The sequence below is a fragment of the Ischnura elegans genome, assembly GCF_921293095.1.
Source record: "Ischnura elegans chromosome 13 unlocalized genomic scaffold, ioIscEleg1.1 SUPER_13_unloc_1, whole genome shotgun sequence".
Lineage (NCBI taxonomy): Eukaryota > Metazoa > Arthropoda > Insecta > Odonata > Coenagrionidae > Ischnura > Ischnura elegans.
Window position 1 is genome coordinate 5,163,990 of NW_025791657.1, and position 59,408 is coordinate 5,223,397.

General features: G+C 37.8%; 2 protein-coding genes across 4 annotated transcripts; one reads left to right on the top strand and one right to left on the bottom strand.

Annotated features, from left to right (window-relative positions):
* Nucleotides 1-11,934: 11,934 nt before the first annotated feature.
* On the bottom strand, nt 11,935-31,714 carry LOC124172006. Of its 3 annotated transcripts, none has more exons than XM_046551403.1 (7): nt 31,304-31,714; nt 31,052-31,189; nt 28,506-28,673; nt 23,219-23,338; nt 20,517-20,642; nt 18,918-18,990; nt 11,935-12,603 (listed from the first exon to the last, which is right to left on the bottom strand). In XM_046551403.1, exons 1-7 carry the CDS (start codon nt 31,469-31,471, stop codon nt 12,032-12,034), a joined length of 1,365 nt encoding a protein of 454 aa, XP_046407359.1. In that variant the 5' UTR covers nt 31,472-31,714; the 3' UTR covers nt 11,935-12,031. The 3 variants fall into 3 exon arrangements, with proteins under 3 accessions (XP_046407359.1, XP_046407358.1, XP_046407360.1); XM_046551402.1 differs by having other exon boundaries at nt 20,517-20,648; XM_046551404.1 differs by lacking the exon at nt 31,052-31,189 and having other exon boundaries at nt 20,517-20,648.
* A 551-nt stretch (nt 31,715-32,265) lies between these two features.
* LOC124172002 (zinc finger protein 658B-like) lies at nt 32,266-58,903 on the top strand. Its single transcript, XM_046551398.1, has 9 exons — nt 32,266-32,691; nt 32,806-32,943; nt 36,548-36,715; nt 41,316-41,429; nt 49,367-49,498; nt 49,658-49,789; nt 50,209-50,340; nt 54,244-54,316; nt 55,138-58,903. Exons 1-9 carry the CDS (start codon nt 32,530-32,532, stop codon nt 57,951-57,953), a joined length of 3,867 nt encoding a protein of 1,288 aa, XP_046407354.1. The 5' UTR covers nt 32,266-32,529; the 3' UTR covers nt 57,954-58,903.
* Nucleotides 58,904-59,408: the final 505 nt, after the last annotated feature.

Consider the following 59,408-nt stretch of genomic DNA (forward strand, 5'->3'; position numbering starts at 1 on the left):
AATCTCAAGAGGCATACACGCGTCACAAGCCGGCGAGAAAAAAGTTTGTTAGAAATCGTTACGAAGTAAACTATATAGATGAGTGTTGGCAGTGTGATTTAAACGATTTGAGAAGTGTGAAAAAGCATAACAATGGGTTCTGTTACATTTTAACCGTAATAGATATATTTTCCCGTTATTCGTGGGCTAGTCCTCTCAAGTCAAAAAGACCAGAGGAAATTATAGAAGCATTTAAGGTCATATTTCGCGAGCGCAAACCATTGAAAATTCAGAGCGATAAGGGAGGGGAATTCGTTAATAGCAAGTTTAAAAGTTTTCTCTCGAATGAAGGTGTAAAGTTTTACACTACAAATAATCCAGAAATTAAGGCTAGCCTCGTGGAACGCTTTAATCGAACTCTCAAGACAAAAATGTATAAATATTTTACAAAATACGCAACTCACAAATATATCGATGTGCTTCCAAAACTCATTAGATCTTATAACCATAGTACGCATTCTAGCATTGGGATCGCTCCCTCTCAAGTAAATGCTAAAAATGCATTTATCATTGCTAGTCCGAGAAAAAGCTTAAAGAAGACGGATGCGAAATTTAATGAAGGTGATTACGTGAGGATTAGTAAAGAGAGGATTCCATTCACCAAAGGATACACACCAAATTATACTAAGGAAATATTTCAAGTTACAAACATTGATCAATTGAAACAAATACCAACCTATAAACTGAAGGATTTGAACGGGGAGGATATAAAGGGTAGTTTCTATGCAGAAGAGTTAGTCAAAGTTAGTGTGTCTCCCGACACGGAGTACAAGATCGAGAAAATATTGAGACGTAGGGGTAGTGGTCCTAATTTGGAGTATTTTATCAAGTGGGACGGATACCCACCGTCTTTTAACTCGTGGATTTCCGCTTCTTCTGTCCGTAAAATATGAACGAATTTTATCTTACACTACCCAGCGATAGCTCGAGGGATTTTTTCCCAAGAAATACAATCGCTCATTATCGTACAAAGTTGAGTCATCGAATCTATTTAGAAAATAACGAGTGGTATGTCGGTCTTGCTGAAATTTCGATTCCTTCCATTGAGGTAAAAAAAGCTCCCGAAGACATACCTGCTGTTATCGATAACTTTACCCCAGCGTCTCCTGGAGCAGATGAGTTACCTCCTAAGGATAATAGGACCCGGACTGAAGAGGGATTAGTTCGAGGGGATAAAGATGTTATAAATGTGAAACTTCAAGATGGTTCATACTTTACAATTCCCATTGACTCTTACGACAGTATTGCGGCGGCATTTGCAAGACCATATATTACCTCCAGCGCACGAAAACAAACTTACATTTCAAATGAAGTAATGCGCTATATTGATAGACTGAGGGTAAGGATTAATCAGGTTGGAGTTGATTAACGCATATTACCACGGTCTGTACAAATTTCAGCGAACGGAGTAAAATACTCGTTATCTCCAGGAACTTACGATTCGTTTGCTAACTTATTCAATGAAACTATGTCAGGCTTTAGTGGAAAAAGTAAGGAAAAGATAAAAAATGACCTATTATTATTATCGGCTGTTCTCATTAGATTATCATTGAAAGATTCAACGTTGACAGAGGATGAGTTAGCTGAAGTCATCGATGGTGCCAGGGCAGAGGTTAACACTGAAGGTGACATAGGAAAAAGAGAAAAAAGAAGCATTGCAGCCTCCTCAACAAATGTTTACGTTTACACAGATATAATAAAACCTCAACTAGTCGGAGACACTGTGAGTCGTTGCATCCGCATCTTGAATTCAACAATTGGGGAATATCAAACGTTCAACCCTATTTACTATTACCCCGTCGAGAAAAACAATATCGAGAGTGTTGAAATTCTTTTGGTGGATAAACTCGGTGAACCAATATTTTTTCATAGTGGAGAGCAAAGCTCAATAGTGGTGCTACACTTTATAAAAAAGAACTGATTGACTTTAACACATCATTTTACGGAGAGATGGCGCCGGTGTCGGATCGATATTATGGTTATTATTCCAAACAGGTGGGAGGAGAGATAGGACCCTTGTATAGGGCTTCTTATAGGGTGCAAAAAGGGCGGGGTATCGGGAGTTTTCTCGCTGGTCTGTGGCGATTTGCAAAACCTTTGCTTTTTAGTGGGCTTAAGACTGTTGGTAAGGAGGCCGCGAGCGCTGGAGCAGCAGCTCTTGGAGACCTTGGTACAAAACCGGTTAAGGAGATACTGCGCAGTAGAATAAACGATGCGGGTCAGAACTTGAAACGCAAGGCTGAGGAAAAGATAAAAGGCATGTCTGGAGGAGGGTTGAAGATCGTGAAACGTCCTAGGTTAAATAAAATAAAACCAAGTTGCGTAAACAAAAACCGACAGTCAATCAGAAGTCGAAGAGGAAAGAAGGTCGTTGGAGGAGATATTTTTTCGCGATAATGGCAGAGCATATGCTATCTTCGTTGGATTTGTTCCAGCCCAATCCACCGGTGCAAACTAACATCTTAGCAAAAAGACTCGTGTCCTACAAACCCATATCTTCGCTAGATAATCGATCGGTTATAGAATTCCTGATCAAAGACTGGGGATGCGTACAAGGATTTGAATAGCATATATCTTAGACTTAGAGTGAAACTTTGTAAAAAAGACGGGACTGATTACAATGAATCCGCTACCAATCAACCGGGGGTAGTAAACAATATTCTGCACTCTCTCTTCGAGCAGTGTAACGTTTATTTCAATGGGACGTTGGTCACACCATCAGAGGATAATTACCATTACAGAAGCTACTTGGAAAATGTGTTAAACTATGGTACAGACGCAAGCAAAACACATTTACGAAATGTGGGGTGGGAGTTGGACTCGGGAGACGATATAAACATGACAGATGCATCAAATTCTGGTTATACAAGGCGCAAGGGCTGGTTTAAGAACAGTGCAGAGGTCGAGTTGTATGGTAAACTGCACGTAGATGTTTTCAACCAGATGCAGTTAATGATGGATCGAGTAGATATCGGTATAAGACTATTGCTATCAAATCATGCTTTCTATCTTATGGGAGGGAGTGACGATGGACTATTGAAAATTTTAGACGCCACTTTATACGTTCAACATTTCGATATTAACCCATCCATTTTAGTTGCACATAATAAAATCCTGGAAAACAACAACGCTAAATATCACTACAAACGCACGGAACTGAAAACTTTTACTGTTCCTTCTGGTGGACGAACTTTGAGCCTCGACAATGCGATCGTGGGACGAATACCGAATACAATTATAATTGCAATGGTTGATAATGAAGCATATGCGGGAAGTTTGAATAAGAATCCATTTGCTCTCTCTCACTATTCGCTCGAGAATTTTTCACTCATTGTGAACGGTGTGCAAATTCCATCCGAAGGATTACAATGTAATTTTTCAAGTAAAAAGTATTGGGCACGAGCATATGACACGATATTCTCAGGTAGTGGGATTAAGCATTACAATAGAGGTAATCAAATCACTTACGACATGTTTGGACACGGTTATTTTATGTTAGTCTTCGATCTAACACCCGATGATTCGGGTAATGAGGATTATATAAGTCTAGGTGATAGAGGGGTCGTGAGAATAGAGGCGAGATTTGAAAACGAATTATCGAGAACGGTTACTTGTTTACTTTTCTCAGAGTATGATGCAACATTAGAAATTGATAAAAACAGAAACATTATCACAAACTTTTAGTCATGGATGGGATTCAAATTAACAGGTTACTAAGACCACTCAGTATATTTCGCGGAGTTTACGCATCTGATAGGTTACCAAAATCGCCGCAAAATGGGGTTTACATAATAAATTTAGATCCATCTAAATTACCAGGTTCGCACTGGGTTGCAGTCTATTTACACAATCATTTGGCCGAGTATTTCGATTCGTACGGTTTACCTCCTTTTGTCTCAAATATAAAAAATTTTTTAAAGCCATTCTCAGTCACTCGCAACCGCGTTCAAATTCAAAGCTTTCGATCGGATATTTGCGGTGAATACTGCTGCCTCTATACCGCTAGTAAATCATTAGGTGAAACACTACACAATTTCCTCACACACTTTCATCACACCATCCCTCATCTCAACGACTGCCGAGCTCTGAAGCTGTTTCATCAGACCTTCAAGCGAGTGAGGCGGGCCAAATGTCATCCCAGAGCTCAGCGGTGCTGTTCCCGAATAAATATGATGAGCAGGAGGAGGAGTTGATTATTTGAGAAGAGTCTGTTGCAGAATGCAGATCGTGGTATCTGTGACTTATAGCCAAGGCGGGGTGACGGAGATTGCAGCCGTCGACGTTGATTCAAATCGTCTATTTTGGGGCAGTTTCAAGAAACATGGGAAGCTCACCGCTGGAGGAAAGAAGCTGCGTTTCCCAGACCCCCTACAACGAGATGAGACTTCCTTCAACGAGGGATTCATTTCTCACGCCGAACTTTCATCTACGCTGGAAGCTATGACTGAGGGTGCAACCGCTCTCTACGCATTCAGCGAAGCAGAGTGTGAGTTCCTGACCGATCTCACGGGACGTACTTTCATCTCTCTCGAAAAAGAGTTAAACTGTCCCCCTCCCGAAAAATGTTCCTTTCTTGCCTTTTCCTGCCTCAATCCTTGTCACAAATTGCGTAATAGTACCTGTGCATTGAGAGATGCACATTCATTAGCGCAATGGTTTCAGTACAACCGTCTAAAGGCGGAAGTCGATCCATGTTCTGATGAATGTTCCCCCACCCATCTTCCGTCATCAACCTCTAAATAAGGACAATAACGTCACCATACATCAGTCGTCATGCAGACGTCGGAGGCCTCGGATCTACATCGTCCACAGGTGAAGAGAAAGAGACCCGCTGAACATCCCATTCCTACTTCATTCCACAACTTGAAGAATTTAGTACTTCAAACTGTGTACTACTTGAACAGTGCAAAAACAAAGAGTGTGTGTATTGGATACGATCCTAGCAGTGACTTTGAATCAGTCGTGCAATTTAATCAAGTTGGAAAAAAAAGTGTAATTGCTTCACAAAACGAGTGGAAAAATATCTTGAACTGTGAAAAGGACGTGGATTTGTTCTTTTACAAAGGAGAAAAGCATTTTTTAACTTCCTGTTTGTCTTATGCAAATTACTTTGGGAAGACGCATTTGGTTATTAAAAAGACCTTTAATTTAAAGCAAGAAGAGTGGTTTGCATTGGTGAAACTCTTCAAGCTGATTGATTTATTTCTCCAGAGACTGTTGGATGGTCGTGACAAAGTGAGACATTTTCTCGCCACCAAACTAGCAAAGAATATCACGGATTGTGATTTTGAACGTCTTGAATTAGAGATGGCACACATAACGTATGGTTTGGCTGATGAATAGCCTGTGTGTGAATGAAAGGCTTTTTAACCTCTGGCACGAATGAGAGTTCTGTAAGTTAAAAGGTCTTGATGTAAGTTCAACCCCTGGCATTGGACGTAAAAACCTTGTAAGTTGGACATACATCGCGATGAGTGCCATTATCGAATTTCAAGGATTTACAGACAGCGATGGGAATTTCATTGTCAAGGAGTTGGCAATCATCGCTGTACAGAACAAATGCTGTAATACGTGGCTATTTAAATTACCACAGAGATTACTCTTTACAAAAGAGTCTTCTTGGCTGAGAAATAACTATCACGGCTTGACAGAATATTCTGGAGACGTAGATTATCATGATTTGGAGAACATACTGCGCAACTACACAAAGCATTACAAATTGCTATTCACCAAGGGTGCACAAAAAGCGTCTTTCATAACCAGTCTTCTTCCTGAGGGAATTCGTGTGGCTAATCTGGAAAATTTATGGATGTCCCTCGTTAAAAAAATTAACTACAAATGAGGGATGTTTAATTGAAATTCATATGGATGGTAATCTACAGTGTGCCAGAAAAAATTGTTTTAAGCTGGCTGATTGGTGTATAAGAAATAAAATTTGTTGAAATAAAAAAATGTTAACCTATACCCTGTGTTATTATTTAATAAAACAACATAAAATCTTTTAAGACATTTTTTATTCTCAATAAATATACATATCATATTCAATTTTGAGTACAAACTTTATCACTCTCAGACGGACACCTTTAGTAGCATCTGTGATACCATAATCCACTTTTGATTGTCTATGGTCTGTATAACACACAGGTTTTGGACCGTCAATGCAATCACTTTGAATCATTCCACCTCCTCCTTTTGCGTAGACTCGAGGCCGGATGCATTCGTACACATCACACCAGATGATTGGGTGCTGCTTTTCCGCGAGGCGTCGCTTCTCCGGATCGGTAATGTCATCCTGAGTAGTTACATTAAATCTCTCCACTACCCCATTCTCATTCTCGAAGCCAGAGAAAACCGCATTCCGTCCGACCACTTCAAATGTCTTTCTCTGGTGCCGGAATACACAGTAGTAAACTGCCTTAAAAGGTACCGAAAGCACAAAATCTTTGCCTCGATGAGGGATGTATACGATGTAAGTATCCGGATCTGGCTGCTTCTCCACCCGGAGATTGGTGTGCTCCAGGGAGGCTTCGGGATCTCTTTGCAGCTCAGCGACAGTTCTGGAGGCCATGGTAACGTTGAATGAGCTAATAATCATTCGGGAGTCATTTATATGCGGGAGTGGGAGGAGTCACGTTGCAACCGCACGTGTTGGGTGATGTAAAGTCGGGGGGATATTGCGTCTCCAGGAAATGCGAAGGGTGGGGGAGACACGTGCGCGGGACACCAACAGGGTGATGCAATGCCGACTGGTTATTGCAATTCACGTTTTTGAAATGACGTAATGTCGCTCGAATGTTGGTGGTGGGGAGGGGAGGGGCTTGTGCAGCGAGACGCCTCACCTCGCAGTTGCTACGCGGAAGTGACCTTGGATTGCGCTGATTCTCTTTTTTTCTCCCTACTCAATGGCTCCTATAGAACCAGGCGAGGAAAAACACAATAAAATTTGTAGGAGGTATTGCAGATGAAAATATGACTCAGAGCGCAAACAACACAGAACCAATCAATTGTGCAAAAAGTGCATCTCCTGCCATAATACTGTGAAAAAATTTTAAATGGCTATGATCCAGCCAAAACTAACGTACGCCTATCCCGGTTAATCCCTCCAACGTCCATTCGATATTCGAGCATATCTCTCTCACAGTTCCATCAAAATCTGTGTTGGTCGTGAATACTTCCGTGACCGTATCTAACTGATAGCCTACTCGTTTAGCCCCCCTGAAAATTTCCTCTCTCTCCTCTCGGCTTTCGGACTGCAATGTTTGAGCTGCATGAGGCAGTTTAAACACTTATTCACAGCTGCATGTTGTACAAATGTTTCCAGTAGTAATGGAGAAAGCCAAGCAGAGGGAAGAGGGAAGGATTCGTGGAAGATGCAGCTCACTAGGCGGGAAAGATATCCCTGAAGGGTCTGCATTTTTTCTCTCACAATCAGCCCGTGGCAAACATCGTCTTCCCTTCCTTGGATGCTCGGGAGACTGACGGAGAGTTAGGAAGAGGGGATGGCGGGAAGGAAAGGGGAGAAGCGAGGGACAGGTAATGACCTTGAAAGGTGACTCTCTCGCCTCTTGCTCGCCACTCCAGGGAAATCTATTAGCTCTTTGAGAATTAAAACTGACGATACGATTTCCGCCTACGCCGTGAGCCCTCTAGAACATACTTACTCTATGGTTATGTATTTATTTTTGCTGTTTCAGAAAAAAAAATTGAATTGGTGTCAGCCACAGCTGAAGATTCAAACAAACTTTCCGTTTCGTACCTTTATTTCAATTTTCCACACACACGGCAAAAATTCACTAAAAATCGAGTAGACATGAAATCTCATCAATTATCATAAAAGTCCACAGCAACCTAACTTGTTTCATACCGGGCAAGGGTATAGACTAACTGCCCACCAAGTCCATAGAATTATTAACACAGCGTTGTTATAATAAATAAGGCAGTCAAAAAATTATAAGCACTTAATAAAACTTAAGTATTGATGCATAATATGAGTACTTATTTAAAGGCCGTATTCAGAAACGGTGATTCAACTTGCAACGGCGCGCTCTGTTGACTGCTATATCCAGAAACCTCACTACTCCAAATTGGTGGGAGATATGTTGCCACATTCATTTTGGACTAGGTTGATAACGAAGACGAACGTAGCGACATTGAAATCAAGAGGAACTAAGGGAAATAATTGAATAACGAATGTCTCAACGTGAGATGTGCGAGGTCGTTCTTTTCAAAGATTCCATATTTATGATTCAAGTCATTGGGGTGATTCCAACAACTGAATCAGTCATTTCGATCCCTCAATCATTTTGATTGATGACCTGGAATTGATTGAATCAAGGAATGAGAAGATTGAAACAATTCAACCAATGAACACCGATGATAGACGGATAAAAACCTATTCATTGAAATGAATCGCGTGACTTTAATGAATTATGATCGAGATATTGAAGAAACTTATTTCAATAAACGCAATATGAAAACTATAGTCAACTGCTAATTTTAAATGAATCATCTCCTTTAATAAAGTGCTAATAGCGATTCCGTATTTGAAGATAAGGAGAAATATTTTTGCATTGATACATTCTTGGAGAGATTTACGAATTTGAGGGAAAGATGTTTCATGAAAACAATCATGCACGCATTTGTAAAAGCATGTCTGAAATAAAAGAAATCCGATTTCGCATTAAGCATGCTAAATCCAATTGATCTTCTCTCATTAAATTCTAATGTTGCTCTTGAATCACCCAACACCGACACTCATTGCTATACTAAAATTTTCGAGGGTGCAAATCGCAGATGTGCCAAGTGCAATTAGTTAATTTCAAGTAGAATGTTTTTCACACATTTCATCAGAAGTGACGATGAAAAATAAAATATGAAACAAAAGTTTTGAAATATTGTTCTTTTAGTTACCACATTTTTCCCACTGAATTGTGGAAACGCAATATGTTAACATTTTGTAAATCATATTAAGGGATGAATATCACTATTACTTCCGAAAATTCATCTTAAGTAGACTTAAGCAATCCGGAAAATACGAGAAAAAGAAGATAAAAGTCGTATGTACAGTCAGGGTAATTACGGCTTAATTATGTGTTTAAATTATCTATCGTATGCCAATTAATATTCATGAAATTACCTGCTACTACAGCACGGAGATAAAAAATACATTGCGTAATGGGCGAAAAAAGTGATTATATGAAAGTAAACGGATGAAAACATCAATTGGGTTCACAAAGCACAACAGAAATATTTTCACACCAAGAGTAGGAACTTAGAATCAATTACTCAATAAATAGGAAGTCTGGCCGATTAATGATTAATCCAAATACCGAAAAAAACGGAAGTCGGGCTGATTGATGACAGACCATGGAGCCGTAAGTCGGGCTGATTGATGAACGACTTTACTTTGCGCAACGAATAATGAGTCATTTGAATCACTGGGTGATTAAATAATTTTGAACGAATCGATCACGAACGACCCATCACTAGTGACTTTGTTTGTAAACAAAATGGAAACGAGTCGCAAGTAGAATTTCGGCGTAGGAGAAGATTTTGATTTTAAAATTAATTATTGATCGGAAGGTTGTATTGGAGTGAAAGAAAACCGATGCTGTGGGTCTTTCTTTAAAGGTTATGGCATGAAAGAAGGCGGAGGTCGAATTTAATCAACACGACGGCGTGATGAATGTAAGCACAGTGTAGGTAAGGAAGATTTGTAAAATTTCTGCAAAAACGTTTTTTTTATTCAAATCTGAATGGAATTATTGATAAAATTTCTCTTTTCCATGATCTTTTAGAAATCTTCATGATAGAAACGCCTTTTCGGACTTAAAAAACCGGAGGTATTATTTCCTTACGATAAAATTGTTTAATGCTCACATTGTTTATGTAAAATACTTCGTCCGTAATGAAATGATCTCAATTGATGTATCTCGACACGCAAAACCAAGCGTGTAATACGATGTTTTCCTAAAATATAATCTATTTTTACAAAGCAGGGAAGTTAATTTGTTCATGCCTATAGATGGGACACAGTTACCAGTAAATTTATGGCCACTTACATGAGATGGAAATTCCCTGCATTCATCATTTAAGCCTTAACCATGGCTGGCAATGTTTTCAAGAGGACGACTTTTATTGTCATTTAAGCAAATGATTGCTTTGTGATTGTGGCTGGCGAATAAAAAAACGACCCAATATTGATGTAATAATTGACAGGAAAGGGCGTACAGGAACAAGTAAAACAGACGAACACTCTTTCAGTTTAACACTCTTTTTATCAATCGTAAAATATCACCAACTTAATATTTTCATAGAAATTACATAGAGGCACTACATTAACTAACGTCAATAAGACAAATTAACATTGATTAATAACACATTGAACAGAGATATTACACAAAAAGTTATAATTAGGACAAGATGCCTCAAACTTTTGTCGAAAGTGTTGAAATACATGGCCTACATTTAAATGTAAATAATTTTCTATCAGTAAAATATTAGCAGTAAAAAACACAAAAATAAATTATTTAATCCTTGAAAATATGGTAGAGTAAATTTACTCAAACATTTATGAAATTAGGACGCAGACCCAACTGAACATTGTTATATTATTTTCAACATCATGAGACAATTTTTCCATTTAAAAAAGCAGTAATCGTAGTAATAAGAATTATTTACCTTGATGGCTTACGAAAGCCAATTAGATTACTAAGACCTAACACTGAGGGCTTACAAATAAAGAAAAGTTGGATCTACTGACAGTCTTTTTACATTCATTGCAAGAATGAGGCTTCTTTCCTGTGTTCCCGCATGTGTAAAAGAAGGTTTTTTTGGAAGAATTAGACTTTTCACATTCCTTGCATGTATAAGGTTTTACCTTTTTATGAGTACGAATATGAACGAAGAGGCTTCTTTTTTGAGATAGAGACTGCTTATTCACGGCAGGAATGAGGATTCTCCTTTGCATGAGTCCGAATGTGGACGACAAGGCTGTTCTTTTGATGGAAAGGCTTTTAACATTATCCGTAGAATAAGGTTTCTCCTTCGTATGAATCATCATGTGTTGGACAAGGTTGCTCTTGACAGAGGAAAACTTATCACATTCCTTGCATGAAAAGGTTGCTCTTTGTATGAGTCCGAATGTGGATGACAAGGCTGTTCTTTCGATAGAAAGACTTTTCACATTCACCGCAGGAATAGTATTTCTCCTTCGTGTGAGTCCGAATGTGATACACAAGGTCACACTTTCGGGAGAAAGACTTTTCACATTCATTGCATGGATAAGGTCTTTCTTTCATATGAGTCCGAATGTGGATGACAAGGCTACTCTTTCGAGAAAAAGACTTTTCACATTCACTGCAGGAATAAGATTTCCCCTTCGTGTGAGTCCGAATGTGATACACAAGGTCACACTTTCGGAAGAAAGACTTTTCACATTCCTTGCATGGATAAGGTTTTTCCTTCGTATGAGTCCACATGTGATTGACAAGGGTGCTCTTTAGAGAGAAAGACTTATCACATTCATTGCATGAATAAGGTTTTTCCTTCGTATGAGTCCGAATGTGATGGACAAGGTTGCCCTTTAGAGAGAAAGACATTCCACATTCATTGCATGGAAAAGGTTTCTCATTTGTATGAGTCCGAATGTGATGGACAAGGTTGCACCTTAGAGAGAAAGACTTTTCGCATTCATTGCATGAATACGGTTTTTCCTTCGTATGACTTCGAATGTGACTGACGAGGTCACTCTTTTGAGAAAAAGACTTATCACATTCATTGCATGGATAAGGTCTTTCTTTCGTATGAGTCCGAATGTGACGGACAAGGTTGCCCTTAATAGAGAAAGACTTTCCACATTCATTGCATGAAAATGGTGTTTCCTTCGTATGAGTCCGAATGTGGATGACAAGGCTTCCCTTTGTAGAGAAAGACTTACCACATTCATTGCATGGATAAGGTTTCCCCTTCGCATGAGTCCGACTGTGACATACTAAGTTGTCCTTTCGAGAGAAAGACTTGTCACATTCATTGCACGAATAAGTTTTCTCCTTTGTATGACACCGAATGTGACGGATGAGGTCACTCTTTTGAGAGAAAGACTTGTCACAATCATTGCACGAATAAGGTTTTTCCTTTGTATTAGTCCGAATGTGACGGAAAAGGTCACTCTTTTGAGAGAAAGATTTTCATATCCATGACAGGAATATGACTTCTTAGCTATGTTTCGACTACCTGTGCATGATTTCCCATCTATAATGAACCTTGTCCTCGCTTGACTCACATTTCTCTTCTGCCTAGTTCCTCCGAAGTTTTCCTTAAGAATCTTATTTCCCTTTTGCCCCACCACTTGTCTTTTACATAACAGATGATTTAAACTCTTGGAGGAGGTGGGCTGGCTAGAACTAACAGTCTCCCTTTTTGAAGCAAGACTTTTGAGGGGCATATCTTTTCCGATTGACAAAGTTTCTTCCTTCACCTTCTTTCCTTTCCTTGAACGTGATGCTCCAATTTTTGGTTCAAGGAGTGCAAAAAAGGCTGAGGCTCTTTCAGGAGCAGGGAGCTCTAGAAAAGAATTTCACATTAAAAATAAGTAAGAGATGAAATCTGTAACTCTTTGCCCTTATTTATAACAGCCATTAGACAGATATCAAGGTAGCCTCTTTGACTGACCTTTAGGTTAGATGCTTTCAAGGCGTAAGTTTATTTTTAAGGTGGTTTCCAAATGATTCTTCACAAATTGAGTGGTACTTCTCCTCAGAGAAAATGTGCCAAGTTTGGCATGTTAACCTCTAGTATCTACTCCAGAAAACAACTCAGTGCAATTTTACATGAACAGAAGTAATCATAAACTCGATTTACCTATGGCATGCATACACATAACATTTAATTGAAAAATTATCATTATTATCAAACAAAAAAACTTCCTCGAATTGCAAGGCTTAAAATATGCAAAATACAAAGTCACATTAACAACAGAGGCCATAAGGTAATTGAGGCTCACAAACAAATCATTTCCAGCTTAATTAATCATTGGGGGAAAATAGATGGCCAAAAATAAATGGTTTACTATATGAAATTATCTTCAAGAACAACAATTATTAAAAAAGAAATTTTTGTATTGGATAACCAACCACAACAAAAGCATTAAGTGAACACCACATTTTCTTTGGGGCGACTCGCACTTGTCAGAAGAAACTTTTGCAACCACTATACCTTGCAATATTATAAAAAATATTTAAAGTACAAAGGCATGGTGTATAAATGATCTCATACATAGGTTAACATTAAGGATGGTATGATCCAATGCCTCATATCAAAATATCCGCGGATATTGCCCTTCATCAGATAAAAAGCAATATGAACAGACTAGTTAGATAGAATGTTAAGACAAAATGCACAATACTACCACAATGTTAATAAAAGGCTTTCCATGCAAAGAGGAACTGCATTGAAAAAACTATACAATTCGTAACTCATCAGTAGCCTTCCCCCACACTACTTCCCAACTCCATCCTAGGGCCACCTAACATCTTCCGGTTTCACTAGCGGATCATGTATTCCAGATTGAATTGACTAGAGATTAAGTCTTGTAAGCAATCACAGTAAAGCCTGATTCATGAGTGACTCTTTGAGAATGTCTATTACAATTCCTCACTTTCAATTCTTGTCCAGAATGAATTTTCATAACACTCAAAGTATATAAAATGTGAATCAATGTACTAAGTACCACTAGAGCATCTTATTGAAAAAAATAAACCTAGCAGTTATACGTTATATTACCATACAAATAATTCAAACTTTTCGTATCCACCCTGAATGATGGTGATGCCCTCTACTTCGCTGTACCACCTTTAAAAATTTTGAGTAAAGCTAAGTGTTGAAGTCTTAGCTAACGAGAATAAGTAAGCATAGTGTGGTCACCCTGTGTCATTACTCTGCAAAAGAAAACCTTCTGCACAAAAGGTATTGGGTTTAGTCTTTTTTAACCAAATCAGATTTTCACCAAATTTCCCTTCTTCCATGATTAACTGTTAGGCCTAGTAAAGCACAGTTGCCAAGATCGCAAAACAGTGAATTGGATGGGGTGTGTATCAAAGCCAAATTGTACCAGTAAGCCATAACTGGACTACACTATTTTCACTCATTTCAACAAATTACATGTTTTTTATGTCTATGTGCGCAATAATTGAAATAGGAATTGGAATCATACGCTAAGTATTCTTCACCACTGATTTATTGGGAATTGTTTTCAATTAATGAGTCTCAAAGGCTAAATTGTTAGGTAAGGTATGCTGGAATTCCCATATGAATGCATATGGCTACAAATATTGGTTTATATCATTCAAGCATGGCGAAAATTTTGCTAGACATTAGCCAACCTGATTAAATTCTTCAGTAGAACTATTAACATAAACTAAAGAAAGGTTACATGGTTGAGAAATTATGATGCAACATCCTTCAAAGGGGAGTGTCCACCAATCGGGTGTCAGAATTCAATAGAATTTTCTTGCGTTATACAGTCCATTGGGAGCTGTCCTTGAATGAGATTCCTTTGGGTTTTATAACCAAATAGTTAAATCTGAAATGCAGTTAAACATTAACAGGTCAAATGTATTCATGCATAGGAGCCACTCTGCAGAAAATGAGCGTTAGTACAGCGGTAAACCCATTACCAAGCGGTTAACTCAATGTTGCGTATATGCAAAATTATGGAATCTTAGTTCTTAGAAATATCCTACACTTCAGCATAATATTTTCTTCGGTTTACTGACATTTTGAAATATCCTAAAGTTTACTGTTTTTTGTCAAAAGTTTCATAAAATTATTTATATTTTTTTAAATTTGAAAATTACCTTTTTCAAAGCATTGATGTACTACAAATTTTAAATGATATATCCTTAAGATTAACTGAGCAACTTTTTCTCTCACAAGGAAAATACACGATCTTCGGGTGGCCGACTGAGCTCAAATTTTCCGATTTGACAGATCATGGCTATCAATTCTAGATGCCGAAGGAAAACAGCGCACCTCTCGTAATTTTTCATGAAAAAAGCCATTGAAAATCGTAAAAAAGATGAGTCTACGTCGGATATACGTGTTTCCTATCACTTTCTTCTGGACATTGGTGGCTGGGTGGTCGAATGCTAAAGTAGGAATTTGGAGTTCGATCCTCTCCTTTTGTTTTCTTATCTTATTTACCTCAATAAAAATATTTTTTATTAATTTTTCTCAATAATAACGTGCTGAAAAGGGTAGGAAATGAAGCAAGGGCTATATAATAACGTTTCTAATGACGATTTTGTTTTTATTTGTTCTCTCTAGGTATATTAGGATATTCCGAGTGTAAATTGACTTCTGTAGGGGTGGGGACGGAATAATGACATTCAAGTTAATAAATGGGAAGGAAATCCACCCCATAGATGGATTATGATTTAAATGGGAAATGGAAATGGATCAGCTTGGGGTAATTAACAGAATGAAAAGTGGGCAGAAACCCGGCGTCGGCATTATGCAACCCTTAAGGAATGGCGCCAAGGGGGCAAAAGTTTACTGTCCCATCCGACAGACGGTGCACTGCACTGCTGGTTTAATCCACATTACATGCATGGATTGAATGCAACGACTGCCCTGTATTTTTGACGGAATACTCGCATCATTCACGGCGGGGTACGGCAGCGGAAGGAATTTTTTCTCCGCTTGTTCGAGTACTATCCTGAACTTAGCAAACAAAGAATTTCCAGGAGTGGTCAGGTAGTGTACTGGTCATCCACGTCCAAATCTCGGTAAATAATTTAAGAGCATTTCGAAATTCAATCCCTGTATTCTGTGTGGTATTCAGAGGTTGTGAGTAAACAAAGCAATGGGAGAATGTCATTGGGAATTCCTTATGGTCATGTCTACACATTTTAGATTCAACACTTCATCACTTAGTTCAGCAAAATTGTTGCGCACCTACGTGGAACCGGTACACAACAAAATCATTCGCTGGAAATGTTACTTAGTTGACATTCAATCAGCTTTTCATGCATTCAATTTTAGAGACGATAGAATGACAGGTTTATAAACATATAAGTTGAAGCAGGAGTATGACAGAAGGTGTAGTTCCTTATGCAGGCTTCCGCGGGTCGATGAGTATGAAGATACGTCTCTTTCGGGTAATACACCGCGTGGGTCCATTGTTCTCGGACGACAGTTTCGCCGGCGTTACAGTCGGCTTCACTTCACTGACCTGAAGAAGCCGACTGTAACGCCGGCGAAACTGTCGTCCGAGAACAATGGACCCGGTGGAGCGGTTTATTACCCAAAAGAGACGTATCTTCAGAAGGTGTAGTGTTGCTGTGGTCGAACCTTTTTACCGCATTTTTCTCAGTGCTTGCCATTCCTTCTTCCCGCGCTTAGATGGTTAATTCTAAGAATCAGCGTTCAATTGGGTAGATATCAGTTAAATCGTCCTCTGAATTGCCTCTTTATCACTCTCTCAGTAATCATATTAATAATATTTCAATATTTTTTGGTTGGTTTGTTGTCACAAAATTCATCCAGATGAAAAAGTGAGGAAAATTTTACGCCTCAGAAGTAAACCTTGGAAGAAATGCGAAGATGGTAACTGAAGAATATTAATTAACATGACAAGTAGGGTATAATATTTTCTAAGCTTAGCAAGTCCAATAAAGATTACAGTATTAAAGATATGGATGATTTCAAGGGTACATCACGGCTGATGAAATAGTGGCTGCAGTGCTAGTACTTAGGGAGGGAAGTAATGCGGTTGTACTTAAAATATGTGAACTCACCGAAGAAGAATATAGTCATAAATGATGGTGATATTCCTCTGCCTTAGGATGCTTTTAAAATACATTCAAACCTGCTTCAAGGCAAGCCACAGTTGAAACCAGTAGAATCTAAAGATCAATCATCAAGTTAACACAAACATCCAGGTAAAAGATACAGAAAGCAAACCGGTATCCTAAAGTCAAAAATTAAGAGTAACTTCCATTCGAGCCCCAAATGTCTTTAAGAGTAAAGCAACAGAAACACTCATTACTCAGTATGCATGCCATTCAGCAATTGAAATCATTCACTTATTTATCAGTGAAGAATCACTTGAATTATTTTTGAAACATTCAAATGAGTATGCTAGAGAGAAAAATAACCATATTTTTACTCTGAGAATGGCAGATTTAAAATAAATTCATTGGGATACTAATACTGTCGAGGTGCAATCCATTACTGCTCACTAACTAGTACATGACAAATCAAGAGGGCATGTCTGTCCTAATAGTGAGGTGATGTATGATACGGAAAAGATTTCATAACATTCAAAAATATCTGCATCTCTCCGATGATTCTCAAATTGACAAAAGTGAAAAATTCAGGCCTTTTCTCAGTAGACTAAATTAAAATTGCATTCAGTGTGGAATTTTTCGAACAAATTTTTCCATTGATGAGCAAATGGTTCCACATTTCGGGCAACACTAAGCTAAAATGCTCAACTGCAGGAAACCAATTAGATTTGGTGGTAAATTGTGGTGTCTAGCCTCATCTACAGGCCATTTCTATCAGTTTTTTCCCATATCACTGTTCTATATTTGTTGAATTTTTGTAAGTCTCCAAAACATCTAACCATGTATTTTTATAGTTTCTTCACCAATTACATTCTGTTGGCAACTCAAAGTGATAAGGATAATTTTGCAGTAAGAACAGAAGGAGAAAAACGAATGGGAAACTGTGCTGTTATGTCTTCGAGAGATTTGGAAAAAAACCAAAAAGGAATTTGAGGGTTTCCATTTGACAAGTGAAAAGATATTCTCTTGGTTCGATGGCATGATAATTTTGTCGTCACCGTTGCATCAAACTACTGGAATATTGAACCAATAGTAAGGACGAAAAGGTATAACCGGAGGCAGAAGAAAAGAGAACAAATTCCACAACCAAATGTCATTAACGATTACAATCAGGAAATGGGAGGGGTAGAAATACATGATAATTCTGCAGCATGTTACCCTATCCAGATTAGGGGAAAAAATGGTGGTAGCCTCTATTTATAAATGGGCTCTCTTGTGCAATGGTGAATGTGTGGCGATTTTACATCATGGTCATGGGCAAAGCAATCCTCAGACTTCCAGTCTGAGATCAAAAAATTGTATTGAGGCAAGAAGTACTTTCCAATACAAAGACTGGTAACAATTGGCATAAAAAGCGGTGCGCATACGTGGGATGCCCTAGGAAAAATGACATACCCAAGCATGTCCGTCAATACAAAATAGGGCATTTCATCCAAAGGAATACTGATAAGTCCCAGTAGAAACCTAAATTGTGCAAATAATGGACAACTTTTGGGAGTTTATAGTGCAATGTTTATCTTCACGCAGAATGTTTTCACACATTTAATCATAAGTGAAGGCAAAAAATAAAAGAAGCAACCTAAGTTAGAATATTTGATTGTTCATTTATATTAATGTAGTTTTCCCAGCGCTGCATAAACGCAACATTATGTAAATCATTTATCATGATTAATATAATAATGTTTCATGCGAATTCATCTTGATTCGGCCTAAATAAACTGGGAAATAGAAAAAAATTAAAGTTGAAAGTTCTACATACAGTCTGGGGAGTATTGGGTTAAGGTGCCTGGTTGTAACACCAAGGATTTGGGGTCCAGGAACACATAAAAAAAATTCTGTTAACTTTATGGTAATATTGAAGAATAACAGGCCTATATAACATAAGCAATAGAAAAATGCATAAAAAAAATCCATGTGAGATTTGCAAAATTTGATTGGATTCTGAGATTCAGTTTTTTAATATTCCCTTGTCAGAATTAGTTACAAGTGTTTTCAATAGAAAGTCATTTTCAAACACTGAAGAGCACTCACCCACTGCCTCCGTCATAGACTCCATGGCCATTGCGCGATTTTGAATCAGCTCCCCACTCTCCATACGAGAAGGCTGAAAGTAAGCAGATTTCACATTTACCAACAACAACTGACATCTCTAAAATTATTTAAAATAATGAAACAATAATCTTCACTTCTAATGAATCTCTGGCATGAGAACAAAAAAATATGAAGTGACAACACCAACATTAATCACAAACAATATCTAATTATTCCCTTCTATCCTAAATACTAAAATATGCACCCCTCACAGGGAAAACAAGAGGGTAAAAAGAATAAATTAGGCGAGGGACAATTATTTTGGGGCAACAGGATTTCTTCACAGTTAGTACTTCTATTCTTGACTGGGGGATATAGAGTACTTCTTCATGAATCTTCTTAACTTGGGGGGGATCAGGGATGCAGACTCACAAAAAATATAGGGGGGCCAAACCAGGGATCTTGCCCCAGGAAATTTTCTAAGTAGAGAGTTTTATGTTTTTTAAGGATTATAAAGAGTCATATGATCAACATTAGAATCCTTAGAACTCCAATCTTGGTATCTGGACACTCCGGATAAAATCGACAAGCCTGACACATTTTTTCCTCACACCCATAACGGATTTTTGAGGGGGGTCGGGCCCTCTCAAGCCCCATGGAGTTGGCGCCTATGGGAGGGATGTAATGTGGGATAGCTGTTTAACTTATTGGCTCTCATTCATTCATGGGGATGACCTCCTTCGCTGGCTGCTGTCGGGGTCGCTGCATCTTCTTTCATCATGGGCTGAGAGAATATTTAATTCAAGGCGTTGTGGGTTGATCTTATTCCTCTTGGCATGGGAAATCTACCATTCTGTTCTCCTATTTCCTCTACTTTGCCACTCATCACTTTTCAGTCTAACCTCCAAGATTCTCTTCTCTCTCTAACTCTCCTCCACATGACAGGCATGACACCTTCAGCTGACCAGCATAGCCTTTGGCAATAAAATGAAGCCAAGGTCCATGTGTCTCCATGAGCTGAAATTCGTCCATATGTTATAACCCAGAAAGGTTTAGATTTTTGGGGATGAGGCAGGTGGGGGAAACCAGGAATGAAGCAGGCTTTCTTAGAAACCTCACTACGGGGAGGGGGGTTTGCCAAAGCATGTCCTCATTTTGTAGAGTGAGGGGGTATAGATTCTGTCACCCTCTATCCCCTGCTAATAGGTGCTGTTTGGAGGGAGGGGTTGGGGAAAATGTGGACATTTCACTGGTCACGTACAAAACACAAAAAAAAACAGGAATCAGGAATGCAGGGAGTCGTGGGGGGAGGGTGAAACACTTTATAATTGAGCCCATTCATGATTCACTATGCCCACAAACATACTCAGTCAACACATTGCATCAGCTCTTTTTCCCTCGTCAACACCGATTTTAAGTTACCCATAAACCATGCCAAGTGGCATCGGTTACAAAACCTTGTGCCCAACTTTGAAAATAATGATTAAGGTTTCGAAATCTGGGATCAAGTAGCCCATGTTTACAGAACTTGAATTTCAGCATTACCTCCAAATATCACTTTCATCCATTAATTTAATTGAATGAGAATTTCATGCATACCTCAGTGATATCAGTCTCATTGGAAGATAGTTCTCTCTTGGCTACAACCAGCAAAGAGTCAAGGTCTATTACAATGGTTTCTTTGCCATTAGAATCCACCACTTCACCTTGGGAAGATGTTGACGCCTGTGTCTGCATTTGAGTCCATAATCAGCATCATTAAAGACAGGGGGACAGAAATATAGAAACAGCTTCGTGAGTTTGCCAAAAAAATTATGGTTCTTATTAATAGCATATATATGTACATACCAACCATAATTCACTTTTGTAGTATTAACATGTAAACAGCTTAAGTGTAACATTTTTATGCACTAAATTGTACAATAATCTACCATAGTTTTTGAAAAAAACACTCATCTTATCAAAAAAATGGTAGGATTAGTATCAATTAAGAAATCACTACTTACATGTGAATGACTATTAGTCTAATGCTGGAACGTGTGACTGAAACTTGGGTGTAATTTGAATTGATTTAAGATGTTTTTGCCACTGATTACATTGACTTAACTTCTGCTCATGCAAAAACTATATGTATTCTGTGGATTTCATTAGCTAGATGAAGAGTGATGATGATTTACATATCGGTAGGTCAATGTTGTTCCATTTGCAGCATGCTGCAAAAATGAATGAATTATTGAATCAGACTGTCCTGTTGTGAGATGCAACGAGTTTTTCATTTCCCCTCATATTTGAGTTGTATACTGTAATAAATGTATACATACAACAAGCTCCATCAAAATCAGCAGATGGAAAAAATAATTATCCATCTCAACAACCAACCTGGTCTACCAACATCCAATACTCTTTTCAAAAATGGTAAAGGACAAATCCTGAGTCCCCTTCATAATTTCCTCTACACAGTTCACACAATATCCAAATCTGATATAATAAATATATGCCTTACATTAATTCTTTTTTGGGAATAAATTTTCTTTGGAAGATACGACTAGAAACTGCATGATCAATTGATTTTGTAGAAATGCAACCAACCACAGCCAACACAAGCAAATTTCATTTCAAATTTATCATTCATAATGAATGCTTTTGTTCATTTTGTACGATTTCACCAAAGAATCATGACTCAAATGATTTGGTGTAGTTAGCCACACTATACTCGGTGATCAGTTGATCATCACTTCACGAGCACTGAGTGTGAGAGTACCAATTACTACAATAAGCAACATGAATGTCACTTGCTTTCCTTCCATATGGAGTATGTCTCTTTATGGAAGCGAAGCTTGGACATTGACAGCAGCAGAGAAGTCTAAAGGAGAAAGCATTTCAAATGCATTACTACCAAAGAATGACAAGGTCAAAGGGGATCGACCATGTACGTAACAAGGAAAAGCTAGGAGAGAGAGAGAGTGAGAGAGAGAGAAAAGATAATTTTTCCAAAAACCCTTAAAAAAAAGATGGAACGGCTTAGTTGGCTACATTATGACACATAACAGTGAGATGAAAACAATTGTAAAAGGACAGGTGGAAGGAAAGAAGGGCAAGGAGCGGCATTGAATGAGTTTCATAGCCCAGGTCTTCAAGGATGTAAAAGAGAAGAAATATGTGGGCTAAAAAATGTCTAGCAGATAGGAGAGCTGCATCCAACCAATCTTACGATTGTTTAGTAGCAATGATGCTCCTTCCTTCTGGTTTGTGTTGATCAGAAGTGAGCATCGTACATATATCTATGTTCACAAAAGTGGGAAGAGTCAGAGCCCTCACCTGTTCAGTGATCAAAGGTGAGTAATCAGAGAAGCTGTGTGCCCCCAACCTGTTCAGTACAATTAATAACTCATTTTGAATATCTTCTTCAAGAACGACACACAGGGTTCCCACTCTAACTAAATAATAAAATTCAGTTTTTTTCCAGACATTCATGGTCTAAATGTTGTCAAATTCATGGTCAGTTGATTCACCATTTTAGGCGGGAACACTGATCAAGTGAAAATCACGGGCCTCACAGTAACTAAAAGTTTAAGAAACGCAAGATTCAGTGAATGCAAATGCAGCAATATCAGTGTTATCTCTTACGACATGACCTATAGTTAGAAAAATACAGTGCTTGCTTAAGATTGTGAGTGAGAAAATAGAGAGAGCAGCATAGCAGGGAAGTTAAGAAGTGTCTGAAATTTCACCAGGATTAATGAACACCTTCCTTACTGGCCTTCCAGATTCGGTGAAGCCTTGTGATTTCATGGCACATGGGCCATTACTTCTACTTCGAATATGTGCGCAGATAAATGCATGACTGACCTTGAAATAAAATCCACGCATAGATTTCTCTTTTGATCCCCCAATTGTAGTTCTACAAACAAGTTTGTGAGATTTTTCAGGTTTCAAGACAAAATTCACCGTTTTTATAGTATATGACATACCATTGTTTGTCAAACGCAGTGCTGAAATCTCTCCATACGAGTATGTGTTCCGAATGGCTGATATGAGGCTTAAGCAGCAGAGAAAACAACTGCGTGATGGAAAAAGTGATGGGAATCCACAGAATAAAGGTTATCGAAAAAAAATTTTGCTCGACGCTCACTTCAGAGCCATCACTGTATTCAACAAACAAGAGTGATCGCTGATGTGATCAATCAAAAATGATGAATAATGATCGCTTGAATCAGTCTTCAGTGATATTGGAATATTCCATGGAGGACTGAAGTTATGTAGTAGCAAAACTGCACTTAACAAAGGAAAAGTACACTCACCCAGTCATCCATTGCCAATGGGTCTGAGACATCAGTTGATGTTATGGCTGGATCTGTTGTGTGCATCACAGAATAATTACCTCCGCTGAGACGGTCTTCGTCCTCCTCTTTTAGATTAAACTAGAAAACAATGCTGAGTGTCAATCAAAGAAGGCAAAAGGATAATACATGACAATAATAATGCTGATGTTCATTAATAATAACAATAAAATCTCATTTACATGAAAGCCAAAAGCATGTTTGTGTAAGATTTTAGTGACCTACTACTATTAAATGGTTCACATGACTAGTTTATTCAGCACACCTTGGTGTGGAATGCTTCAGCATTTGCTAACCAGAGCAGAAGCGGTAAAAGTCTTCACTTTCCAACCCAGAGGTTTCAGGTTTGCATCCCAACTGGTTGGCTTTCCCCCATCTAGGTCTTGTATTAGGCTCTAGATATATGCCTGCCCTTCAACTTGATCGTTTCAACGTAGAGGACTTAAAAGTCCTGAATTTTATCGATCAACAAAGATGAAACTATTCTTACCATTCCTTTAAGTTTATCTTAGAATAAGGCCATATGCTCAGTCGACATTAAAGGATCAACTGACCATTGATACGTCATCAGCACCAACATAAATCTATCTTGCCAAAAATGTGCCATAAAAAACCATACATACGGTCAATTTTTAACTAAATGGACCCAACATGAACTAGGGCACCTGAACAAGCCCTACATCCTACATAACATGGCAGCCAAATTTTTTCTGCTGATCATTACCAATTATTTTACATTTTAATGCATATTAAGGGAGACTAGCTCATATGAACAATTTTAAAATGTTTCGAAACACAGCAGAAAGGTAATAGGTATTACTACCACATCATATAATTGAATGGAATGAATAACAAAATTTTCTGAAGTGTAATATGTACAATGGCAGAAAATATTAACGCACAGCTCATTGGTGTCTGAAAGTGGACAATTGAGGATGTCATTGACATGTCTTCCCAAATTTTGCCCAAATAATACTCTCACACAACTGGAAATTTCAAAAGCTCTATGCCCCTAAAGCCGGGGAAATAATCACATTCATTGCATTATGAGGATGAGCAGAAGATCCAGCTGCACATATTCTCTGAAGTGTGATTTGTCCACGACTCACCTTTGATGGAGTTCACTCTAGTCGGGAAATCTGCAAACACAGTGAACATAATGGGCATTGAGACTCCTTCAGCATATTATCTTTTCAGTGGTATAATGTGTAAAGTATTAAGCAACGTATCAGAGGTTCCACGTATCAAGCCTCACATGAATTTTCCCTTGAAATGAGGGAGGAAGACTAGCCCACGACACATTGTACCTGCAGCTAATGTTCGGAGCCTTGAAGCGAGGCTATATAAACTAAAGCACTTTAACATCGAAATATACCCTCACTAAATGCTTGACTCATTCTCACTTCTTCAGGATCCAGCCACCAATATTTCTGACACGTATCCTCCATGATAGGTTTGAGGTTATCATAAAGCCAGACCCTTCCCATTATCTGTCACTTTTTTGTTGAAACTATCCACAGTCCATTCATGGGGAAGTGAGACAACCTCGGCAAGAAAAATAGCCCCATAGATCAATTATGTATATGATGAACAATTTTGCCTAGTTCATCCATAATAGTTATATAGGAACTTTTCAGTAGGTTGTACAATTGCCTCCGTTTCTTAAGGACCCACATAACATCATTGTTCTACCAGTGAAACTTTTACAATCAATTTTAGTTTTTACAGAATATATTAGTTGATTAGTTGGCGTAGAATTTTTCAAAAGTATTTCCATGAAACGTCAATGTTTTTTATTATAAGCTTTAGCTACGAAGTCAGTGTACAGTTAATTAAGCCTCTCGACAAATTTAATGAAGTAGCATTCATCAAATTAATTAATATTCCTTCTTCATTTTGCAAATGAGTCTACTCCCATTTTTAAGGTTCCAAAAATTACTATGTGATCTCTTAAAACGTCAATAATATAGATTTGTTTTATCAAATTAAGAAGGCTGACTGCCTAGAGGCCTAATGTTTTATTTCCTCTCACAGACCTGTCAACTACTTGTGTGATTGAGTGAATTGCTTGCGCGTTAAGTAGCATCATGCTTATTTCCCTATTATTTAAATTCGGATTGCAGTGTATGAATCCCAATTTAGAGATGGTAGATTACGATTTCCCTTCATCATTAATACACCTTTGCTGTCTCTCAAAGTTAATGCAGATATTATATTTTATTATTGATAAATAATATCAACTATGGAGTTTGGAGGTCTATAAAAAGAGCAAACAGGTTGCAAAAATTATTCCATCATTACTTAAACCATCAATAATTTTTTATTAGCTGCATCAACTTAAGAAGGCTCACTACTAAAAGAATTAATAAACGATTTATTTCCTTTCATAGACTTGTCAACTACTTTATTATGTAATATTATGTGAGAACTGATTCAGCATTGGAGTTGACTCTGTTTTCCTTCTGTTTTGTTGTTTATCGAAGACCACACTCTCTCTATTTAAATGCTTGTTTTTCCATGGGTGGCGCTGAGTAAAAGTGATTAAGCTACTATAAAAACTCTGCCACCTGTCCTATTGAATCCATTAGTTTTATATCCAGGAGAAAAACCTTAATTGTTGCTTATATACCCTCTGTAAGCCAATTCCCTTTTCCTATGACCCCATCTGCATCCTGAAATTTATGATCGATTTTTGCCCTCCTGTTTTCAATGCTACAGCAATTAGCTACTTTAAAGTTGATGTCAGATTTAGTAGACTGACTTTCGGTTTATTCTTTTCCATACTTGTGCTCTAGGTTGAAGAATTACAACGGAAGTGCTCATATCATTGATTTAATTGCTATCCCTAGACAATATCTTTTGAAATTTTTGTTTATTTTCTGCATTTCACTCCTAAGCTAGTTGATCTTTAAAGTTTTGTAATGCAGATTACCTCAGAGGCTACTTTTAGTTAACCCTTCAGCTGCGGGAGTTCTTGAATTTAGCTACCAGCTTGAGCAGGAGTGAGCCAAGAAATATTCATCCCTCTAGCCTGACCCAGCATCATGCAGGGAGTGAGCCCTTACAACCCAAGTCAACCCTTCTCTCTTTCTTACCAAGGGACATTTGTCCTATTGTATCCATTAGGAAAATTTTTCCACTTGTCGACGGCATATTAACAGTGTGGAGTGGAAAGGAAACAATATTATGTGGGCATGAGGATTGGGAATTCCGGGAGGCACACCCTGCTGTGAGGGATGGCCTTGGAGAGTTGAGCACCCTTAGAAGTCCCTACGGAGAGAGAAAGTGCAATTGGACTCTAAAAAGTTTGCAAAAAAATTTGGGAAACTGGCAGAGATTGTCAAGCAATGGTCACATGTTGGAAAACGTTTTTCCTGCAGCAGGCAAACAGGCCATTTGAAAACATGCTCGCAGTCTAAGGGTTCAAATTCTTCAGACATTAAAAAAAATCAGCACTACATTTTCTGGAGTCATCTGCAAAGATTATGTTGATATTCTGTTTGTTCCTTTTAAAAATAAAATTTACGATAATTTTGGATTCAAACCCTCCTAGAACATTACCACAACTACTGCACACAGCATAGACTGACACGGCAATGGGAACACTTATGGTAGATATAAAATAGCCAGTCCAAATATGAATCTAAATATAGAGAAACCCTCGCCACATATCCGGTAAGAAAACACCCTGATGGCATAACATGAGTGTGAAATATTTCAGTGTACTCCACATGCTAATCTTAATTCTAATGGGGTTTATGCTCCTGGAGTTTCACTCCAGCTTCGGTGGCTTCCTATTCTCTCCTTTTAAGCTCTTGGTGGCTTACAGGTCAATATACTAACCTCACAAGTTTTTACCTATACCACCCCATCAGTTAAGCTTGACTCCTGGGTGTGTACATGCTTTTGAAAACAATAGTACTAGGTAGGCATCACTAATGAGGACTAAGTAAGTATTAATAAAGTGTGGGTAGAAAGCAAGGGTTATGTTAGACACATGTAACTATCATATACATTATATGAGGTGGAAAATTAAAATATTAGTGAACCTAGAAAGAAATATTCAGTACAAATGAAAATGACATACAATGTATCATTATATTTTTAACTTTACTCACCAATGAAAGGCCATTGAGCTACATGTGAATGATTCTTCATGGCACATAGTACACAACATTAATGTTGAATGCATGAAAGTCACATGACACATTCCCATGTTACCAGTGAGACAACATAAGTATGCTGGGATCAAAGTTGTGATATCATCAGCCTTGAACTATAGTCCTTACACCAATAATAAGAATGTGGCTTGGATGCTACCAATGCACTGAGTATTTGCAACATGATAGTCAAAGAGACAATGCCAAGGATACAAAATTCCATCCTGAAGAGGCTTGATTTATAATGTCATTTGTAATCCATTATAGTAAAAGATTAGCTGATATGAGAATTTAGTGTAGAGTGCATGAGGCCAAACTGAGGATCGTTGACCAGTGACGATGAGTGCATTATATGTAAATGGTTTTCAAAAATGTCCACAGGATGGCAAAAGGGGATATAATTATTTTCTCAAGATCTGAAATAGAGTGCAGTAAAATCCTTATTATCTGTGTACCTATTTTTTATAGATAGAATTTCAAGAAATCCACCATGAAATTGTCTCCTGAAGTGAGTTACTAAACAATGAATGCAAAATTACTGTGGTGATGTATTTCTTCTAATGAGGAAATCAAGGCATGCCATTGAAGACAAAGTTCTGACTATATATTTGTACTAACTACATGCATTACTTGCTCAAGACTATAGATATATGTTCCTATAAATATCATGTTATGTAAACTAGTATCAAGAGAGCAGCATATTCCAGGCTATAGGAATTCAGGCAAATTCTGCATCATAGAATGACATAATTGGGAGCTGTGTCACATCCATGGTCATCAATATAGTTGATATAGTGAAAATTATACGCTTCTAAGGAGAATTGTGGCAGTCCACCAAGGCCCCTCCATGAGACGTGTGACATTTCTCTCAGAAGATTAGTGTTATAAGATTGAGTCATATGCAAATAGGTTAGAGTGGTTACTTTTTGTCTCATGTGGTACAACTGATGGTCACATAAGTGTGGGTGACTTCGCATAGAAATGACTAGTTACACTGGGCAAAAGTAATTTCGTCATACAACCTAGTTAATATCTACAAATTAAGGTCATTTAACTCAGTTTTCTTTGAGGATGAGAATATAGCTTACCAACATATTAGCTCTGGATTGATGGGAGTCTAGCACAGGAATGTATATTTCAGTAGTTTGGACTGAGTGAATGAGATGTGAGTTGCCTTCTATCACATCTTGAATGCAGTCTTTTGTGTCAGCAGAAGATCCAAACTTGTCAACAGCTGCCTCCTCTCCTTGGACACTCTGTGGGGAGAGTAACAATTACAAACAACTCACCCCATTCAGTGTCAACAAAGGAAGCATATTCCTAACCTTGATGAAACAGAATTTTTAATGTGTCATTTAAGCTATTGCATAAAAATTGAGAGGTGTCCTTTAATCAATAACTCAAAAGCTAAACAGCTACTGAAACCAAATTATGCAGGAAGACACTTGGTGTACTGACTCACATCTTGGCCCTATTTTAACATCCTTGGGGCCATGGAATCAGAAAATAAATGTTTGCAGCAGTGGTGTCTTAAATATGAATCTTTGATGTGGAATATGTTTTTGATCCATTTCTATTGATATTGACCTCTTGTTTATACGTACTTAAAAATGAAACCTGGGACAGAAGAGGTAAACTTCATATGTTGACCACTTTCTGAGGCAAAATGGTATGAAATCCTCAGTCTGATCTTGGAAGAGAGAGTTGAAGGGAAGCGCACAACAGGAGAAGAAAATGTCCATTATCACAAAACATCATAGATGGGGCAGCAGTTAGAGATACTTGGGACCAATTACAATGGTCAAGAGAGCATTGCCTGAGCAGCCAATGCACTGCATTGTGTGCAGCATGACAAAAAAGATAAAGAAGACCCTAAGGAATTCTAACAGCTCCACATCAATAGTCTGGTGGATGATAGATATTCATTCTGCAGATTTTTTAATTATCAAACCTCATCACTCAGTAAAGTAAAAAGTAAATACAGCTAGCATGCTTTTTGAGCTCTGAATTGAGTAGAAATAGTACTTAACCAAAGAAATCTGCAAGTTGAAAATATTTCAGAAAAAAATCTCAAACAAATATTTCATTGCATCATCAAATATGCAATTTCTGACCTCAAACTCAAAATACGAATAACTAAATCAATTTAAAAAATGTAAAACTATTCCATTCCCCAAACTATAGAATTAGGTACTTAAAAATCAAAATAGTGAGAATATCCAGCGCAAATTTTACTCAAAACAACTTCCTCACCAACCCCGACAAAATGGAGCATATCTTATGGCTAGCCAGAACTGTGAAGACTATTAAATAGGATAATCATCTATATTAATAAAAAATGTAATTTAACACATAAGACATGTTTTAAGTCCACTACACATCTTAGCTAAACAAACATAAAAACAACCAGGGAAATCCATAACACCAAAATTTAAAAAACGGAATATAATTTAAACTACAAGATTAAAAAGAAACTATTTTTTACCAGCATAAAGAAAAAACTTGTAATTGCTGCAGCGATATAGATGGGTCTAGCAAATATAGCGTACTGAAATTACACAAAATTGGTGCACACAAATATAAGTAAAATTATAAATTTTGTAACTAAGAAACTGACGAACAAAATAAATGGATTGATACATAAATGATTATTCACATCCATTTTCTTCTTTAAAAAAAAATTACATTTTGATTTTTAAAACGTTTTAGTACTTTTTTGCAACTAGATGTTAAAGTATCAAAATAATTTTCAACACTGGGCCACTTATAAATTTATTTTACCTATCACATTTTAATAAAAAATGCCTTGAGAATGGAAAATAAATGTCATAACCGTTAGCAGGTATGTTATTGCAAATAAGTTACACCTCAAGAATTCATATGGAAATATAAACAAGAATTCAAGTAAAACATAATATTTTTCATCCATTAGAGCCTATGCATATCCACGGATGAATAAAATAATCTACAGAGCTATCACAGCTCATGCAAAGCAGAAAAAATGTAAGAGATTTTCTTGAATATTTTAACATGCTCTGCTTACCCAAGCGAGGATTTTATACTGGACTATGTCATAGCTTCGAGGGTAGATTGCCTTTTGAGTAGATCATTTGCGACTTGAATTCCCCACTTTGTTAGCCTGATTGTTTAACAAACAAGTATTTGAACCGAGCAACAAAAACTCTTCACGTATTACCACTGAAACACCAACTGCAAGGCAAAAAGCACTTCGCATAGAGTCACAGATTCAGAAACACAGCCTCCGGGCAACTGGGCTAGTTTCACTATTCCGTCAACCTTGTACGACGGCCTTTAAGGTTCCCTATTATTATCAATTATTCAATAAAATGTTCCATTTACTTTTTATCTCTGATTTAAGTACTTTTAAAAATAAAGTTAAATTTACCACCTTCTAGCAGTCATAAAATACTCTATTTCTCAAGTTGTGGCATCAAGTGAATAATCAATCACAATTTTGAGTTTTATCCAATAACTACTACAATAAGTTGAGTCCGCATACAATTATCTACCTAGATTTCTCACTGCTATCGGCACAAACAAAAGACTCTAACTTTACGTTCTGGAAAACAATGCATGCACCAGTCTTCAAAAAAGAAAATACGTAGGTACTCACCCTAAAGTAAATACTCCCACAAAATTTTCTCAGTTTTTCGTCCGATTCTAAACATATCTTTTTGAAAACACTGAATTCCGTGAGCTTATTCAAACAAAATGGGCACAGGGTGGTAGGCAGGCCATCTCCCACAGCAACCTAACATAGCAATCAACACGCTTTACATTGAGAGAATCTGGAATTATACTCATAACACGGAATAAAGAAATCAATATGAAATAAAAAATCGATAACAGTTATCGTGCTACTTACTTCCAAACCGAGTAAACCATGCAGGGCATCCTTCACAGTTACTCTGCAAGCCACGTTTGAAGTGAAAATGTTGCAAAAATAATCATTTTTCTTCATGCAAAGTCTGCACTGCGTGCCCTCGAAACTCCTTTCAGAAGACTCCGAATAATTCCCTGGTAAAGCACTCATGTTTTCACAGCAACAACTCAAACAATCTTTAAATCAGTTCTTCATCAAAGATATCATCCACAAACCACGCTCAAAAATTTCCAAATGCCTAATGCATTACTATCATTTCTATGACGTACGGCAATGGAAACACTTTAGACTACTCACGGAAAACGGAAGAAAAAAGCTGTCATTGAAATATGACCTGAAGAAGAAATCTTATTGATACGGAAGACAGAAAATTTGTTATGGAATTTCATGCCTTTTGACACCATAGTTTGCAGTTTACACCAGAACAGGCAAGGAAAGGTTACATTAGATTTCGTACATTAGTGTCGTGATCTACCACCAGAGTACCACATATACAACAGGCCTACCATCGAAAAATGACGAAAACTTGCAATCGCAGGATAAAATTATATCTTTGAGCTTAATTGTATGAGCCGTTGAATGGCTGTTTTTAAAATATTTATTTTTATTATTGAATAAATAAGTTTAGAATCCATTTTTTGACACAATTGGAAATAACCATGTGGCCGCCACATTGGGCTTATTCCTTTTTGAGCTACTTATTACGCATTTAGTAACAAATACTTGTTACTCCACCATCAATAAAAGAATCATTGATGAAGTTTATTTGAGATTTTCATACATATTATGAAATGGAAATAAATTAGTCTTCGAACAATGATATTTGGCCTATTCTACAGGCACGCGATCCGCGGATGAAATGGCAACTACAAAACCCCCATTCTACACCAATCTTTGCTTGCAATGTCATATATTGATAAGTTACGCTACGTACCCGGATGTTATTTTGTGATCGTGTCAAAGAGCCTGAAAATTCTTGATTATATTTTCAGCCCATGCAGTTCCGTCGTGATATATCTTGAGATGAGTTATTAATTGTTGGCTTTTTCGGTGCATCGTTGAATAATCCAAAGTATTTTCATTTTCGCACGTTATCGAAGTGAATGCAGTTTTCGTGTTGGATTTTTAGATCATTGTCAGTTCTGTGTAGAAGATTTATTTGACTATTGAACTGATTTGAAGATTGAATGATACATTGAAATGAAAAAATGAGTCGTACCAACTGTATTTTCAAGTCAGAAAGGAGTTCAAAGAGTGACCTTTGCAGACTTTGTAGGAAGAGTAACAGTGTGTATTACAACATATTCACTTCTTATATAGCATGTAAAATAACTGTGAAGGAAGCCCTGCATGATTTAGTCGATTTACAAGTAAGTGGCACTTTAAATTTTATTGATTTTGTTGAAATAGAGATTACTTCATTTCGGGTTATGCATGATAATTCCGAATTCCTCTGACGTTTATGTTATTTATTGCTATCTCAGGTTGCTATGGGAGATGGCCTGCCCAATACCATGTGTCCACTATGTTTGAAGAAACTCACGGAATTCAGTGTTTTCAAGAAGATTTGCTTAGAATCAAACACAGTTCTGAGAAAATTTTCGCCTAGAAATTGCGGCAGGGTGAGTACTTAACGTTTTCTTTTCTCATTTACAGGCTACGGCGATTTCAAAGTTAAAATAAATGGTTTTTGTCGACTGATGTAAGAAATTTAGAAAGAAAATTATTTGCGGACTGAATGTTAATATCATAAATTTGTAAGGATTAACTCAATATGGTTATAGATTAATCCCTTGGTGACACAATTGGAGTTCACAATACAACGCAAGTATTATAGTTTAACTGGATTAGGACATTAAATCCAGTATGAACTATGTAGGCACTCAGATAAACAATCAAAACTTAATTGAGCATTTTTCAATCTACAGTAACAGGGCATGAATGGCTCCGTATATGGTCTACGGACAAGTGTAAGAGTAACGAGTTCATTCATTTCCCACAAGGGGCCTTTCCTATCTATTAATCCGTGGCAAGGCACTAGTTATGTTCCAGTATGTGTTTCAGTGGCGACGCCTAAAGAAATTTTGTTTTGTGGTAAACTTCAGTGTGCTCTAAACAATCATATCCTGTAAAGTGGGAAGTTAACATTCATTATTAAACTCAAAATGGCAATCTACCCTCTAAGGTCCTTCAGTATTTGATTGGGTAACCGGAGCATATTAAATTGACAAACAAATCCCTGCCGATCTGCTGCTAAAGAGTGAGACGTGAGAGACCCAGAAATGAGTTAGTTTATCGGTTGCCAAGCGTAGTCGTAAGTGCATGCCATCATTATATTTCATTGTTGGGGACTACTTTTTTCCTTTGACTATGATCTCATGAGGTGTAGGCCATGTATTCTACAACATTTTTCTGAAGTTTAAGAAATTGATTGTTCATTTTATAGGCGTTTCATATGAATAGCTGTTGGTCGAAATGAATCAATATGTGATGGGCCTAATTAATTTTAGCCTAAAAAAACTATCTGAGAAAACATTTTAACAGAATGATGTAAAATTAGAAATGAAAATATTGAAAATTGATATGATATATCTTTTGTGTAGCTGTTAAGTTTATTTTTTGTTTGTTTTATTCCAGTATTTAAATACATTTATATCTTAGTTTTCACTATTATTAATTTGATCAGAAAAGATGTGGAAAAACCATTGGTATGCTCCTTAGGTAAAATTATTTGTGTGTGTGCTTATAGAAGCCATAAGAAATTTCTTTCTCTTGGAGTAACTGTGATAAACAACTCACATCATTGATAATTAACAAATAAAATATTCTCCAAACCATCATAAAACAAGATGTTCAACATATTGTTTCTGCTTCTTTATAAAATGGAGTAGTGTCTGCATGTCAGTTAATAAATCACTGAAGAGTTGCAGGGACCACAGAAATGAAATTTGGCACGAAGTCCCTTGATATACCAAGCTCATTCATGCCTCCTTTTATTGTAGATTAGCGACAGGTATGCTCAGTTAACTTTTGATTGTTAATATAAGTGCCTTCATAGTTAATATTACATTTATAAGTTTATAGTAAAAGTAATATTTAAAAGTTCTCTTCTGTTTTTAAAATCACGTCATTAAAAATGGAAAATTATCAATGAATTGTGTGTTTAACAAGTTCATATTTGGAATGGGATGCTATTTTTTTGTTGATCGATTTCTTAACCAGTTTGGAGTATGCTGACGGTAATATAAATTTTTAGTACATAATTGAATGATTGAAGTTGTTTGCTCATTTTTTTCAAGAATTCTTTGACTACATGCATATTTCTGTGGTTAAAAACTTTTTTCTCCTAAATTTAGAGTTTTAAATGTTGGATTGCAAGGTGTATTTATTGGATTTTGGCATTTTAATGGTGGATGGGATTAATGATTTTAAAAACCTGGTGGGTTGGAGGAAGATTTCTTGGCTTTCCAGCTAGGTCGAAGGGTTTTACAGCACCGATATTTCGAAGGCTAAGTCTGCCATTGTCATCAGGGTGAATGCTTCGTCCACCATTCGTTCACCCTGAAGACGATGGCAGACTTAGCCTTCAAAATGTCGGTACTGAAACACCGTGCAACCCGGCTGGAAACCAGAAAACTCTTCCTCCAGTCTCTTGGCCAGGAAAACCTTATAGCCTGGTTAGTTAATTAGGTTATATCTTCCCTATGATATAGATGAAGCTTTCAGCATTTCTTATAGTTAACATGTCAAAGGAAGGAAGTAGTCCACTCTAGCTGCAATTTTCTGCATCATTGTGGTTGGGATCGAATACCGTAGTGGTAAAAGTTTTTATCTTTAGAGGCTATGCATGCATCAAGCCATTTTTTGATGTATTTATATGTACTCAATTCCTGATCTGCCAGACCTTGTGCCATCAAATGAAACAAGTAATAATCAGATACTTCAATGTCTGGGGAATTTGGTGGGTGATTTCGGTCTTCACATTCTAATGTATCCAGCTACATTTTAATGGGTTTTGCTAGTTGAGGTCGAGCATTTTCATGCAGTAGGATCAGTGTCAAATCGATACGAATCCAAATTCCTTGCTTTTGAATAATTGGCAATATTGCTTGGAAATGACTTGGTGGGTTGCTTATAAAACAAAGCCTCTTCTTGTGTTTGGTATTGCTCTTCTTTGAGCAATGCCTCCAGAATAGCTTATTTGGAGGTTTTTGTTCTTCCTTCACATGGACAGTTGTCAGCATTGAAATGACCGACTTTGAAGTAATGTAAACAATCTCAGCTCATTGTCTCACATAGAGGAGCATCTCCATAAGCTTTTTGGAGCTCTCAATGCGCCTTATCCCCTTCTTTGAATGGAAGAAGAAAAGGAATCTTCCCGCAAATGGCGGTTAATTGGCACTAACTCAGACATTTGCAAAAACAAAAAGTATATTGCCAGCATTAATTCACCATGGTTGTCAAGCAGTTTGTTTACCAAATGTCTATGCTTGAGTCATGATTTAACTGGTGTGTTAAAATTAACCAGCAATCAGTGCCATAGGCATGTATTAGCAGACAGGAAAACGTAGTTGCAGACCTAATTCATAATTGCTACATGATTGGTTTTGTATGTTTTAACTATTTTTATCTTTAAAACTACTATATGTATCATGGATCATAAAACTGGAGATTTATGAAATAATTTTCTTTCCGCATATATTTATGAGGCACCATAAGATTCCACTGATGAGAAAATAATAAATAGTGATTTTGGAGTTTCGTAAGCAACGTCTTCAAATATTATACATAAATACAGGTATTAATTATATGATTAACAGAGTTAATTTTATCACATTCTCAGCTGCAAATCTTGGAATCCTGATTCTCTATTTTGGGAAGCCTTAATTTTTAAAATGGGAATAAATTTATTTACGAACGATCCCCATTTTCTCCAAGAATGGTTTCATATATTTTGAATTGAAAGGCAAACTTCCATGACCCCAAGGAAATTTAAAAAATGACACCATTTAAGCTCAGTAAATCAATGATCATCCTGGGAAATTAAATTTAAGTCATCTGTGTAGCTTTTCAGTGATTGGTTAACAGACATGTGGACACCACTCCATTTTTACAAAGAAGCAGAGAAAACATGTTCTATATCCTGTTTTAGTAATGATTGGGAGCATATTTTATTTGTTGATTTTTAATGAGATATGTTTTTTATAAATATTAATTTTTTTCAAGAGCATTGAAGGAGAAGGGGCAGCTGATGACAAGCCAGGGCCTTCTGTGGAGACAAAGGAGCCAATTCAAGATGTAATTGATAGCAGCTCACACGTAACATGCTCACCCCAAATGACTGAAATATACATTCCTGTGCCAGATTGCCTACTGCCCAGGAATGATGAGTTGGTAAGTTTTAATCCCATGCATAGTAAAACCTGAGTTGAATTACCTTCAGTTGTATAAATTTCTAAGTTGTATGTGGCAAGAGAGTGTCTGTTGTAAAAATAAGTATTTTTATGGGAAGTCAATCACATTTTATCCATTCTTCAGTCATTGGACTTTTGGTAAAAAATAAGGCAGAAAGGCTAGCTGCAAAAATTTTTTTTCAAGCAAATCAGTATCAGATTCACAATAAGGTGGATTGGAAACGTTTGATTTTTTTCATATTCATCTGGCTCAGCCAATAGGAGTTTTGGGACTGATCAAAAATAAGGCATAAAAATTTTTAGACCTCTAGATGTATTCCTGACCCTCATTAAAATTTTTTTTTATGGCAGGGTCAAAAATCGAAAAATTAGATGTGTAATTGTCATTCCCATATACTAGATGGTAAAAAAGAATGTAAAGTGAGGTGACTTGTCCCCTTTTTGGTATCTTGTCGGCATTGAACAAATCTATATGAGCAACTTATAGAGAGATGAAATATTTTTCAATTGTTCACAATATTTTTGAATCCCAGTATGAAAGCAAGGAGGCTAAAGTCTATGGAGTGGCCACTTGAGTGACTATAAAGATATGCGAACTTTGGATATGCACTTCTCGCCCATAATATCTGTGACCAAATGGATGTTTTGGTTTCATAGAAGAAGTAATGGAAATATGCAAATGGGCCATAAGAATGGTTACATTGATGATTAAAACTCATACATTTTTAAAGGAACCTTTGAAATTGCACTATATTTGTGCATAAAACTACAATTTGGAGCATGAAGTTCCCCTTAATGAGTAATCATTTTAAAGTGACCAGCGGACAAAACGAAAGATGATGGCTACTGGATGGAAACCTGCAGCAGCACCACAACCTAGAAAAAAAACTAAATTGGGCTTCATTGGAGAGCATTTATTCAACATCAGCTGGGGTTAACAGTATCGAGAGTTTTCTAAATTAATTTCTCTAAAGAATCTTAAATGTAGACGAGAAATTAGATAATCTCCACATTCCTCCAGAAATGAATATAGGGTTTAAAATTGACCACAACCATTTGCATGGATAATGCATCTGCCAAGTGAGATATGAGTAAAGTAGAAGCTCGGTTTAATGAGTGCTCTTAATCCCTTGGTAATCACTCATGAAAACAAGCACGTGTTGCATGCAAAGTAACTGAACTAACCCACTTAAGTCGCATAATCATTCATAACTACAGTTTTTCTTTTGTTTCGATGTGAGTTTCAACATTCATAAAGAAATAAACGTGGGATTTTCAATAATATAAAATATTAATTCCTCCAGTTTCAGATATTTAATTCCCATTCTTATACTTTTTGATGGCCCAATAAATCTGTTAAGCAGGGCAACTAGTTGGAATCAATATCTTTGATATGTGGTGCAATTTTTTTATTGTGGGAATATGGTAAGACAGTAATATCAGTTTTGTACAGTTTTCGAATGTTAACCAGTAAATCGGTCAGTTGGGAATATTAGCCAAAACGTTCACTGAAATATGGCATGATACGTTGGTCAAAGATATTTCCTGCAAACTCACCTATTTATAGCAGTTTCTAATACTCAAACTCAAAAACCATCTGCAACGTAGTGCATACCATTGAGTATTTATTTGCTGTTCTACAAAGAGATTGTCCCAGGCCTTTTATCTAAATGACCTCAGCTGAGCTCATCATGAGGGCAAAATTATAGCATATAAATTGGAATTTAAACAACTATTGTAACCACCAAGGAACTCTCACGCTGTATTTAGCTTGTGATACCGTTGATGTGTATATATTATACTAATGTATGCACCTCAGTAATTGTAACCTAATCTAGGAATAATATTTGTCTCGTGTTTTGAAAAGATACGAAATATTTATGCTTAAAACTTCAAAATAATAGTGGATAATGGAAATTAGTAGCATTCCTCACTCCAAATAGAGCCACTCCAGCATATTTTTACACCCAAGTTTCCCATAAATTAACAGCAATTAAAAATCGCCGGTGTACTGCCGCCTTCCAGCAGAAACACGGCGAGAATTTTCTGCGACGACACAGCCAGCTGGGGACATGTCAATATCAATTGTCAAAGATGGGCTATGATTTGCTCGCTAGTCGTGGTGTCAACACAGCACTGAACTGTGAAGGCACCCTGGAAACCATGACATTTTTTGTGCTGTACTAAAGTTTAAAGTTCTACCATCTCCAGGGCCCACAAAATATGAATAAGTATCATTACCCGTGACCAGAGAAAACAAATACATTATTGAAGGGATGGAAGAGAACTTCTCCATTCATGCTTACTGTCTGTAAAAAAAGCAAGATACTCGAGTTTGAGGAGCTCTAGCGTCTAAACGAAGCAATCGATTTCAATGCAATAAAAAGCATACAAAAGAAAATTTAGTTTTACGTTTTATCGTGTACTTTAAAAATTCTTCGGCTCAATAGTATCTCCTGTACTTAATTTTTTCTCGAAAAAGTACCCGTTTTTTGCGCGTAAAATCAAGGTGCCCAACTTTGAGCGCTTGGCATTCCCGTAGTTTTCGTTGCTATAACTTGCAATTTTGATATAAAGAAGCCACATCTATTACTAGATGTTTATCGAAAACAAATTGTTTATACCACAAAAATTAACGGAGTTGTTGTAAACAACGCAAACCTCTGCTAACTTCGAAACCAGTGAGTCAATTGAAAATTGATTGGTACTTTTGTCTTCCGTAGAATGTTAGCAATGTATATACGTAGATCATACACGTTAAATGTAAGCAGTATATTCAATATCTTTTTATGTTTATTTTGGTTTTTAGCTCTTGTTGTCGCCTTCTCCCTGCCTGACGGGAATGGCCTAAACAAAGCAACAGAAAAGAGAAAGTCTCTCGAAGTCGTGCGCAGTTGCCACATAGCACATCGTGACTCACAGTACCCTAGCAGTTAATGAATCATTCGCTGGTTGCTTTAAAACGTTTACCTCTAGGGATGATTCGACTATTGTTAGTGCAGATTCCCTCGGTGAATCAAGCGTCCAAGAACGGGTTTTTCGGAGACGGAAGTCCAAATGGTATTGAGTGCAATTTGCTTTTTTCGCTGCGAAGCAGAAAAAAGTATGGACAAAAGATATCCTGTGTATCAAACAGTGTCTGATTGTCTTGGTATCAGCTTGATATCAGTGAAAAGAGTCGCGGCTAAACAGAAGGATTATGAATTTTTACCATTCGATAAAATTTACGCTCTTATGGCTTAGAATTTACGTCGTAGAAAAGCATTTTGATGAAAGCTCAGCCCAACCTGACCTTAAGTTTACCTGAAGGGTGCAACAACGATACTTTCATCGTGCGAGTCGGTCATTTAAAGGAAGCGCGCCCTCTGCTGAGTCGGTGGCAACCACGCGCCTCTTTTCGTCTCCCCCTCCCACGATGGAGCTGCCGGTACGCGCATAGAAACATCTAGATAAATAATAAGTGATATTGACGTTATTATTGATATTTAATATACATTTCATATGTGCTTGCATTACTAACATTCTACGGAAGACAACAGTACCAATCAATTTTCAATTGACTCACTGGTTTCGAAGTTAGCAGAGGTTTGCGTTGTTTACAACAACTCCGTTAATTTTTGTGGTATAAACAATTTGTTTTCGGTAAACATCTAGTAATAGATGTGGCTTCTTTATATCAAAATTGCAAGTTATAGCAACGAAAACTACGGGAATGCCAAGCGCTCAAAGTTGGGCACCTTGATTTTACGCGCAAAAAACGGGTACTTTTTCGAGAAAAAATTAAGTACAGGAGATACTATTGAGCCGAAGAATTTTTAAAGTACACGATAAAACGTAGAACTAAAATCTCTTTTGTATGCTTTTTATTGCATTGAAATCAATTGCTTCGTTTAGACGCTAGAGCTCCTCAAACTCGAGTATCTTGCTTTTTTTACAGACAGTAAGTTTCATCATAAAATCTCAACTTCCTTTGGAAATTTACATGAATATAGAAATAAAGTTAAGTTTATCAGGAGATGGATGAGCCAAATTATGCCCATTAAGATGATGTAAATGTTGAAACATAATGTTGTGATTGAAGGAGAATATTATTTAATAGAGTATATTCCCTGGTAAGGAATATTATCAACATTGTAAGAATTTTTGGTAGGATATGCCATCAGAAACAATACCTAATTTTCAGATCTAATTGCAGCTTTGTTTATGTGGTAATTACCATTTTGTATGTGCTTTGAAAATGTAGGAAAAAACTTTGTATCATGTTCCTTACGAATTATTAATTATGAACTAATTACAAAATACAGTACCATGCCGAAATTAATTGTATTTTGATGGTCTCCTAAGTTTGAGAGAGAGAAGGAGAAGCATGGACATAATTATCTGTTAGAAATAATAAATGTTAAGGACAGTTAAATACTACTGGAGTTGAACTGCAAGCAAGGAGTCAAAAAAAGTGATGAGTACATGCTTTTGGGTAGCTGTAGTGGTCACAGCTAGGAGAGGAGGTTTTATTATTATTTTTATAGGGGCTATTTTTATTGGTTGACTTATATTTAGTGGAACTCATCATTCTCTCTTAGTGTCATGTCAAAGAGGAGAACAGAGACCATCTTGTGGAAGAGAGTTATCCCATGCTGCACATACCTGCTGGAATCTCGACAGATGTCATGGATCCATTGGAAACTGATGATGTGGTGAGTGTACTTTTGCATTGTTAAGCTAAGTTATGCAATGACACTAATCCATCTTCTGGTGGAACATCCCCAGCACCACTCAGCGGAAAGGCAAGACATTTTCTCTCTTGATCCAGCAAGAGCAGAAAAACGGTTTTACATGGTTGAATCATTTAAAATGAATGAATCATTGTGACAAAGAATTAGGTGTGTTTTACTATACTGGCAGCTTATCTTACTGTTGGTCATAGGTTTGAAACTATTTCATTGATTTACATCAATTTTTTATTAGAAAAACAAGAAATTTTTAGAGTTCAGTAATCTAATAGAGTTTTTGCCAAATTATTTGTTAAGTAGTAATACAGGTAAGGTTTACTCTACAATTTTATGAGCCATTTAGTTACAAGTTATGCCCAATAATGTTATTCCTCCTTCTCAGTAAGGATTTCATTGCATTAACACTAGAACTACCGATGGAGTCATTTTGACTCCTCGCCATTTTTATTTCTCTGCCCTGTCTAAAATTTTCCGAATTCCGGCCTGAAATTCCGTGACTTTTATTCATTTTTGACACAAAATAAGGCTTTGCGATTAAAATAATTCTAGAAAATAAAATAGTGCACGTTTTGCAAAATTTACCTTTGACTACCAAAGGGAGTCATTTTGACTTCCTAATGTATTTTGCTTGTCTTTTCACCAAATAGTAATATTTATTCAAGTGTTTATCTCTTTTTATGTTAATAATAATTAATTGAAATCAATCAATGGCTTGAATATACAATTATTTTCCTTTTGGCCCATAATTGCGAGACTTTGAAAGCATTTCTTATTTTACGGGTCTGTGTTTGGATCTACAAACTATGTGAATGTCCTCATATTATTTTACTTTGCGATAAAGTGGTGAATATGCAATGCATTTTCAAATTTATGTGTTTAGAATCCGTCGTGTGTGCCCCTTCTCCCTTACTCTTTCCTTCTCGCCGCCAACCTTTGCCGCCGCCTGCTAATACTTTGTATTGCGCTGCAGCACTATTATTTCAGCCTTGACTGCGTGGAAGTTGATTTTCAAATATGAAAAAGTACCTTTGTTATACTGATTCCCCAGAAAAATTGTCACATTGATGAAGCAGGAAAATAAATCATTAGAATGAAATAAAGTTATGGTCCTATCACGTTCTGACAGCGCTGGCTGCCGGGTGCCGCATAGGAAAACTGTGCGCTGTCCTTTGCAGTAGTGAATCCAGTGAACTCTCGAGTGGACTGCAAAACTCCTATGAAGCAAGGATTTCATTCTTCCTGACTGGCCGTATGGCTAGAAGAAGTAGTCGAAGGCGTGAAGGAGTCCTATCTATGTTGCATTCTATACCGGAAGGTGAATCGGAAAGCGAAACAAAAGATAGTTTCGGCTGTGACGAAGTCGAGGATTTTATTCCTCAAAACGTTTCTAGCGAGTCTGAAGATTCAGACAAAACGCGTGCGAAATATAAGCAGTAATTTACATTTACTTCCCCTTTAATAGGTAGTTACAAAAAAAGGTATTATCTACGATTATTTATCGATTCGTTTATACTGACTCACATAAAGGGATGTACAATTGTGGAACCACGCAGGCAAAATTACGATATAGACATATTTTATGCCCGTGGATTATGAGGTACAAATGATCACTCTATTGAGAGTATTTGGTCAAACGACTGGGGAATACCATTTTCTACAACAAACGACTGGGTTTGTTAACATTTTGCAATGTCTTATGATTCCAGCGGCTCAAAACTGTCAAGTTTGCCCTCTTTTCAATAGTGTACGATAGTTTCATAGAGAATTACATTGCTTGTTACAAACCTGGTCCGTACATTATAGTTGATGAACAACTTTTTCCCAGTATAATTAGGTATATTTCACTCAGTACATTCCTTATAATCCGGACAAATACGCCCATGAATATTGGCTACCTGTTGACAAGGATAGCAAATACTTGCAAACGCCTTCCCTTATTACTTATAAATATTTCTCGGGTTTCTAGCCGAGTGAGAATTTTTTGGCCTAACGTTTCGACGGAACACATATATATTATATATTGCCTTCCCTTATGTTCGAAAAGGTAATTCACTTCATGCAGATTGCCGTTTAGCAGTACTGAAGCTATTGCAACCCTTTCTGAAAAAGGGCGAAATGTTACTGTATATAATTACTTAACCTCAGTCAAACTCGCTGAACAGCAAAAAATCCAGGGTACTAGCATTGTGGGAAAGGTAAATAAAAGAGAACAGAAGAACCAAAAGAGATGAAATCACAAATATACCACAAGACGTCTACTCAGTGACAGCCTATCCACTCGTTGGAAAATACTCCCGACTTAGCAGGTATTCATAGGTAGTGTGCAATGAGACTACCTAAAACATTTCGCCCAAAACGTTTTAGAAAAAGCTTGTTACAGAGTTGGCTCCTCATGTTAGATGTAGATAAAAGCGTTGCGTGTCCAATGCCGCAGATTCTTCTGACGGGTTACTGCAAAATAAGTATTTCCAGGCAAAACCAAAGTGCAAAAATAATCGATCAGTTGGGAATTGTATGACCTGCCAAAAGTCTTTGTGTGGGCAATGAAAATGAACGACAATGCTTAAACTCTAAAGCATCTTAGACAAATGCGTGGCGTATCAACAGCAATTTTTTTTTGCTTTATTTAATTATCTTCCCAACTTCCATGTAGCCTAAGTAATATTTTTGATCATTCAAACAATATCATAAAATGTGTTGAAAAGTCTACGTTTGCTGTTTTATCCAATTCCTCTATTAACATTCTGTTAAAACAACATAACATGTAAGAAAAAAGAATTTCAAAGCAACACTGTCGAATTTTGCATTTTTTTTAATTATATTTTTTTGTTAAAACGACCTCTGAAATATTGCAATAATGAACAAAAATGATAAACTAATACAATTTATCAATAAAAACAGACATAAACTGCAAACATAAACAATTATAAGGTAGGAGTCAAAATGACTCCATTCGGTAGTTCTAGGAGGGGTGTCAAGTCCGGTATTCCTAGTGTTAATTGATAATGAATAAGATATTTATTGGACAAATATTGTTGGTCAATTAAGTTATTTTTTTCTTCAAAGGGGCCAGAATCATTCTACTGTGATTATTTACTTTCTACAGACACCCAAAGGTATACCCAGTATCATAACTAGAGGGGAGGCAAGCGATGGTCTAGGGGTATGGTCAAGCCAGGTTGTGACATTTAAGCATGGGAAAGGTTAATGAAACCAACATTTTAAGAAAATTATAGCAGTGCTTTATTAGTTTATTTTATTATTTCCTTAAAAAATAGTGTTATTTTAAATGCATATCTTATACTGATACATATTATCTTTTTTGGGCTTAAAGAAAATTTGTTAGATACTTTTGTTTCAATTCAGTGCTGATTTTGCTAAAAGACTTTTGCCATTTTTGCCTCTGCCCCTCCCTGGGTAGGTACACTAATGCAGACACCCTGTAATTTAAGCTTGCTCATGATCACTTTTGCTTGGTGTACCAATTGATTATAAGCTACATCTACATAATACCCCGCAAGCCACCTAAAAGGCGTGTGGCAGGGGTTGTCAGGACACCAGCCGTTTACAGCTTAAAGAAAATAAATAAATAAATGAAGTGCTCCAACGAGGTTGGGACAAGCGTTTATTAAAGTCCTTTATTGTTCGGGGGGGAAAAACGAATTCCCATATCTATCCGTTCGGCATAACATCTCTCTTAATTTATCGCTTCTATCGGACCTGGAAATATAGTGTGTAATAAATGTGTATATAAAAATAATGTGTATAAATTGGTGTTCCTCTTTCCAATAGAGTGATAGAGTGACATGCAAGTGCTCTCCTGTTAAAGAAGGTCAGATTAGCAATAATTAAGAAAGATTTGTGTACAATGATTGTACTGGTGGTGTCTCAAACAAACACTGATGGTGTCTCAAACAAACTGATGCATGAAGCCTCTTCTGATTAGGTAATACATATTTCATACATTTGAGGACCTGAAATCCAGAATCTAGAAACCTGGAAAACCAGAAACCCTGAACATTTGAAAATCTCACTGCATAGTGCTTTGACTTGCCACCTCATGGCACCACTCTCTGAGCCTTGTTCTGGGAGGAGTGGGAAGTTAGCACATGCTATGAACATATGTTAGCAACCTAGGAAGTGCCATGTCGAGATTTTTTCAAAATGAAAATTCAACTTAATTGTGAAAAAATTGGTAGATACAAGTCATTTGATGCATTGTACATTGCTGGCAATAACTTTTACCTATCATAGAAATAGAGCTCCCATACCATTACTGTAAAAATGTGCATCTTTTGTGTCCATCCTCAAATCAAGCCTTTTTCGATTTCTTCAATTTAGCCCAGCTGCTGATCAGCCGGACTAAGTGCCATTGAGCAGAAAAAGTAATGATTGGAGTTCGTAATGAATCCTCATCGAGTAATGCCTCAAAGTCAGCTTCTTCAAAGGTTTTTGGTCTTCCTTTTCATGGACAGTTGTCAACATTGGAAAGACCACCTTTGAGGCGATGGAACCAATTAGGGCATGTTGTTTCACTTTAAGCAGCATCCTTGCAAACTTTTTGGAGCTCTAGATGTGCTTCAGTCACCATTTTCTTCAAATGAATGAAGAAAAAACCCTTCCCACAAATAGCGGCTACTTGGCATAAACTCAGACATATTCATTCACTTTATGATAAGGATATGATGCCCCAACAAACTCACCATTGTGGCATAACGGTTTGATTGCCAATTGTGTACGCTTAGTTCATGACATTTCCTGCATGTTAATATTGACCAGAATTCACTGCTAGATTCATCTATTAAAAAGAGTGGGAAATTAGTTGCATACCTAATATTCAACAAAATATAGAAGCATTTGCTCAGATTTACTGTCTGACTAAGGAATGCATCGATAGATATCGCAGTGTCTACTAACGAATCCTATCAATAAAAGCTATGGAGCATTGAAGAAGATGTATTGATCGTTCGTTGTCATCCAGTATCAAGCACATATGGTTTATACTGCGGGAGCAATGTTCGTGATTTGAGACTTATTTGGCAAGTTTTTTGCCTCCTTCGATGAAATATACAGAGTATGCAGTGAAACCTTGGTCAGCAAACGCCTCTGATAACAAAAATTTGTATAACGACTAAAAATTTGCCTCCGAAAGCAAAAAACTCTTTTGTTAACGAACAGATGTGGCGCGCTATGTCATGTTCACCTTACCAGCAGACAGGGGCAAAATGCTTCTCATCTTTCTTCGTGCTCGAGACACGGTTAAGAACACACATTCATTATCCTAATTGTTGTGCAGCCTTCCTCTTTAGTGATTTACATTTTTTAAATAATCATCAAGCCTTCAATCATGGCACCAAAATAGTTTAAGAGAGATGGTAGAAGTTCATTGAGAAGGAAACGGCCAACAATTGAAGTGAAGAAGAAAATGATAGCCAAGTATAAACAAGGCATTGCGTATCGGATATCGCAAGAGAATACGGCATGTCAAAGTCGACAATCTTGACGATTTTTAAGAAAAAAGCACAGCTTTAAAAAGTTAGTTTGTCTTAAGAAGTAAGTTTTATAACAAAGCAAAGGCCTAAAATAATAGACGAAGTGAAAAGGTTGATGCTTTTGTCTATAAATAAAAAACGGAAGGTGAGGCAATCGTTTGTGAGAAGGTGCTGCAAATCTACGAAGATTTTAAGAAAACTCCTGGGACAAGTGCATCGAGTAGTTTTTTGTTCAAAGCCATTCGAGGCTGGTTGGAAAATTTTAAGCGCAGAACAAGCATCCACAATGTCATAAGACACAAGGAAGCAGCTAGTTCCAACAAGGCAGGGGCACAGAAGTTCCTCCTAAAATAAAAAAATCATAGAAGAAGGAGAGTACGTCCTGCAACAGGTATTTAATACAGCTGAAACAGGACTGTTTTGGAAGCAGATGCCGAATAAAACATATTTAACAAAGGAAGAGAAAGCATTGCCAGGGTACGAAGGTATGAAACATAGGCTAACTCTTCCATTTTGCGGTATCAGGATTTTAAGCTTAAGCCACCGTTACACTACCATTGGGACAATCCAAGAGTATTCAAGAAGCACAATGTAATAAAATAGAAATTGTTTGTGATGTGGAGGTATTCTAAGACTTTGGGTGACCCGCCAATTTTTCGTCGAGTGGGTGACCGAAGCGTTTGCCCTGACCGTGAAAGAATATCTACAGGTGAACAAAATTCACCTCAAATGCTTTTTACTGCTGGATAATGCTCCATATCACCCTTCAAACATCAGTGAGTACTTAAAAGAAGAGTTTGACTTCATTCAAGTTAGTTATCTGCCACTGGACACAACCCCCTTACTGCAAACCATGGATAAACAAATCATTTCAAACTTAATTAAATTTTACAGGAAAGCCTTATTCAAAAAGTGTTAAGATGTAATGAAGGATACCAACATCTATTAAGGAAACTTGGAAGAATCACTTCAGCATTTTGAATTGTGCTCCTCTTAAAGATAATGCATGGAATCAAAAGGCCTACCGCATTATAAATGCAGGATGGGGGAAACTGTGGCCAGACTGTGTTCCATTTTGAAGGAATTGTACCAGAAATTATTGATGATGGCCAAAACATGGGGTTGGTGGTGGATAATGACGATATTGGAGAGCTTGTGGAGGAGCACAGCAATGAACTCACTACTGAAGAGTTGCAGTACCTTCAGGTCGAGGAAGAGAGGAATTCGGCTGAGGATATGTCTTTGCATGGGAAGGGGAAGGGAAAGTCCCAAGTTCAGCAATTAAAGAAATGTGTGCTAAGTGGGGGGAGTTGCAGTTGTTTATGGAAAACTCTTTCCAAAACAGCGATAGGCAATAGGAGCCCAAACATGTTCCATGACTATGTGATGTCGTATAATCGAAAAGTGCTACAAAAAAAGGCAGAAGCAACAGAGACTGGATAAGCTTTTCCTTCAACCTCAAAAGCGACAGAGGACTTCCCCTGAAGTTCTCATAGAGGGGGAATCCCCCTCCAAGCAGTTATTCCACCCCTTCCTTCTCACACCTTCATCCACTCATGCCATCTCATGGCAGTAAAATCTGTTAGTTTTCGTATTTCCTTATGTTTAAATCTTTGTTTGATGTTTTTATTTATGTATTACTCAATTATAACTTTTCTCATTTAAAAAAGCATACCTGTATAGCCTGTAAACTTCATACAATAGCTAGTCATTAGGAGCTAGGAAATGATTATTCTTATTTCCTTTATTTCTTATGGGGAAAATTGCTTTTGATAGCGAACAATTTGGACAATGACCAGCTTTCTGGGACAGATTGTGGTCATTATCTGAGGTTCTACTCTACTGGAATCCATATAACGGTACAAAGGGTCTTGTAGGTTGTTTGATAGATCATCTACACATTCACATGTACCTCTGCTCCTTTTACACAGCCGAGAGGATTGAGGCTGTATATTTGCTATCCATTGATTATGTGCTGTAGTTGAAAGGTGTACAGTGAATATTTCACAATTAATGACTAACATTTGGCAGCATGCACCCGTCTTAATGCTGAGTCTGGGTGCACACAGATGACGTTGCTAAGTATACCAATTAATGTTAAAATTCCTTTCATGTGTAATTTCTGAGTTTTGGTTTTATTGAATCAAGATTCTCAAAAACAGTGTGCCACTTTTTCCACATGCCGAAGACCAGAAATCCAAAAAAAAACCTTTAAATCTGAAAATTCATTGTTCCCAGGCTTTCTAAATGTGAGGCCCTCAACTGTAGTTACAAAGAGGCCAGATTCGTTCATCAGGGATTATTTTTTTTCTACAGACACCTTGTAATTCAAGGTTTGTGCATGATCACTTTTTCTTGGTGTGCCAATTGATTAAAATGTGTATCAATGGGTATTTCTCTTTGCAACAGAGTGATCCAGTAGCAAACAAGTGCTCTTCTGTTAAAGAAGATCAGATTAGTGAAGATGAAGAAAGACATGTACACAATGATTGCACTCCTGGTATCTCAAGCAAACTGATGCGTGAAGCCTCTCCTGATCAGGTAATACATGTTACATAGTTACAAAGAGGCCAGATTCTTTCATCAAAGATTATTTATTTTCTTCAGACACCTTGTAATTCAAGCTTTGTGCATGGTCACTTTTGCTTGGTGTACCAATTGATCAAAGTGGGTATGAATGGGTATTTCTCTTTCCAATAGATGGATCCTGTTACAAATAAGTGCTCTTCTGTTAAAGAAGATCAAATTGGCGATGATGAAGAAAGATCTGTACACAAAGATTGCACTGATGGTGGCTCAAGCAAATTGATGCATGAAGCCTCTTCTGATCAGGTAATGCATGTTATGACCTATTAATTGCACCTTGAATTTTAAATGCATATAAACTCTGTCACCATCATAAGCCAACAATCTTAAAATTGGTTTCGTATAGCCTTCCATTCCTCTCTGTTATCTCCTTATCTTTTCATATTGATTATATTCTTCTCTTTTACACCCTTAATAATCTGACCTATGAAAAACATTCAGAATCCCTGTCTGCTCTTCTCCACTACCTGTTCTTTTCTTTTCCTTAAAATTGTCCTTATTGTTATTTGATTAAATAATTTTGTTTTTAACAAAGAAGCCGGAATTGTTTATCCGGGATTATTTATTTTCAACAGACAAGTAACTCAAGCTTTGTTCATGATCACTTTTGCTTCATGTATCAAATGATAAAAATGTGTACTAATGGGTGTTTGTCTTTCCAATAGGGTGAACCAGGGACATACAAGTGCTCTTCTGTTAAAGAAGATGAGATTAGAGTTGGTGAAGAAGGATATGTAGTCAATGATTGCACTGATTGTACCTCAAGAAAAGTCATACATCAAGACTCTCCTGATCAGGTAATATTATTTGTCAACTGTTTATTGTGCATTGCACTTGAATTGAATATGAAGTATGTCTCCATGATTAATCAACATTACTTAAATTGGTTTCATACAGCCCTCAATTCCTGGCTATCATTTGCTTAGCTTTTCACGGTTATTGTAATCTTTTTTATATCCTTTATAACCTGACCTTTGAAAAACATTCAGAACTATTCTTTTCCCTTCGCCCTGTCAACCTCTTCTTTTATTTTTCTGACTACAGTATTTATAAGGCCATCACTTCTGATGATGTGTTCGTTTGAGTAAACCCTTTCGCGCCGAATGCCACACCTGTGCGGCGTTAATTTTCCTAACCTAAGCAACGAATGCCACGCCTGTGCGGCACAAGTCGAAAAAAAGTGACCGTGGCGGACACAATAGACCCACAGACGCGGTCGCTCATCGTGATAGGCCTTAGCGCGAGCCCAGTCCCATCTTCGGCCGCTCAGGTCGACCCTTTCTTATCCTCTCCATGCGGTCAACTACTGTTATTTGCAGTGTGTTTTCCAAAACTATATTTGTTAAAAATAAGTCACATACGGGTGTATGCCGCGTGTCGTGATGGAGATAGCCCCGACGTTTCGCGACCGACTGCTGGTCACTTTTTCAAGGGAATAATGTTAGGATTGGGCTTTTGCTGCCTTTTTATATTTCAGGTGGGAGGGGTGGGCGGAGGGTGTGGGGAGTTAGAACTGGCATAGGATAAGCAGTAGATATCAAAAGTAAGCAACAAATATAGTTTCTTGATTGAAGCCTTCGCGGCTCATGATGATTAAAAATAAGTCACATACGGGTGTATGCCGCGTGTCGTAAAGGAGATAGCCCCGACGTTTCGCGACCGACTGCTGGTCACTTTTTCAGGGGAATTATGTTAGGATTGGGCTTTTGCTGCCTTTTTATATTTCAGGTGGGAGGGGTGGGCGGAGGGTGTGGGGAGTTAGGACTGGAGGGGGAAGATAAAGAAATGTTGCGGATGACTGAGTTCCAAGTATTGCTGATTCTTAATCCGGTATCTCTATTGTAGTTGTTCTTGTTTTTCTTTATTTCTATGGCCTCGCGGATGAGTCTGGTTTTAAAATGTTTTACCCTCGCGATGACTCTTGATTTTTCGAAGTCGATCGCATGTCCGGTGGCTTCGTGCTCCGCTACGGCTGCCTTTGAAGGGTAACCCAGTCGAATGGCCCGCTTGTGTTCTTCTATCCGAGTTTTGACTGTTCGTCCGGTTTCCCCGATGTATTTCTTCTCACACGACCGGCAGGGGATTTCGTACACTCCTTCACGCCGCGTATAGAAAACCGACATCAACAAATTGGTATCTCCATGCCAGTTCTCACCCCGCTCAATTAAACGCTGTGATGAGCTCTCTAATTGAACGCTCGATTTGGCTGAGTGACTCGAAGAATCTATCTTCAGAAATTATTAAGCTGAAATCCATACTACGTGTTAATGGTTACGACAACGGAGCTATATCCCGAAATTTTAGAAGGATTATCAACAAGGACAACAGGAACAATTCCCAAGACGCAGGAGACATCATTAGCCAAAAGAAAGCCTTCCTCCCCTACGTGAAAGGAACGACGGATAAGATCGGTAACATCCTCCGGAAATTTGAGATTAAAGCCATTTTTAACCCTTTCGAGACCGCGGAGTTTTCGTCTTAGCTTGACTGCTGTACCGAGCCCCAAGAGACTCTTCTTTCTCGTGGTACGGAGTATTTTTGGAGGGCAATCGTTAAGAAGGGTCTCGCTGAACCTTTTTCGACCCCTCCACTGTGGGAATCCGCATTATCTCGGACTCCGAGGGTAGTTGTGCTCCCTCCTTTCCGGGTTTACGACCATACCTGCGGCATTGGTTCGCGGTCAACTTAAGTATGGCTTTGATGTATTTAGCAAATGGATAATTGTTGCTTGCACGTAAATTACAGACATAGAATATAATTCCTCATTTTTATCTGAGCATTGTCAAATTGTAAACGAAGTTCTAAGGCCATTATCAAAGCATTTAACACAGCAACAATTTCCATGTTGATGTTTATACATAACTCGAGATATAAGTTAATATTTGTCCTAGAATTTCGTTTAAAAATTCTAAACGCTGCTCAAAAGACAAACAATTCAATTCTTAGCTTATATTTCTTGATAAATGAACAAATAATTATTTCGAAAATTGACTCTATAAACAATTGTATGACCGATGTCCCTTACCGCTGAGAGGGGTTATAAAAGACGAAGGGTCCGGGTACCTGCTCCCGGATTCGGAGGGTTAATCCTAAACCCTGAAGCGTTGGGTCCCGATACAAAGGCGACCTAAACCCACGACCGTCCTGAAAGGGGGAGAGCTAGAAAACGTATATATACGGGTTTCGTTTTCTTGACCGGGAAAATCTCACACGTACATATACGCCCGTGGTCTCCCGGGTCAGGAAACGTCCACACGTATATATACGTGTACGGTAGGGAAAAGGTTAAACCACACGCCCAAGTACGACACCTCCTCGGAAAATGCCAAGGATAGGACGCCAATTCAAATTGAAGGAGTATACGAAATCCCCTGCCGATCGTGTGAGAAGAAATACATCGGGGAAACCGGACGAACAGTCAAAACTCGGATAGAAGAACACAAGCGGGCCATTCGACTGGGTTACCCTTCAAAGGCAGCCGTAGCGGAGCATATATAATGCTATATGGATATTTATAATGGATTCATCTTTTTTTGTTGACCACATGGAAATTTCAAACAAAATTCTAACGGTAATATCAACGGAGTTATAGACCAACTAGTAAATATACTAAATCCATCTATATCAACGTTAGAACTTCGTTTAAAATTTCTGCACGCTCAGTAAAAAACACAAAATTAATGTTGAATGTAAAAATCGTTGCGAACAACAAATATTTGCATATATTTTGCATTAATATTTTAGCCAGTTGACCGTGGACTCGTCCTAGGAAGGGGCTTTTAATCCTTCAAGGGCCTGGGACAGAGGCCGAGGAAAGGGATCGGCGCCCCACTGAGTTGGGTCTAAAAATGGTTAGGGAGGGAACCACTACCTTCAGTCGATGCGAAAAAGCTTCGTACAGTGGAGTAAAGAAAACTTTCAAGAGACTCGTATTGGGGAAGAATTTCCCTCAACGAAGGTCCGGCGTGAAAGGGTTAAGGTTTTTTGAAGATAACACTTTTGTCACACTCCTCTCTTTACATCCTTGGTATGTCCTCGTTCGATCCCATGCATCTTCAACATTCTTCAGGAGCAACACATTTCTTAAGTTTCCACATTTGACTTTTATGCAGCTGGCGTTTTTAATGCCTTTTTAAATAAATGCATTTTAAAATTTAGTGTCAGATCTATTGTGTCCTTATTTTTGTATAAGTATTCAGCTTCGATTAGATTGTAATCTTTTGTAGAATGTTCTGTGTGCCTGTGCTGTTCTACTGATTTTTTATTGCTTCATCCATCACTGGCAACTTGGTTTACTGTGGCTTAACATATCAGTCTGACTATAAGTATATAAGACCTTGAAAATGACATGGTGTGTTGTAACCTTGGTCAGTGAAGGAGTTTTATTATAATGGACAAGATTATATGTTGAGTTTTACATATCCACAAGCTATTTCTTTGAGGATCATCACATGGATTTAGCATTTATTTTGTTACGTAAATAAGAGATAGTTGGTATATAGTTAAGTGGTTGTTTTATAAACCTAATTTTAGACCATTGAAATTCCTGACAATAATTTCCTTGAGGCAGCTTGCAAGAGAATGTGAAGAACATACCCGTAATAAATAGTTCAATGAAATAAGTTTTGGTAAATCCATTCAAAATGAATGTTCTGAATCTCCTGTTCACGCATTATTCTTATTTTGATTCTTGTTTCCAGCCTGCCACAGGTGAGGACATGATGCCAATCGGGAGTTTTACTATGGCTCAAAAGTCGTCTACAGAGGAAATTGGTGAGTACTCTCAAGGGCTTGCAAATAACTCTAAACATGGAAGAATTGAAATTAATAATTTTGGAGGATGTACATGTCTATGCTTTTATTTAGCCAATGTTTTCTGCGACCAGATAACTAATTTACAATTTCACACGGGCCTATTATCCACAATGGAAGCAGTGGGGAAGTGCTTCCATGGGCTACAAATAGCTGTGTACAGATAAGGTTTATTGTAACTGGCTCTGAACGATGAAGAACCTGAATCCATCCATATATTCTGTTTTCTTTAGTATAAGTGCCAATTGGATAGGGGAGGAGAGATGTATTTTCTTACTTTTTTGTAGACATCTGTATTTATTCAATGGTCCTCCTTAAAAAAAATTTTTCTTAAATGTTTTAGTGTCCATCTAATTGGACCATATGCTAAGAAAATGTCTTTTTTCTTAGCATATGGTCCATATGGTCCTTTATTTTCTCCCTTTGGCTTTTTTGACAATTCATATGGGAATGCAGCCTTGGGTCAGACAAGCTATGAGACCAGTTTATTTTTAAAAAATATTAGCAAATCACCAGAATGGAGCACTTGGTTTCAGAATCAAGTATCCGAAAGTAAATTTCAATGTTCTCAGGAAATATGGACATGGAACTTAATCAAACGAATGAAAAATCGACAATGCTTTTGGTCCATTAAATAAATTAGCTAAAAATCTTTTAAATTGGTATGTTCCCATTCACATTTCTGGCTTTTTCCATCCATTTAATTGGTTGTAAATGAAGGGTGTTGGAGTCTTTGATTTCATGTTTTACTGTGATAGTGGTTATTTGAAATTCTTTTCTAGGTGTCCCAGCTGCCGAAGATCTGCCCATTGAAGCAACATCAACTTCATATCTGCCTGCGGAAGGAAGTGCAAGGAATCATTCAATTGATGAATGCATTGGTCCCACGGCTTTGGTGACACAAAATTATTCCAAGACTCTAGCAACCCATGTGGGGGTAGGAAGAAATCTGATAGGAAAAGACTCGGAAAAATGTGGTGCTCTTGATACTAACGAGATAACTTGCTGTTCAATTCCTGGTGGCAGTCAGTGTAACACAAAAGACATTGAATCACTGAAAAGAAGCGGAGGTGGAGCGGCAATGACTGTTTCTGGGGATAGAGGTGGTTGTGATCCACAAAATACTATGGATTCCCTTAGGCATATCAGAATCAGACGAAAAGACAAAAGTGGTAGTGAGACTGTCGAGGGAAACAATGAAGAGATACTAAATTGCATGATCGCGAATCCTTGTAACAGTAACAGATCAAACGAAAATTCATATCATTGCTTCGACTGCAGAGATTGGTTCAGCAACAAAAATGAGCTAATCAAACACATGAAAATTCATGTTGCTTCTAGTAAATTTGATGCCGTAGTAGAATCTTCTGTCGGAGACATGCCTTTGCAACCACTTTCGTCAAGCGACAAAAGCCGCTCTTGCGTGGCTACCACATCCAGGTGTTTAGGTGGGCGAAAGACTAAAAGACTAGGGCCGAGGCAAAAAAGAAAGGTTTCCATCAGGGAAACCATTGGAGGGAAAGGGGATACGGAAAATGTGAAGCGAGTGACGAGAAGTTTCACTGCAGATGAGGAATCAACTCCACAGAGTTTATCCTCAAAGTCGTCTTGCACGAGAAACCTGCGCAATCACGTGAGAGAGGAAGGGAGACCATATTCATGCAGTGTGTGCGCAAAGTCCTTCCCTCAGAAAAGGAGGCTCACCGATCACATCCGAACACACACAGGAGAGAGGCCTTTTTCATGCAATCAGTGTGAAAAGTCTTTTTCAACAAAGAGCATCTTAGTTAATCACGTACGGACGCATACCGGGGAGAAGCCTTATTCGTGCACTTTCTGCAGCAAGTCCTTCGCTCAGAAAAGGGAACTCACCGCACACACAGGAACACACACCGGAGAGAGGCCTTACTCGTGCAATCAGTGTGATAAGTCTTATTTGAAAAAGAGCGCCTTGGTAACTCATCTACAATTGCACAGCGGGGAGAAACCTTACTCGTGCGCAGTCTGCGGCAAGTCCTTCGCTCTCAGAAGAAACCATGATATACACAAGCGTATACACACCGGAGAGAGGCCTTACTCATGCAATCAGTGTGGAAAATCTTTCTCTCAAAAGGGCGCCTTGGTTATACATGAACGAACTCACACAGGAGTGAAACCATATCCGTGCACAGTGTGCAGTAAGTCCTTCGATTGCAGGAGTAACCATGATTTACACATGCGTAGACACACTGGATATAGACCTTATTCTTGCAATGATTGTGGAAAGTCTTTTATGTCGAAGGGGCATTTAGTAGGACACGTTCGTGCGCACATGGGAGAAAAACATTATTCGTGCACAGTCTGCAATAAGTCCTTCGCTCAGAGGAGTGACCTTGATTCCCACATGCGTAGACACACGGAAAAGAAACCTTTTTCATGTGGCACTTGCGGAAATTCTTTCTGTAGACAAAGCGGTTTGGTCGCGCACATGCGAACACACTCGGGAGAGAGACCTTTTTCGTGTGACATATGCTTCAAGTCTTTTACGCAGAGAGGTAATCTCCAAGGTCACATGCTTACACACACAGGAGAGAAGCCTCATGCCTGCGACGTGTGCGGCAAGTCCTTTGGTCGGAAGAACACCCTCGCTTCCCACATGCGTATACACATGGGAGAGAGGCCTTTTTCATGCGAAATCTGCAAAAAATCTTTCAAAATGAAGCAGGCTCTCAAATATCACATGCAAACACACACGGGCGAGCGACCTTTCTCGTGTGAAATTTGCTTCAAGACTTTCCCTTTTAGTTTTCATCTCAAAAGTCACATGCGAATGCACACGGGAGAGAAGCCTCATGTTTGCGACCTGTGCAGCAAATCTTTCGCTCGGAGGGAAGGCCTTGTGTTACACATGCGAACTCACTCGCAAGAAAGACCTTATTCATGCAGAGAATGCGAAATGTCTTTCTCGACGAAGAAGATCTTAGTTTCGCATATGCGTACCCACACGGGGGAAAAGCCTTATTCGTGTACTGTCTGCAGCAAGTCCTTCACCCAGAGCAACAGCCTTGTTGCCCACATGCGAACACACACGGGAGAGCGACCTTACTCGTGTGACATTTGCTTCAAGACTTTCCCGCTGAGTTTTACTCTAAAGAGCCACATGCGAACACACACAGGGGAGAAGCCTCACATTTGCAACGTGTGCGGCAAGGCTTTCGCTGAGAGGCGCGGCCTTGTCTTACACACCCGAACGCATACAAAAGAGAGACCTTACTCATGCAATGAATGCAAAATGTCTTTCTCGAGAAAGCAGAGTTTAGTTTTGCATATGCGCACCCACACGGGGGAAAAACCTTATTCGTGCACTGTCTGCAGCAAGTCCTTTGCTCAGAAGAACAGCCTTGTTTTGCACATGCGTTTACACTCGGGAGAGAGGCCTTTCTCATGCGGCATCTGCAATAGATCTTACGTTGATAAATGTAGTCTCAACAAACACATGCGCACCCACACTGGAGAGAAACCGTATTCATGCAACGAATGTCAAAAGTCTTTCTGGAAGAAGATCAACTTAGTGACACATTTGCGAACACACTCGGGAGAGAAACCGCTAGCCGCGTGAAGGATCCGAAAATCTTTCTTGACAAAGAGCCTCCTAGTATAGCCATGTGTACGCAAACCCGCAGGGCTCTCCTATCTGCAACAAGTCTTTCACTCATTATCGCGACCTAGTAATACATTCGCACGTACCGGAGGCAAAACTTATCAATGTAACATTTGCTGTTATTATTTTGCTGTGTGTTGTTTCCTTGACAAACACAGGCGTGCCCACAAATGAGAGCGAATTTTTTCATCCATTCTGCATCAAGTCCGTCACTGCTAGGAAGGGCATTGACCACCACATGCGTACATTTACAGTTGTGGGACATTATTCTTGCTGAGTTGGGACGAAGTCTTTCACTGTACGTTTTAACCTCAACTGCCACCTGCGCACACAAGTGAGATACACTATCCATTTAGGATTATGTTGTGATGGTTATACTGAGATAAGTCACCTTTGTGCATGAGACATGTTTGCTCGTGGACAGGACAATTCATTAAATGCTACAAATGATGTAATTCAACGTCACGCAAATCTGTAATGAGGAGGCTTATAGTAAATTCTCCCCTTCAGAACAGGAAGTGAATGATAGTATGGTGCCGATGGGGATGATGGTCTATGTACATGCTTCCATTTAGATCGTACCAAGTAATGAATTTTTGTATTTTAATAATGAATATTGAAGGAGACCTGTAGCTGTAGAGGACATATTCCCCAGCTCCCAAATGTGGATCAAAAAGCCTGCATGCCCATTTTTGATCGAAGGCATGCGCATTTTTTGGTCAAAGGTGTCTTGCTTCAAGTCTACCTCAATTTTCATGTCCTTATTAGTTCTAAATTTTCTTACATTAATCATGATTGCTTCCCGTTGGAGGATATTTCGATGTAATGAACGAAATTGTGTCTGTTTATTGGAAATTTTGTATTTTTTGTGCATAATAATAAATATGAGACTGAGTTTGCCAATTAAATGGATTAAGTTGTATTTTTTATTTTTCTAAGCATTTGCAATTTTATTCCTGCTTCTCTACTTGCAAAAAAATTCCTTTCGAAGACAATTGCATAAATACCAATGAAAGCGATTTTTTTCGAAGAATTTCTTTCAAATTTTCAGGGACTGTGTCATAAATGTACTTTTCTCATTATGTACCAAACAAATGAGTAGATGGGCGCTTGATTTCATCAAGCGGGTTCGAGAAGGGGGTGGGAGCATGTTTGGGTCGCGCGTGTTCGAGTATTGGGTCCATAAGTTGCTTAAAAAGCGCGAAAAAACACTTGCAATGTTGTTTAAATGTACGGAATAGACGGACAACCAGCATATTCGCCTCAACAATATTTAAGGTCGTCTAAGTAACCGCGATGATATAGGCGTCGAGAGAACGTTTTGAATTGAATATTTACGAAATGGAGAGAAAGATAAATTAATGACGGATTATCTATCGAATGCAAACTTGTATCGATTACAACTTAGACTGT

Bases quoted from the DNA above. Each gene is read 5' to 3' on its own strand.
- LOC124172006 (XM_046551402.1), bottom strand. From the start codon at position 31,471: ATGAGTGCTTTACCAGGGAATTATTCGGAGTCTTCTGAAAGGAGTTTC. The intron at 28,674-31,051 runs GTGAGTACCTAC...CTCTCCCCACAG, and splicing joins GTGGGAGTATTTACTTTAGG to AGTGTCCAAGGAGAGGAGGC. The intron at 20,649-23,218 runs GTGAGTGTACTT...ACTCAAATGCAG, and splicing joins CATTGGCAATGGATGACTGG to ACACAGGCGTCAACATCTTC.
- LOC124172002 (XM_046551398.1), top strand. From the start codon at position 32,530: ATGAGTCGTACCAACTGTATTTTCAAGTCAGAAAGGAGTTCAAAGAGT. The intron at 32,692-32,805 runs GTAAGTGGCACT...TTGCTATCTCAG, and splicing joins ATGATTTAGTCGATTTACAA to GTTGCTATGGGAGATGGCCT. The intron at 36,716-41,315 runs GTAAGTTTTAAT...ATTCTCTCTTAG, and splicing joins TGCCCAGGAATGATGAGTTG to TGTCATGTCAAAGAGGAGAA.